The following is a 72,089-nucleotide window of genomic DNA, read 5'->3' as shown; positions in this document are numbered from 1 at the left end:
TTTTTGGATTGTGTGCTTTTAATGTTTATTTATTGGTCATTTTCATTGGATTTTATGGCTGACAAGTGCTTGTTGCATTAAAAAAAAATCCCCACCAAACCTTGAACCAAAATTAAGCTTAAATGAAGCTGAATTTAGACTTAGCCTGCAGTGCTGTAGTTCCTGAAGAATTAAAGTCATGTATCCCTAAAGGGCACTGGATAGGTACATGGAAGGTGTGAATAGGCTATAACATATCACCAAACAAGAACTGTATATGAGTTATTATAGGGTATTATTAAAGAGATGACAGGTTGGAAAAAAAAAAAGATGGGTTGGCCATGGGATGAAAGCAAGAAAAATGATGGGCAGTTCATGTACTTTACTGGGATACACATGACACAATGAGAATTGCCTGTAGAGGAGGGACCCCTTCCGCACACCTTCCAAGTGCATTGTATGGACCCTTTATGGAAGATTTTCAGGATAACATGATTAAGAGTAGCAAGAGGATAAGAGGACATGGAAAAATTGCTATTTGAGTTGTTGGAAGGAATATGCAGGTTGAATTTGTTATGTAATTGAAGTCCTGGAATTTGTTCTTTTCTGTTTTCATGAGTCACCATGGGGAAATAATTAACAGGTGATCAACATGGAAGTAAAATTAATTGCTTAATATTATCCAGGTCTTTCATTGAGTCAGTGGGAGTTTTCCAGAGCTTGTGCTCTCTGTCTTTGGGGACATGGGGCTCCATGTCTTTTGTGTAGTAGTAAGATTATAGTTTTTCTTCTTCTTTTTTTTGTTTTGGTTTTTCGGGGCAATGAGGGTTAAGTAACTTGCCCAGAGTCACACAGCTAGTAAATGTGTCAAGTTTCTGAGGCTGAATTTGAACTCAGGTCCTCCCAAATCCATGGCTGGTGCTTTATCCACTGCACCACTTAGCTGCCCCCTTTTCTTCTTTTTTTAAAAAAAAGTTATCTTTTAATTATAACTTTAAGGAATACCAACAAATGTGAATATTTCAATATACAAATAACAAAAAAGAGCATTGTGTCATCATGGGGCAGCTAGGTGATATAGTGGACAATTCAAGTACTATGGAGCGGCAGTCAAGATAACACAAGATATAGCAGCTTCTACATTAAAGGACTGGAGGGCAATGGAATATGATTTTCCGAGGGCAAAGGAACTAGGATCACAACCAAGAATCACATATCCAGCAAAACTTATCATAATTTTCAGGGGAAAATATGGGACTTTAATAAAAGAGAGGACTTTCAGGCATTTGTGATGAAAAGACCTAAACTGAATAGAAAATTTGACTTTCAAATACAAGACCCTAGAGAAGCATAAAAAGGTAAACAGGAAAAAGAAATCATGAGGGATGTTAAAAGGTAAAACTGTTTACATTCCTACATGGGAAGATGATACTTCTAACTTAAGGACTTTCTCAGTATTAGGGTAGCTGAAAGGAATATACTTGGACAGAGGGCACAGGTGTGTATGAAATTCTCTCTGTACATTTTTTTTAAGACTGGTTATTTGTTGGGCTTTCCAACATTGCTCATACTCTATGGCAAGATAAAAGGACCACAGCTTTGGGACAAAGGGCCAGTTACAGGAAGAGGGCAGGAAATTTTGCCAACCAGCCATCAAACCAGAAGAATCAATTATAGTTATTCAATCAACCAAATAAATAACATTCCACTGTAATTCTTCCATTTGGCAGTTGTATTGTTTTCTTTTACAACTGAACTGCTTGGGGCAGCTAGGTGGCACAGTGGATAGAGCACCGGCCCTGGAGTCAGGAGTACCTGAGTTCAAATCCGGCCTCAGACACTTAACACTTACTAGCTGTGTGACCCTGGGCAAGTCGCTTAACCCCAATTGCCTCACTAAAAAACCAAACCAAAACAAACAAACAAACAAAAAAACCAACTGAACTGCTTGCAATATTTTCTCCTTGACCTGGGAGCTCTGGAATTTGGCTATAATATTACTGGGAGTTTTCCTTTTGGGATCTCTTTCAGGAGGTGATTGGTGGATTCTTTCAATTTCTGTTTTACCTTCTGCTTCTAGAATATCTTTATCTTCTGCTTCTAGAGTATCAGGGCAATTTCCCCCAGCAATTTCCTGGAAGATGATGTCTAAGCTCTTTCCTTGATTATGGTTTTCACGCAGTCCAATAATTTTCAAATTATCTCTCCTGGATCTATTTTCCAGGTCAACTGTTTTTCCAAGGAGATATTTCACATTGCCCTCTATTTTTTTATTCTTTTGTATTTGCTTTATTGTGTCTTCATTTCTCATAAAATCATTAGCTTCTATTTGCTCAATCCTAATTTTGTTTGTTTGGTTTTTGCAGGGCAATGGGGGTTAAGTGACTTGCCCAGGGTCACACAGCTAGTAAGTGTCTGAGGCCGGATTTGAACTCAGGTACTCCTGAATCCAGGGCCGGTGCTTTACCCACTGTGCCACCTAGCCGCCCCCTCAATCCTAATTTTTAAGCAATGATTTTCTTCAGAGAGATTTTGGACCACCTTTTTCATTTGTTCAATTTGGCTTTTTAAGCCATTGACTTTTTTTTTTCATGACCCTCCTGCATGACTCTCATTTCTCTTTCCATTTTTTCCTCTACCTCTCATACTTTCCCCTCTACCTCTCTTTATCTTCAAAGTCATTTTTGAGTGCTTCTATGGCCTGAGATCAAGTCATATTTTTCTTGGAAGCAAAGCACCAACCCTGGACTCTGAGCCCAAATCCAGCCCCAGACATAAGCCACCCCACCCTGACTGCCCCACAAAATTAAGGGGTAAGAGGAATGCACTGGAAGAAAGGGAGAGATGGAATGGGATAAAGTAGCTCATATAAAAGAAACGAGAAAAAGCTTATGGAGTGGAGGGGAAGATGGGGAAGGAGCGGGGGAATGAGTGAGCCTTACTCTCAACAGAATTGGTTCAAAGAAGGAATAACATACACACTCAAGTGGGGATAGCAATATATCTTGCCCTGCAGGAAAATGGGAGGGGAAGGGAATAAGGGAGAAGAGGTGAAGGAAGGGAGGGCAGATTGCGGGAGGGGGCTGTAAGAAGCAAAACACTTTTGAGGAGGGATAGGGTAAAAGAAGATAGAAAATAGATTAAATATCAAGGGGAGGGAATAGGATGGAGGGTAATACAGTTAGCAATAGTAACTGTGAAAGAAATGATGAGCAGGAAGCTATCAGAAGGACTTATGAAAAATGCAATCCATCTACAGAGAAAGAACTGATGGTATCTGAATTCAGATTGAAGTATAATATTTTTTGGTTAGTTCCTCTTTCTAAAGTTATTTTTTTGTTTGTTTTCTTGCACAACTTGACTAAAGTGGAGATGTTTTGCAGGAATGTACATGTATAACTTATATTGAATTGCTTGATTTTTTAGGGAGGCCTGGGGAGGGAGGGTGGGAGGAAGAGAATTTGGAACACAAAGTTTTTTTAAAAATCAATGTGGGGGAGGGGCAGCTAGGTGGCACAGTGGATAGAGCACCGGCCCTGGAGTCAGGAGTACCTGAGTTCAAATCCAGCCTCAGACACTTAACACTTACTAGCTGTGTGACCCTGGGCAAGTCACTTAACCCCAATTGCCTCACTAAAAAAAATAAATAAATAAATGTGGGGGGCAGCTAGTTGGTGCAGTGGATAGAGTATGGTCCTGGATTCGGGAACACCTGAGTTCAAATCTGGCCTCAGACACTTGAAACTTACTAGCTGTGTGATCCTGGGCAAGTCTCTTAACCCCCATTGCCCTGCAAAAAAAAAAAAACCAAAACAAAACCAAAACCAAAAAAATCAATGTGAAAATTTGTTTTTAAATGTAACTTGGGGAAAATTCTAAATAAATAAATTTATAATATTAAAAAAAAGTTGCCTGGGGCACTGGTTAAGTGACTCGCCTTGGGCCAAAAGTGGGATTTGAATAGAGTTCTCCCTAACTCTAAGCAAGATCTCTTTCCATTACTAATGGTAAGAACAACATAATCATCATCTTCATAATAATAATTATAACAATCCTTGACTTCACACACAGAAGGGAAAACACAGATGTTCTGAGTGATGTTCACCCCGTTAATTGTATAATTAGAACACTGAATGCAGAGTCACGAGAGATTGCCAGGGTAGTGAGGGGTATGGTTGAGCCAAGACCCACCTGTAGTAAACATATAGGTTCTTCATTGCTCTAAAAGTTATTGCACTTATCTCTAGAAACAACCAAATCCAGGAACTTCATAGTTACTTCATTCCCCCTATGCAATAGACAAACTCTAAGAATAACTTAATATAGTGAATGTGTAACGATAAGGAAAGTACTTATTTGTTTTCCCATAATGCCTGGCCCCAAAATTCATGTTCAGTAGAGAAAGAGATGAGATAACTAGAGGGAAGAAATGCAGGGAATAGCAAAAGCAGAATACTGCCTTCTCCAAGCTTTCCAACTCCACTCATGGTCCTGGGATTGTTTTTATTGGTTTAATTATTGAGTTTGCTTCAATGGAATGGGGATCAACCCTTTTTTGAAAAGGAGGAAATTTAACACAAAAAAAAGAAAGAAAAAAGAAAAGGAGGAAATTTCTCTTTTCCCTTGCTAACTGGTCTTGGGTTTCATGTTCCATTTTCATTATATGCTTCATGAAAAATATTTATTAGGAGCTTACTATTTGTGGGTGGAAGGAGGGAGGGGCTTTGACTGAATCTTTCAAGGGGAGAGAGCGAAATAAACCAAATCTCCAGAGAGAATTTTGGATGGGTACAAAGACAAGTGAAATCAATTGCTATTAAAGAAATTTTCCATGATCAAATCTGGTTAGTCTGTCTTCAATTAGCACATGAATTATACCTTTTTAAAAAATAAAAACACACATACAAACACACTCATATGTGCACATACACTAACACCCAGACAAAACAACAATCCTTATTATTATTATTTTTTGGTTTTTGTTTTTGGTGGGGCAATGAGGGTTAAGTGACTTGCCCAGGGTCACACAGCTAGTAAATGTCAAGTGTCTGAGACCAGACTTGAACTCAGGTCCTCCTGAATCCAGGGCCGGTGCTTTATCCACTGTGCTACCTAGCTGCCTCCAATCCTTATTATTTTTAGTCTCTAATATCTGAAATTAGAATCTTTTTGGGTTTAGAACACCCAGCACATTGCCTTTCTCACAGTAGATATTCAATAAATATTTTTAATTTAAAATCACACAAGCAGCATTTGTTCCCCATAGTATAAGAAAGAACGCCAGACTTTGAATTTGGAGGTGCAGGTTTTAGCCTGGGCTCTCTCTACTCCTTGCCAGTTGTGCAACTCCAGGAAAATCGCTTAATCTCTTTAAACTTCAGTTTCCTCATTTGTTAGAAAAAGGAGATATTAAATTGAATAATTTCTAAGATTCTATTTAATACTGTATTTGATCAATCTGTACATTTTTTTCTGGGTTGGTTTTTTATTTTGCATGTATGCTTCTTTTTTCTATATACAAGGTTCAAAATCATCATATAATTTACATGATATTTAGGTGAAAAAATACAAAAAATCCATAGAAATTCTTTTGTTTGAATCATTTAGAAATATTCTTACCCTAAGAAAGATGGGGTAGCATAACATGTTGAGGACTGGCCTTGCTACTGTCTGATATACTGACTGTGAGACTCTTACTGTGCCTAACTCTTCACCTCCCACATGAAATCTTTCCTGATCTTCTCCAGCTTCTACTTCCCATTCCCTAACAGATGACCTTAAATTTACTTTGTTTATGCTTATATTTATCCATGATTTATTCCTGTGTGGACTATAAATTCTTTGAAGGAGATGTTTATTGTTTCCTTATTGACTAGTGTGTAGTGGGACATTGGTGGATGGAATTTCCTCACTGGACCATCCTTATAACTAAATCATGGGTTCAATGTTAGCCTCCCTCCCCCCATCCCGTAGTACCTAGCATAATGTTATAACTAACATGTATTTTTACAATATATTGACATATTTCTTCCAGCTTTATCATAGTAGGGAACTCTCAAAGATGAAATTCCCTCAACTAGTACAGATCTCCAACGATTCAAGCGATCATGTAATAAGAATTTCTTCAACACCTACTATGTGTCAGGCATCTTGGTTTTGGATCTCTATTACATCATAAATATAATACTACCACTAATAATGGTACTAGTTTTATTAATCTCTTAATCAACAAATATTTATTAAGCACCTACTATATGCCGGGCATTGTGTAGGTGGGGAAGATACAAAAAAAAATATATGAAATAGTCCTCAGTTTCAAGGAATTTATGTTCTATTGGGGGAAACACTAGGTAAACCTATAAGCACATATGACTAAGAAAAAAATAAAAACAATGTAACTTGAAGCACTAGTAGCTGTGGGCAAGAAATGAGCAAAGTCTTCAAGAAGGAGATGGATGCATCTGAGTTGATCTTATATTTTTTATTCTATTGTGGGCCAAATTTCATTACAGCAAATTTTGAAGGACATGTGTTGAAAACTAATAGAAATATATGTGCATTGGACAAAGATATAGACATTTTTCTTTCATCTCTTGTTGTTGTTGCATTTTTTTTCTAATGGGATTTGACCTATATTCATAGTTTAAAAAAGAATTTCAAAGTGTATTAATAATGAATACTAAGCTGAAACAAAAACTAAAAATAAATCCCAAAGGATTTGATATTCTTTTTTTATAGGGGTTTGTAGCCCTGCTACCTACAAGGAACATAATATTAAGAGGAGATAATACTCAAAAGAGAAAGAAAAGAGAGGAAAGACAAGGATTCCGGGAAGAAAAAAAGCCATACACACTTAGAAATTAGTTAATGCAAGATGAACATTTAAAAATACAAAATGCTTATAATTCACACATTATATATGCACCATATATACGCATATATACGTATATACCCATATGGGGGTGGTGGTATGTATGCATTCACAAACCAATAGAAAATATTAACTTACAAGTCTTGGAAATTAGGTTTCTTCTCGTCACTGATGGGAGCATAATTCCAAGCTGTTTCAACAATCCCAATATAGTAGTGTCTCTCTCTTGCCCAGACTTGGGTGCTGTAGAAAACCAGAAAACTGAGAAGCAACAAAAGCTGCATTTTTCAGGTTTGGAACCTAAACAAGAATGAAATGCAAACTGAAGCAGGGCATTTTTATGTCAGGGTTTCTTCCTTTATTTGCCTGATTGACACAGTTTAATGTTGCACAACAGTCAATTGCAGTTTCAATAAAGCAAATACCAATTTTCTTGTCTTTCGGGTCAATTCTCAGAAACAAACTGGGGAAAAAAAAACAAACCCAAAATAAGCCTAGCCCCACCTCACCCCCCCAAAAATAGGTCATTCTTTGTCAATCCATTCTCTTTACAAACAACATCAACCGTTATTGTTTTAGGAATTAAAGACTGCTTAACTCTATCCTTTCTTTCATTTACATTGGCAGGGATCTTCTGTTTTAGTTGTAATTCCCACAGTACTATGCACACGCTAAATAAACAGAGATGATGATGGAAAATGAACCCGTGTAACTGTTAGTCATCACTAAGAAACTGGTGGAAAGAACAACTTGCTTACTTGAGGATATAAAAAACCCTATTTAGAACACCCAGACGAATTGAATTAATTGAAAATGAAAGTTTCAACATATAAAAGAGGTCCCATTTTGTGACCTCCAGGACAAGTTGTCATTAAGAAGCACAGGGTTGGCGTTGTACCCCAGTTGGTGCTTTATACAAATATCTAGACTTATTTAGTTCTGTTTTGATAGTTCCCTTTGGGTACTGGGCACTTTTTGTTATTTAGTAGATTCATTGCGTATGACCCTTCGTGACCCTGTTTGGAGTTTTCTTGGCAGAGATCCTAGAGTGGTTTGCCATTCCCTTCTCCAGCTCATTTTACAGATGAGGAAACAGAGACAGAGTGAAGTGACTTGCCCAGGGTCACACAGATAGCAAGTATCCAAATTTGAGATCAAATTTGAACTCAGGTCCTGCTGACTCCAGGCCCAGTGCTCTTATCCACTGATTCCCCTAGCTCCCCCATAAGATGCTTTAGGCAATACTTAGGTACTCAAGCTCCTTAATAAACTCTTATCTATTGACCCTTTTCTTCCAAAGGCAACGTCCCCCCACCCTTCCTCCACAATCACACTTAAGAGGAATGTAAGCTCCTTGAAGGAAGGCTCTGTTTTATTGGGTCTTTGTGTTCACCTAGTGCTAGCTCAAAATCTTTTTGAGTAAATAAAAAGAGTTTTGTAAGTCTATAAATCTAGACCTTTTTGTTTCTGGTCTACCTTAGAAATATATTTCAGTTAAAAAAAAATCATTTTAGGGCAGCTAGGTAGCACAGTGGATAAAGCACCAGCCCTGGATTCAGGACTCCCTGAGTTCAAATCTGGCCTCAGACACTTGACACTTAACTAGCTGTGTGACCCTGGGCAAGTCACTTCACCCTGTTTGCCTCAGTTTCCTTATCTGTAAAATGAACTAGAGAAGGAAATGGCAAATCACTTCAGTATCTTTGCCAAGAAAACCCCAAATGGGGTCACAAAGAATCATACATGGTCTTTCAGCATAGTAGTTTCTAATTCTTATGTGTTCTTTCTTGTAGCTCCATGATATTTAAATTGGTTTTTTTTCTTGTTACTTCCAATATTTTCTCTTTAACCTGGGAGCTTTGAAACTTGGCTATTATATTCCTGTAAGTTTTCCTCCTGGGATCTCTTTCAGGTGGTGATCAGTGGATTTTTTTCTATTTCTGCCTCATATTATTTCTCCTCAAACTGTTTTCTAGATCAGTTTTTTCTGATGAGATATTTTATATTCTCTTCTATTTTTCATTCTTTTAATTTTGTTTTATATAGAGCATCACTAGCTTCCCTTTGCCCAATTCTAGTTTTCCAAGGAATCATTTTCTTCCTTAAGTTTTTCATTCTCTATTTCAAGTTGGTTGGTTGACTTTCTTTTCATAATTTTCTTGGATTACTCTTATTTTTTCCCTACCTTTTCCTTTATCTTTCTTATTTGATTTTTTTTTTTTAGTGAGGCAATTGGGGTTAAGTGACTTGCCCAGGGTCACACAGCTAGTAAGTGTCAAGTGTCTGAGGCCGGATTTGAACTCAGATACTCCTGACTCCAGGGTCAGTGCTCTATCCACTATGCCATCTAGCTGCCCCTCCTTATTTGATTTTTAAAGTCCTTTTAAAGTTCTTCCAAGAACTTTTTTTTGTGCTTGGAACCATTTGATGTTTCTCATCAAAAAAGAAGTGGATCTTTTTTTTTCGCTCCATTAATCTTCCTCTGAATATGAACCCAGATCTTCTCTATCCCCATAGTGGCTATCTATGTTTGGGTTCTTTCTCCTTTGTTTACTCATTTTTATTTTGTTTAACTTTGTTTTTTAGCAGTTATTAGTATAATTAAGTTCTAGACCTGACATGGGGGGAGTGGGGGAAATGATGCCTCAATCCTCAGGTACTTCATACTGTTATTTTCTGAGTTTTGTCCTCAGGCCCAACCTTGGGCTCTCCTCTTCACTCCTAAGCCATGGTTAGGGCCCCCAGCCACACTGTCCTGGGAATGCTCTTGCTCTCTGGGGTCCTTCTGGTGGCTGCAAACTACAGCTGCCCTCTTTGCCCAGAAACCAAAGCCAGCGACTCTACCCTCCTGCAAGTGCCCATAGCCAACAGGGTCCGGACCCCTCACTACTGCACTTACCAGGTCTGTGCTAGCTCCTTCTTCCTGGCAGCCACCGCCCTGGACACTTCCAGTCAGTACAGCTATGCTTGGCATCCCTTGACAGTGGAAAGTCCTTCAATGTTCTAGCCAACCTTTGTCCCCCACACACTGTCAATGAGGTGAAAGTTCCTGAGGCTGAGGTTGCTTCCCTATGCAGCTGCTCCTGGGCCTGGTTGCTAATTCTGCAGTCAGCCTGAGGATGGTTGCACTTTACTCTGCTGAACCTTTGCTCCTGGAGATCTTCTCAAATTGCTTTGTGCTGAATTTTGCCTGTTTCTGCGACTTTCGCTGAGGCAATACTCGGTCTTTTTTTGGGGAGGAAATTTATCTTCTCAAACTCCTCTCCAGGAGTACTGGATTTGTAATCAAAGCAACTAGATTTGAATCCTGATTCTTTCTTTTACTACCCGTGTGTCCTTGGGCAAGTCCTTTGACCTCTCTGGGCCTCAGTTTACTCATTTGTAAAAATGAAGGTTTTGAACTACATGATCTTCAAGGTCCCTTTTAGTTCTACATCTTTGACTCTGGAATAGAAGTCATTTTACCTTTATAGGCCTCATTTTCCTCTTCTGTAAAATGCCTTCTAAAGACCTTTCTGGCTCCAAGTCTATGATCCTTTTATCGCAATCCTCAGGGTTGCAAAGGGCTCCCTTCTGACTAGAAGCATTCCCACAGCCTGCCCAATTAGTTTCTGGGCTGAATAGTAGGGGCCAGTGTAAAATTATCTTAATAATTGGACAAAACCATTTTTAGGGCCACACATTCTCCACTTCCCTTTTATAACTAGTTTAATATTTTCAATTACACCCTCAAACACAGAGTTTAGGCCAGTCTTGAACCTGGGTCCAAGTTTTGCCCATGAATAATATTGGCTATGTGACCCTACACAAGTCATTCAATCTCTCAGTATCCCAAGAATTTCTCTTATACTATAAGTTACAGATCAGTTGCTGGTCACCAGTAAGCTATAATATGTTCCTTAAGGGTACAGGCAAATTCTTTCTATGTCTTTGAATCTCCATGATCTAGCCTGGCAAACATCAAAGGCTTGATAAATGCTGGTTGAATATTGAATGGATGGAATTTCATCCATTCATCCATGGAAAGAATTTCTACACTAATGAGATCACAGGTCCTGTTGGGAAAAAAATGCTCATGAGGAGATAGATTCTTTAAGACAGTTTCAATCAAGGGTATATGTAGGACAGGGTGAGTAGAGCAGCGGCTTTGTAGTTCACCCTAGAAATGGATACATGAAAGAAATCAGGACACAGGTCAGGATAGTCGAATAGATAACCCTGACTATAGCCTCTACTGTTACACATGACTGTCCACCTCTCCTGCAGCATATGAATCACTTCTTTCAGATCTTATTGAATGAATAAATGTTTATGAATGAAGCTTTAGCTTAAATAGCTCGATGCACACTCTTTCATGTGTTGAAAAATAATACTTGGGCAGCTAGGTGGAGCAGTGGATAAAGCACTGGCCTTGGATTCCGGAGGACCTGAGTTCAAATCCAGCCTCAGACACTTGACACTTAACTAGCTGTGTGACCCTGGGCAAGTCACTTAACTCTCATTGCCCCGCAAAAAAAAAAGAAAGAAAAAAAAAGAAAAAGAATACTTCCATGTTGGCCTGAATGCTAAATAAGAGACAGCAATTTTGCTGGTGGTAGTTATGAATAATAAAGAAAGGCATGTGGGACAGGAGTAGAGGTTGATGTATGAAAAGCACTAAGTCTGAGATCAGGATCTTTAAAGAACTTTATTGGAAAGTTGCACATTTCACTTTATGTGTCTTTTATTTATTTTCAAATGTTCTCATTTGAAACAGCAGGGAGGTATTTGACTTATTAAAATTCACATTAGCCAGCCACAATAGCTTTAGTTCATCCCTTCAGTGAACTCCTGTGTTGGATTCAAAGCCACGTTGCTGCAGGTAGAATTCAATAACACACTGGAAAAGATGTTCTTCAATTTGTAGTAACAGTAGAAGTTCAATGTAAAACAGCCAACTGTGGAGCCTGCCAACAACCAGTTGCTCCAAATTGTTTTCTTTTTTACAGGAAATTGTGAAAGGAATTGTGTAACTCTGGAATTTTGTTCAAATGTCCTGTCACATACAGAACTTTGATAACCTAAAGGTGAGGGGAAAGCTTATTTACCAGTACCCTTTTGGGGCATCTAAAAGAATTTTTTTTTTGGCAACAAACATTTATTTTATTTTTTCCAGTTACATGTAAGGGTAATTTTCAATATTAATTTTCACAAGATTTAGAGTTCCAAATTTTTCTCCCTCCCTCCCTTTCCTCCCTGCTCCACAAGACATCAACCAGGTTATATATGTACAATCCACAAGTGCTCTTTTTATCAGTTCTTTCTATGGGGGTGGATAATATGCTTCATCATTAGTCCCTTGGGATTGTCTTAGATCATTGTATTGCTGAGAGTAGTTAAGTCATTCACAATTGTTCACAGAACAATACTGCTGTCACTATATACAATGTCCTCCCAGTTCTGCTCACTTCACTATACATCAGTTCATATGAGTCTTTGCAGGTTTTTCTGGGATCATCCTGTTTGTCATTTCCTATAGCACAAGACCATTCCACTACAATCATATACCACAGCTTCTTCAGTCATTCCTCAATTGATGGATATTCCCTTGATTCCCAATTCTTAGCCACCACAAAGAGTTGCTATAAATATTTTTTGTACAATTTTACCCCCTTTTCTCTTTTTCATGATTACTATGTTAACTGTTTCCCTCCATCTTCTTCCCTTCTCCATGATATTTACTCTATTATCCATCTTCTTTCATCCTATCCCTCTTCAAAAGGGATTTGCTTCTATCCCCTCCCCCTATCTGCCCTCCCTTCTTTTGTCCCTCTCTCTGTATCCCCTTCCTCTCCTATTTTCCTGCAGGGTTAGATAGATTACTCCACCCAACTGAGTGTATATGTTATTCCCTCCTTGAGCCAATTCTGATGAGATTGAGGTCTTTGAGCCAATTCTGATGAGTGTTAGGCTCATTTACTGCCCAGATTAAACAGATTACTCCACCCAGTTGGGTGTGTGTGTGTTAATCCCTCCTTGAGGCAACTTTGATGAGTTTAAGGTCTTTGAGCCTTTTCTAATGAGTGTAAAATTCATTTACTGCCCTGCTCCTCCCTCATCTCTTCCCCCACTCCATAAGCCCTTTCCTGTTTCTTTCATGTAGGATTTCACCCCATGTTACCTCTGCCCATCCCCCTGCCCCAGTGCATTCCCATCACCCCTCAATTTGACCCTAAAGATGTCATCATGGGGCAGCTAGGTGACACAGTGGACAAAGCATCCACCCTGGACCCAGAGGGATCCCAGCCAAAATCCAGCCTCAGACACAAGACAATCACCCACTGCATGACCCCAAGTATGTCCTTCAACTCCAATTTTTTATGGTTCTCTAGGGTCTTGTATTTGAAAGTCAAATTTGCTATTCAGTTCAGGTCTTTTCATCATGAATAACTGAAAGTCCTCTTTTTCACTGAAGTCCCATTTTTCCTCTGAAAGATTATGATCAGTTTTTCTGGATATGTGATTCTTAGTTGTAATCCCAATTCCTTTGCCCTCTGGAATATCATATTCCATGCCCTCCAGTCCTTTAATGTAGAAGATACTAGATCTTGTGCTATCCTGACTGGGGCTAGTACTTGAATTCTTTCTTTTCGGCAGCTTGTAATATTTTCTCCTTGACCTGGGAGCTCTGGAATTTGGCTATAATATTCCTGGGAGTTTTCCTTTTGGGATCTCTTTCAGGAGCTGATTGGTGGATTCTTTCAATTTCTATTTTACCTTCTGCTTCTAGAATATCAGGGCAATTTTCCCTGACAATTTCTAGGAAGATGATGTCTAAGCTCTTTCCTTGTTCATGGTTTTCAGGTAGAACAATAATTTTCAAATTATCTCTCCTGGACCTATTTTCTAGGTCAGCAGTTTTTCCAAGAAGATATTTCACATTACCCTCTATTTTTTTATTCATTTGGATTTGCTTTATTGTGTTTTGGTTTCTCATAAAGTCATTAGCTTCCATTTGTTCAATCCTAATTATTTTCATCAGAGAGCTTTTGTACCTCCTTTTCCATTTGGCCAATTTGGCTTTTCAAGCTATTGACTTTTTTCTCATGTCTTTCCTACATCACCCTCATTTCTCTTTCCATTTTTTCCTCTACCTCTATAACTTTATCTTCAAAGTCCTTTTGAGTGCCTCTATGGCCTGAGGCCAATTCATATTTTTCTTGGTAGCTTTAGATATAGGGGCCCTGATGTTGACATCTTCATTTGAGGGTGTACCTTGATCTTCCTTGTCACTAAAGAAACTTTCTATGGTCCTCACCTTTCTCTGTCTGCTCATCTTGCCTTTCTTTTACTTGATTTTTAGCTCCTTAAAGTGAGGCACTGTGTCCAGGCTGCACTATCCCAAGCTTCAGAAGGTCCCAGGTGATATGATTGAAGGAGGAGCAGGTTCTTCACTCACCTGGCCTGTTCCCTGGTCTGCAGATGATCCCAGACCAACTTGCTAATCAACCAGCTTTGTGTGTTGTGGTTGTCAGCTCTGATGAGCCTGTGCCCCTCCCCGACCTGGGCCCCTGCTACTCAAGCCTACGGTTCCCAGCAGGGGTGAAAAACCCAAGTTCTGCCTCAGCACCAGCGTAGACCCCTGTAGTCTACCCCCTGCTCAGGGCTCAGCCCTCTCACCAGACTGTGAGCTTAGTTCCAGATGACACTGGCGCTGCAGCTGATTCAGAAGCTCTAGGGAGGTCTCTTTCTCTGGTGAGGCCTTCTTGGGACTGGATCTGTGTCAGGGTGACTGGGGGGTTGAGCTCCACTCCTGTCTCAGAGTAACAACTCCCTCCTTCTGACCTTCCAAGCCATCCTTGGTTAGAAGATGATCTCAGAATTTTCTTCCGTGGGTTTTTCTGCTCCAGGAATTGTCCTATGGCATTATTTGGATGTTTTTTGGAGCAATCATGTCATGAGTCTGAGAGCTCACTGCCTTTCCTCCTAGAAGTATTTTTAAGTGACATGATATAGTAGTGACATGACTATATTTCCTCCTTTTAAAAAATTTTGGTTCTACTCGATCCAACCAGTTCTTGACTTTTCAGTGACTACTGGTGTCCTAATTTGTGAATTACCTAGTTCCTGGGTTTTTCCTCTCTGTAACTACCTGGGTAAGCCATTGCACTTCTTTGTACTTTAATTTTTTACTTATGAAGAATGAAGAGATTGGCTTAGGGAGACCTCTGAGGTCTTAGGAGGCTTGAAATTCATGATCTTAAGCAACCTTTGAGCATTCCACTGAATGTTAGTGATTCCACAGGCAGGGTAAGTGAGAGACCAAAAGTTATTTAGTAAATTTTTCTGCTCATTTGTAAAAGATTTGATATGGTAGAAGATTTAATCCACTGGCTAAAATGGATTCTTTAAAATTAGGTGAAGATTGCAATTATCCATGCCATTTTTTCATTCATTCATTCATTCAACAAGTATTCACTATACTACATGTTTGCACTGTGAAAAAAGAAAACAGTCCCTATTGTCAAGAAGCTTACAGTCTACTTGGTAGAAATAACATGAGTTCAAAGAACTGAGTACATATTATACATATTTGGGGGGGGGAGCACTAACAATTGGGATATCAGTAGGGAACTCTTATAGGAAAGGTCAAACACTTAAACTGGGTCTTGAAGGAGGCTGGGGATCCCAATGGTTGAAGGTAAGGAAGCAGAACATTCCCGGCATGGGAGAGAGCTTCTGCAAAGGCACAGGAATGGGAAACAAAATATTGTGAGTGGGCTCTATTTGCTGTAATGTAGAACACATGAAGAGGATAACTTGAAGCCAGATAATAATAATAATAATAATAATAATAATGATAATGATAATTTTTTTGCAGGGCAATGGGGGTTAAGTGACTTGCCCAGGGTCACACAGCTAGTAAGTGTCAAATGTATGAGGTTGGATTTGAACTCAGGTCCTCCTGAATCCAGGGCCAGTGTTCTATCCACTGCGCCACCTAGCTGCCCCTTGAAGTCAGATTATAAAAGATATTAGATGACAAAGAGAAGAACATTTATTTTTAAACTTGAGGCATCCACCTGCAGCTGGTGGATGGGCTCTTCTTGGAACTCTCCTGGTCCTCTCTTCATCACTCTTTTCCTCTTGGCCTCTGTGAAATCCAACCAACTTTCTAGTGGGTGATGGGCATATGCATATGATATGTTGTCTTTGTAGGACCCTAGCCGTCCTCTGGAATTGGCCTTCATGGGCCTTATTTAGTATTTTGGTTCCAGCATCCTTACAAAACTATAAGCTTCACATAGGTAGGCACCATTGGACCGTAAATCTAGAATAAGGAGGGACTCTATTCTTTTACCTCCACATTTTATAGACAAGAACATTGATAACCATTTACACAAAGTCCCCGAGTTAGTGAATGTCAGCAGTAGCATACAAACCAGGCCTCCAGCCAGTAGCCTACTTGTTTTTTCCACAAGCTGCCTTCCTTATACATAACACAAGGGACCTAGTCCTGTATGTGGGTGTTTTTCTGGTACTAAGAAAATGGCAAAAGATCAGGAAAAGGGTTCAAGTGAGACTGGTCAGACCTCCATGGAGAATTCAAGGGAAGACTTTAACAAGACAGAGAAGATGAAAAGCTGTGGATGGGTCGGGAGCACCACCACAACAGGGAGGACCCTGAGAGATGGGATCCTTTGAAACATCTCCCCTCCCTAGAAGAGCCTAGCACAGTGCTCTGCTTATAGTGAAGTGTATTATAAATTCTAATTGAATTGGAAGTACTCAAATATTTGTTCCCCTCAATGTGTGTGGGAATGAAACAGACAGCTCTAAAAGGATCAGGAAATGAAAATCACTCTGAAAACATCATGTAGTTTCCATGGGGTGGAGAAAGGGGGCAACACTCCACCCCACATCATTAGGACTGTTCTGAAGAGATGGGTAATAACCATGTTTTTTGAGTTTTTTCCCCCCTCGTTATACTAGAGTTTGTCTTATCTCCAAATAAGTGTAATGACTGTGTCTGCCTTCTGTGCAAGCCTTACCTACCATTGTTGTCACTCATCCCTAATAGCAAGGGTAGCTAAGTGGAGCAGTGGGTAGAGGGCAGGGTCTAGAATCAGGAAGACCTGAGTTCAAATCCAGCTGTATGACCCTGGGCAAGTCACACAACAATATTTGCCTCAGTTTCCTCATCTGTAAAATGATCTTGAGAAGCCATTCTACTTCTCTGCGAACAAACCCCAAATACAGTCACAAAGAGTCAGGCATGACTGAAACAATTTAACAACAACAATCCCTAATAGCATCACACTCCCATGATTCAATCCTACTGAAATCTCCAATGGCTCATACTAAGAGGTTAAAGAGAAAGTTTAAATTTTTTGGTTATTTTTTTTTAAAAAATGCTTCTCTGCTAGTGATTATATTCATAATTTAATTTAATTTTTCCTTTATTCCTTGGCAGGCTTGAGTTTTCCGTTTTCTTCTACTCTAGGACCATTGATGGGGGCTCGTCAAAATCTCTTCACGAAGTCTTTTGTCCTGTAGGACAGAGAGAATCAAAGAAAAACTCCATATTAAAAAATACCCAGCAGCCTAGATTACATATTTGAATGTGGACCTATGGAATAGTTATATATATATTTGAATAAAAAGAATATATGGCCCATCTGATTTCTTTTTCTGTTTAAAATCTTGCTCCCTTGGGGGCAGCCAGGTGGTACAGTGGATAGAGGACTGGCCCTGGAGTCATGAGGACCTGAGTTCAAACCTCACCTAAGACACTTAGCTGTGTGACCCTGGACAAGTCACTTAACTCTGATTGCTTCTAAAAAATAAAATAAGATTGTATTCCTTAAACTGATAAATGCTTTGGTGTTTGCTAGTAATGAATAGACCTCCCATTTCCTCTTTTTTTTTTTTTAAAAAAGTAAATTAAAATTATTTTCATTTTCATTTATTTATTTATTTATTTTGGCAGGGCAATGGGGGTTAAGTGACTTGCCCAGGGTCACACAGCTAGTAAGTGTCAAGTGTCTGAGGCCGGACTTGAACTCAGGTCCTCCTGAATCCAGGGCCGGTGCTCTATCCACTGCGCCACCTAGCTGCCTCCCATTTCCTCTTATAGTGTAGTATCTGTGCATCTCTAGATATTCCCTAATGTGTAGGTTGTCTTCCCAAAGTTGTTTGTTTGGAACTGGGAAGAATTTTCTTATAGACATCTTTTAGGGTGGGTCACGACATGACATTTAATCCATGACATATGGTTTTCATAAGGCTTTGGCTTCATTGATTATAGGACAATGAAATATGAGAGGTCACCCAGATACAATGTCACCTGAGGTTCTGTGTATTCCACTACTACCTATGCTACTACTAATACCTTATTATTAGTGAGTCTATATTTTATTTACATTGTGCGTGAAATTTGTTTCTATGGGAGAATGTTTTTTTGCCTAAGCAGAGAAAAGAAATCTTGGAGACCTAGAGTAGCTCATTGCATTCACTAAGAGGAAGAAGGTGGGTTCTTTTGTAAAGAATTAATCGTGATTTAGAAGCCCCAGCATGCCCTGGCCGGGGCCTCCATGCCGGCACGGTGCTCCACCCACCTCACACCAATGCCTTCGTGGTCCTGGCCAAATCATAATGATGGGAAGCCTGATGAGGGCAGTCAGGTGACCTTTGGCGTGTGGAAGCTGGGAGGCTTGCCATTCTACAACCCATCTGTTAATTCTGTTAATCAGGGCTGCCCCCCAATTAGCTTCAGGTTGTGTGTGTGACCGCCCTGTTTGCTGGGAAAGAGAAGGGAGGAGATTTGCCATTCTGGCATTGGAGCTGGAAAGAGAAGGGACTCAGCCCTTCTGCTGAGCCCCAGGCAGTGGTGTGATTCAGGTCATATTATTTTCCTTTCCCCATTCCTTTTTTTCTTTCCCTTAATTCTACTAATCTTACTTGTGTTTTTAAGTTTGTTCTTGTTAATAAACCCTGTTCTGTTTTTGAAAGAGGCTGTTAATCTCCTTCTTTGCCCCAATATTGTGGTGAGCCACCTAATTAACATTTCCCAATTAAAATTTGGCCCCTACACTTTACTGCTCTTTGTGGTACCCAGTGGAGGCTACCCCGTAGCTCTTCATGAGGTATGACTAAATGTGGCCCAGATGAATATAGGTAGAGAATGCTCACAGACTATTCATAAGTTGGTGGAAATGTTCATCATTGTTAATCAGCTTATCTAGTAGAATTTAAGTTCCTTGAGGGCAGGGACTGTCTTATTTCACTTTTCATCCACAATGACTAGAATAGTACCAGGCACATAACAGGCATTTGTTGAATCAAATTATCTAGGCTCTCTGAATATTAAAGTTTAATCTCTTAGTCCCTCTATCAAAGGAAACTCTTTGTGAGTTGTCAAGGGAGGTTCCTGGTGAATCCTAATGCGCTTGCTTTGAAGTCACCAGAAGAAATAGAGGTCTTGACACATCTTCTTGGCCCCGGGATCCCACAGGAGTCAGTACAGTATCCCTAGTCATTCTCCCTTCTCATTCACATAAGACTTAGGGATACTCAGAGGCAACTGCTAGGGTAAAAGCCATTCTCCTCTGGGGCTGCAGAGAGATTCATTCTGTTTCTTTTGTTTGTTTTTTTGGTGAGGCAATTGGGGTTAAGTGACTTGCTCAGGGTCACACAGCTAGTAAATATTAAGTGTCAGAGGCCGGATTTGAACTCAGGTCCTCCTGAATCCAAGGCCGGTGCTCTATCTACTGTGCCACCTGCCTGCCCCTAGAGAGAATCATTCTAATAAAAATATGACTATGAGAAGGAGCTGTGCTTCCCTCCACCATGAGGAACTCCTTGCATTGAACTGACGGAAGGAAGTACCGATAACTTGTCATTTACTCCATTGGTTAAATGTCAAAGGTGAGAATTGGGCTAGGGCTTTCTGACTCCAAGGCTAACCTTTAATATACAGTGGCACTACTCTCTCCACCACTACTTCTAAAGACAATAAGAGTAATAATTGCTGAATAATACTGATTTGAAGCTCTGCAAAGCACTTTGTGTATGTTAACCAAGAAGAGAGTTAATAAAATAAGTTTTCCATTCTCCAGGCCCTGGCAATGTGAATCTTCTTGGATCATAGAACCACAGATGTAGAGCTAAAAGAGACCTTACACGTCACAAAGAGGAAGACTGGCCTTATTGGCATGTAAAAAAGAAGAAATATATCAGAGTCTTTTAAAAAAAAATCTGTTTTTGAATTCTAGATGAATAAAGGTTTTCTTTGTTCTTGTTTCTGTCATCTTCTTGTACATTTCCAAGGAGATGCTCCTACAGTCAGGATGTCCAATCAAAACAAATAAGACATGCACCATTGAAAGTTTGTTTATGTTTTTCTCTCTGTGTCCCCAGCAAAAGAGGGGCTAAGACACAGCAGGCATAGTAGAATGTGTTGAAGAGATGTTTGTTATATTGCAAATCTTGGAACTTTTTCTATAATCACATTCTATTGTTGTTGAAACCTGTGATTTCACCATTCTAGGGGATGTCCAGTGTGGAAAATTCTTTCGTCTAAGCAAATGAACAAATCCTCCATAAGTGATAGGGGCTGGATGTTGGACCTGGGGTCTTGACCTGGTTTTAAATTCCATTTCTGGCACTAGCTCTCTGACCATAAACTCTTCATCTAATTTCTCTGCATCTCAGACAACTCTTTCTGTTTTATCTATTAAGTTAGAGTAATCTGCCTTACTAGTAGAGGGAGTTCCCATACTGGTGAAAAGATAATTAGTGTCTATGATTTATAAGTCAGCACCAAATAAGAGGAAAGAACTAAGAATTAAAATGTTATAATAATAATTGGGGGAGGGGTAGTCAAAAGCAAAAAATTTTGAGAATGAACAGGGTGAAAGGAAAAAGTAGGATAAACAGGTATGTGTGTGTGAAGGAAATAGGATGGAAGAACATACAGTTAGTAACCATAACTGTAAATAAAATTTTACAGCAAATTACTTTGATAAAGGCCTCATTTCTCAAATATGTAGAGAACTGAATCAAATTGATAAAACAAGGGCCATTATCGAATTAATAAATTGTCAAAAGTTATGAACAGGCAATTTTCAGACAAAGTAATCAAAGCTATCTATAGTCTTTTAAAAATGCTCTAAATCACTGTTGATCAGAGAGATGTAAATTAAACAACCCCAAGGTACCACCCCACACCTATCAGATTGGTTAATATGACAGAAAAGGAAAAAGACAAATGTTGGAGCAGATATGAGAAAATTGAGACACTAATTGACTGCTGGTGGAGTTGTAAACTGATTCAACCATTCTGGAGAGTAGTTTGGAACTATGCCCAAAGGGCTATAAAACCATGCATACATACCCTTTCACTCAGCAATACCACTACTAGATCTATGTTCCAAAGAGATTTCAAAAAAAGGAAAAGGATCTACTTGTACAAAAGTATTTATAGCAGCTCTTTTTGTGGTGGCAAAGAAATGAAAATTGAGGGGATGCCCATTAGTTGAGGAATGGCTGAATAGATTGTGGTATATGATTATGACAGAATATCATTGTGTTATAAGAAATGATGAGCAGGATGCACTCTGAAAAACCTGGGAAGATTTACATGAACTGATGCAAAATGAAATGAGCTGAACTAGAACACTGTCCACAGTAACAGGAATACTGTACAATGATCCAAAAAAATTCTGGTGGACTTATGAAAGATGCTATCCATCTCCAGAGAAAGAACTGATGGAGTCCAAATGCAGAGCAAAGCATACTTTTAAAACTTTGTTTATTTTTGTTGGTTGGTTTTTCTTTTGGTCAGTGTTTTCTTTTACAACATGACCACTGTGGAAATATGTTTTGCATAGCTGCATTGTATTAAGTTGCCTGACTTTTTTTTCAATGTGGGTGGCCAGGAGGGAGAAAGGGAAAAAAGAACTCAAAATTTAAAAAAACCCCACCAAATGTTAAAAATAATTTTTACATGTAGTTGGGGTAAAATAAAATATTAAACAATTTAAAAGAATATTATCATCCCCAACTCTGGACTGCTTGGGTTATTCATCCCTGTATTGTAGTGTCCTACCCACGTGCTTCTATTCCATTCAAAAGGAAACACCTCATCTGTTATTCAGATGTCATCCTAGGATACCCTATCTCTTATCCCCCCCCAAAAAAAACCCTAATCTATTACCAAGACCTATCAATTTCATCTTTGAAACATCACATTTTGACCCTTCTTAATTTTAGTGCCTTCCCTCTATTGATTATGTCCTATTTATCCTGTATCTAGTTTGTACATATCTGTTTACTTGTCTCCCCCAATAGACTGTCACTTCCTTGAGGGCAGGGACTATCTTTTACCTCCTTTTATGACCCCAGCACTTAACACAGTACTTGGCACATAGTAAGTGCATAATAAATGTTTATTGACTGACTAACAGAAGAGATTCACCCTGATATTCAATATTTATCTTTGGAAGGTCTCTCATTGATTCCTTGCAAAGAGTGGCTTGAGAAGGAATGGGATGGCGAATGTTACTCAAGTCTTTTGGAATGTTAATCTCAAACTTTAAAAAATATAGAGATAGATATAGTGATTTTTCTTCAAGATCCTTATATTACTATAATTTCTTGGGACAGAGGGTCATGTTGGAGGGCACAGAGCAACTGTGCCAGTTTGGATATTCTCTCTCTGTTTGTGTCTTTGTCTCTGTCTCTATATCTCTTTGTCTCTCTGTCTCTCTGTCTGTCTCTGACAGAAGTGACTTGGCTACTAGATTATTGTTAAATTAAACATTTTTTTGCTGGAATCTATCCCCCTAATGAAGAGGACATTATTTTTTTGTTTGTTTTGTTTTTCAGGGAAAGGGGGGTTAAGTGACTTGCCCAGGGTCACACAGCTAGTAAGTATCAAGTGTCTGAGGCCGGATTTGAATTCAGGTCCTCCTGAACCCAGGGCCTGTGCTTTATCCACTGCACCACCTAGCTGCCCCTAAAGAGGACATTATTAATATTTTTTTTGACAATACTATAAGTGTCTTGCCATACATCAAAAGAATGATTGGAGTCCAGGACCTCTTAGTCATTACTCCTTTCACTGCTTCCCATTCTCTGTAATGGAGTAGGTGAGGATATTCCACTCTATCTCAGTGGTGGTATTGTCCATCAAGGACAGGCAACCTTCCCATTAACAGGTGATGCATATATAGATTCCATTTTGCCTGCCCAATTTCAAATTAGACCAATCTAGAAATAAATATACTCCGGATTTGAACTGTCTTATCTAAACAGGGACTATAAAGGAAACAGATTGGTTCCAAAAGTTAAAACCATAAATATTATTCATGGGTTTATGGTTATGGATTGCTTAGTGATGTATTATGCTCTTTATTTTTGTTTTTTTGTTGGTTTTTTTTTTTTGCAGGGTAGTGGGGGTTAAGTGACTTGCCCAGGGTCACACAGCTAGTAAGTGTCAGGTGTCTGAGGCTGGATTTGAACTCAAGTCCTCCTGAATCCAAAGCCAGTGTTTTATCCACTGTGCCACCTAGCTGCCCCGTATTATGCTCTTTAAATAATAACTAACAGGAGATAGTGTCAGGTACTGGATTCAGGGTGTTTTTGTTTGTTTGTTTGTTGGTGAGGCAAGTGGGGTTAAGTGACTTGCCCAGGGTCACACAGCTAGTAAGTGTCAAGTGTCTGAGGCCAGATTTGAACTCAGTTCCTTCTGACTCCAGGGCCAGTGCTCTATCCACTGCACCACCTTGCCACCCCTGGATTCAGATTTAAAGGGCATGCATTCAAATTTTACTTACCTCTGTTATCTTGGGCAATTCGCTTAAGCTTTTCCCCATTTGTCAAATGAGACTGTTGAACTACATACTTCTTAACATCTCTTCCAGCTCTATACCCTTTCAAACAATGGCTAACATTAGAGTTCCTGATGTTAGGTAACCAGGAAGGACTAATTTAGATTTCATCAAAGGAAAAAAAAAAGCAGTGTCTCTATCTTTGCAAGAGATTAATTTTGGGATGGGACATAGTTGCTGATCTCTCAACAAACGATATTGCTTTTTGCCTTCTTCCGGTACATTAAAATGCCACGGTCACGAGAGCATTCATCAAGTCCCTTAACTAGCCTTACCTTTTCTTTTTAAAACAGTGTAAGTGCTTTCCATTCCATTATCAATGTGTAAACTAACATGACAGTGGAATAACCAAGTCCCAGCATCTGTTGGATACATTTGAACAGTTTTGAATACTCCAGGAACAAGGTTGTAAACATCTGAGCGATAATATCCAGAGCCCTGAATGAGAAAGATGAAATAATATTAGTGTATTTACTTGTGGTAATTCAGGTAGTTGCATAATTTACACCCCTGCCAATTTGTAATCAATAATCAGAGCCCCTCGCACACAGAGTTCAATAAAGATCCAGATAGCCCTGGGTACTGGGATTTTTGTAGGCCCTTTGGAAAATGCGTTTTCAAAAAGGCTATCGGATTTTGTGAGGAAACAAAATGTTGGAAAATTCATTTCTTTCATTTTCTGGGATGGCAAAGATTGACATTAGCATGACTGTCTCTTCGGGTCTATGTTGTGCTTCATTTTCAAGGTCCTGATTAATCTGACCTCATCTTAAAGCCCCTCCTACTCCTCAGCACAAATATTAATTCCATCAGACTGTCCACTGGTTTCCTTTTCCATCTCTTTGCCCATCTTCCATTGAATTGGAATTTCCTTGTCACTCTGTCTTCTTATCCTCATTCAAATCCTACCCATTTTTCAAGGTCCAGCTCTTCTCCCTCCCTCTCAGAGAACTGCTCCAACCCTCATTAATGAGCCTCTTCTCTGAACTCCTGTCATACACGTCTGCTTCACAATTCAGAGCTTAATTTTGTCTCATCTGGTGTTATCTGGTAATAGTCTCATGCATAATAAATCTTGTCTCTTCAGCTACATTGTTAGCATCTCGAGTGTCCCATGTCTTTTGATTACTTTAGGCTATCTCCTCCTCAATTTGCTTTTGACTTATTTTATTTTATACAGCAGCTAGCACAGTGCTTAGCAAATAGTAGGCACTTAACAAATACTTAATTGTTGATTAACTGATTAAAGAGGACCTGGGGGGGCAGCTAGGTGGCACAGTGGATAAAGCACTGGCCCTGGATTCAGGAGGACCTGAGTTCAAATCTGGCCTCAGACACTTGACATTTACTAGCTGTGTGACCCTGGGCAAGTCACTTAACCCCCATTGCCCCACAAAACAAAAACAAAAACAAACAAAAAAAACCTAAAGAGGACCTGGGTTCAAATCCTACATCTAACACTCATTACCTAAATGACTGTGGGAAAGTCAATTAAGCTCCTTGAGCCCCACTTTCTTCATCTGTAAAATGAGGGGGTCTGGATAGTGACATATGCCTGTAATCCCTGCTACTGGGGAGGTTGAGAAAACTAGTGGATTGCTTGAGCTCTGGAGCTCTGAGTTGCAAGAGAGTTGAAGCCAATTGGGTATGTGCAGCAAGGGTAGCACCAATATGGCGAATGCCGTGGAGCCAGAGGACAGACACCAGTCTGCCTAGGGAAAGAAAGGTGAATCAGCCCAGCTACAAATGGAGCAAAGCTTCCATGATGCTTATGATTCAGGGGACTGTGAATGGTTACTTCTTTTCCAGTCTGGGATGGATAGGAGGACTCAGTGTCTAATAAATAAATTAATTAAGAAAAATTGAATGAATGAATGAACAAATGAGTGAACGAATGAATGAATGAATGAATGAATAAATGAAATAACAGGAATTGGACTAGATGACCTTTGAGGTCTCTTCCTGATTCAGAGCTTTGATCCGATGTGTTATTTCACAATTCCACAGAAGCCCATCAGTGAATTCACAAAGTGCCAGAGAAAACTAATCTGTGGCAGGCCAGGTGTGTACCTTATATTTGAAGCTGTGGCCATGGAAGTGAACAGTGTGGATGTCGAAATTACTCCCCAAGCCAATCAAATACCAGTTCACTGTGTCTCCAACATGCATTATCAGACCTTGGTTGTTTCCATTAAGTCGTCCGTTAATTGCTGAGAGACAAAAAACCACCATCAGATATATTTTAAAAACAAGGATTTTAAATGATAGGATATTTCCTAAATACAGCAAATGACTCAGGAGTAATAAAGATTCTAAAGCTGGATAACTAATCCTTCTAAAACAATCAACCCATTCATTTTTTTTAAGCCTCTACTACTAGAGAAGAAAGCAAAACAGAACCCCTTTTAGCATTACCTGTTGAACTTTTATTTTTTATTTTAAAAAAAACTCACCTATATTCTCTATTCACTACATAAGGCTTTGTAAGATTTCAGTAGCTAAGTAACTGCTGGTGTGGGAATTTTCTCTAGTAATACAGATCACAATTTGTCTGAGGCTAGGAAGTGTGTGTCACATACACACATACACATGACATGAAAGGAGAACACCAACAATTGGGTGGGGCAGGGAGATGGTCAGTAAAGGAAAAACCACAAGGATCAAGGATGGCCTCGTGGAGAAGATGGCACTGTAGCCAAGCTTCAAGGGAAGTAAGGTATTCCAAGAGACAGAAGTGAGGAGAAAGCACATTCCAGGCATGGAACTGAGTTAGTTCAAAGGCACAAGGGTAGGATAGGGAATATTATCTAAGGGGAAAAGCAAGTAGGACAGTTTGGTGATAACATGGAGTCTGTGAGTAGGAGTGATGTGAAATCAGTATGGGGAAATAAGATTTAAGATACTAAACGTAGGAGATGTAGTTTGTTCTATCTGTCTGTCTGTTTCTTTCTATTTCTACCTATCTACTTATCTGTTTATCTGCCTATCTATTTTTCTCTGTCTATCTATCCATCTATCATCCATCTATCTATCCATCCATCCATCCATCTATCCATCCATCTATCTATCTATCTATCTATCTATCTATCTATCTATCTATCCATCTATCATCTATCTATCCATCCATCCATCTATCTATCTATCTATCTATCTATCTATCTATCTATCCATCCATCCATCCATCCATCCATCCATCCATCTATCTATCTATCTATCTATCTATCTATCCATCTATCATCTATCTATCCATCCATCCATCCATCTATCTATCTATCTATCTATCTATCTATCTATCTATCTATCTATCTATCTATCATCTATCTATCCATCCATCCATCCATCCATCCATCCATCCATCCATCTATCTATCTATCTATCCATCTATCATCTATATATCCATCCATCCATCTATCTATCTATCTATCTATCTATCTATCTATCTATCTATCTATCTATCACCTAATTGTCTGTCTGTCTCTCTGAGATGCAAGGTGATCTGGGAGACAGAGAACTGACCTTGGGGTCAGGAAGGCCCTCAGCATCTGGTTGGTCTCTGACCTACACTGGCAGTATGACTATGGGCCTCTCAGTGCCTCTAAGCAACCCTCTAGATAAGTTGCCAAATTGTATCAGTGGTGGGAGTTTCCTTCTCTGAGAGTTCTCTATATTGATTAAAAACCCAGGTCTTTGTGCATTTAAACATTTATGTGTATACATGTATTGACATACTCAACAAGTAATCAGGAACCAAGGAGAATTTTCAGTTTCCATTTATATTGTTGACCTGTAATGTTAACATCTGTTATTAGGTAACACAGTTTCTGATGTATAAAGCTGGCAACCTTTTGGCCTATGTTTCTGAGATAAAATATTTTGCATACATGACTGAATTTCTCCATGTGTGAATATATATGTATATTTAATTTTCCATATATATGTTTGTTTACACATACACACACACATATATATATATACATATACACATGTATGTATATACAAATATAAAATCTTTTAGCGATTTCAAAATAAGATTAGAATGCCAGGATTAGAAGGCAATTCCAACTAAAATGAAATATGTTTAGTTCAATTTTCAGTTTATAATCTTAACTTTTAAAATAGCTCAAAGTTGTAACTAATGAATGTTTCCTCATTCCTAGTTGGGTTATTCCATCCAAGGACCCCAGCATATTCCCTGCTGAAAGGAGCTGGCCCACCTATTAAGCTGGATGATTGTATGAGGAAGGAAATGAGGTTCCGTGTTTGTAGTTCTATTTTTATAGAAAGATCTTTTGATTTTCTGTGTTTCTGGATCCTTAGTCTCCCTTTGTAAAGCAAACCCGAAGTTGACTATTATTGACTTGATCAGCTGTGAGATGCAGTATTACCATGCATTTGGTTGCTTATAATAAAAACTGGATCATCTTTTTTGACTTTCTCTGGATGTGGAGAATACTTTCTGATGTTTTCATCGAAGTACCAGGATAGATTCTCATCAAAAATCATAAAAAAAAGAAACAGGTCAAGAACATGGCTGGCAGCAGGTTTCTCGGTGACATTTCGGTGACAGATGACCAAAGGTCCAACTAATCCACTGTAAAGATCCTGAAAACACAAATAAGATCCAGATGCTGAGTTACAGGCTATGGTAGCAACCAACTGTGATAGTCAAATTTTGCTGACGTTAAGAGGGCAGTTAGGTGGTACAGTGGATAAAAAACTGGGGGCCGGGGCAGCTAGGTGGCGCAGTGGATAAAGTACCGGCCCTGGATTCAGAAGGACTTGAGTTCAAAGCCGGCCTCAGACACTTGACACTTACTAGCTGTGTGACCTTGGGCAAGTCACTTAACCCCAATTGCCTCACTAAAAAACAAAAACAAAACAAAAAAAAAAAAACTGGGGGCCTCTAGTGAGGAAGACCTGAGTTCAACTCTCTTCCTCCCTCATTCCGCCCCCCCAACCCCTAGGACTATCTATATAACTTTGGGTAAGTTGGTTAACCTCTGCCTGCCTCAGTTTCCTCTTTTGTAAAGTGGGTATACTAATAGCACCTTCCTGATGGGGTTATTGTGAGAATCAAATGAAAATAATATTTGTAAAACACTTAGCACAGTGCCTGGCCCATGGCAGGCATTTAATGAAGGCTTGTTTCCTTCCTTCCAATGACATAAAAAGAAATCTAATTAGATTTAGCTGAGTAACAATGCATATATATATATATATATATATATATATATATATATATATATATATATATATATATATATATATATATATATATATATATATATATATATATATATATATATATATATATATATAACATTTACAATTCTCTAGCTGAAGGAGAAGAATGAAATGTGAAGACATCTTAGACAGTAAAATTGAAAAGAGAATTAGACTTTTCCCATTAGACACATCCTTTCATGGGATCAACTTAATTCTGAGATTTTGAATTAATTCAATTTCTCACTCAATTAATAAGCATGTATTAAAAACCTACTGTGTGTCAGGTACTTGGGATAAAAAAGATGGAACGGTCTCTGTCCCCAGGATGTTTACATTTTATGGATTCTTGGTAATCATCGGATGATCATTCTCTCTTGGAAAAACACAAGACTTTTTGGTTCTATTTAAAAGAGGAGATGAGAGTGGTTTGTTTCCAACCAGGCTGGATATTTAGTGGTGATTCATGGACCTAGTCCCATTGTCAATCAGTATGGAAGCTTTGACCTGTCTCGTTTCTAACTGGGCTGGTTTGTTCTTGCTCCTGGAGACTCCAAGTTCTAAGGGAGTCTGTCATACTAGTATCACATGTAGTGAGCACACATGATGTACCCTACTGCATCTCAGAGCTCCTCAAGTGATCCACCAGCCTCAGCCTTCTCTCTCTCTCTCTCTCTCTTTTTCTTTTGGCAGGACAATGAGAGTTAAGTGACTTGCCCAAGGTCACACAGCTAGTAAATGTCAAGTGTCTGAGGCCAGATTTGAACTCAGGTCCTCCTGAATCCAGGGCCAGTGCTTTATCCACTGCGCCCCCTAAGCCTTCTCAATAGCTGAGATTACAGGCATGGGGCAACACACCTTGTTTTGACAAGATTAAAACAAAATCCACCACACTTTCCTTGTATTATGTGTCTGTCTATATTTCTAAAAAAAAAACTCATGAAAATAGTTATGTGATGGACGGCTTACCTTAACTGGATCCACAGTTGAATAGTAAACCCAGGGTATGCAAGCAGAGTCATTTTGAGTAGGTCCAGACCTTTCAGGAATCTTCCACTTATATACTCTTATTTCCCCTGTTGAGGCAAATATACTCTATTTACTTAGTTTCAATTCAGTAACTATTGATTGAGTGCCTACAATAGAATTAATTTCTTGGAATGTTTTCCCTTCTCACCTCTACCTCATACAATTCTTTTCCTTCAAACCACAGTTCGATCACCACTTTCTACACGAATCCTTTCCTGATTCCCCTGACTACTAGTATTCTTCCTTACAAACTACCTTGTCGTTAATCACTTTGTATTTATCTTCTTCCTCACCTACCACTCAATTTTTGACATCTTGGAAGACTAATACAGAAATCTCTTTGCAAATCTTTTTTTTTTTTTTTCAGGGCAATGAGGGTTAAGTGACTTGCCCAGGGTCACACAGCTAGTAAGTGTCAAGTGTCTGAGGCCGGATTTGAACTCAGGTCCTCCTGAATCCAGGGCTGGTGCTCTATCCACTGCACCACCCAGCTGCCCCGCAAATCTAATTATAGGTAGATGCAAATTTGCAAAGCATTTAAAAAACTTCCATCCAAACATCATTTCTAACCTTTACTTCCCCCAAATTCTCTGAACAAGGTAGGTATCTTTCTTGAGAATGTTTTACATTAACAGAGGTGTGAGTTATATGTGTGTGTGTGTGTGTGTGTGTGTGTGTGTGTGTGTGTTCAATTTCCTAACCTAAGGTTAGGAACATTTGAATTCTAATCTTGCCTCAGATGCTTACTAGCTATGTGACTCTGGGCAAATCACTTACCCACTTCAAATGAAGCACTTAACCTCGTGAAGATAAAAAGAGACAATATTCATAAAATGCTTTGCAAACCCTAAAACAATATACAAATGCTAGCCATTATTATTATTTATTATTATTAGTAATCATTATTATTAATTAATTATTAATGTTCATCTGACCTTCATATTGTAAGATTTTGTAGGGTATAATACTCATCATAAATCATCCCATGTCTTGCCTCAACTAAGATTCTATTGCACATCACACTGTGCAGGCAACCCTGGGTTCTCAAAGAATTTTAAGGTAAATACAAACTGTGGCAGATTTTCACACACTGGAAAGGTTCAAGAATGGGCTTGTTGATGGGCCAGACTATATTAAAGAGGTCCATTAACAGAGGAACCAAAGACCAAAAGAGACTCTCAGAGTCTCTTTTTGCTAGAAAGGAGTCTTTACACAGAAGAAATCACAGCCCCCTTAAGCATTCAAGAAATATACCTTATCCTAGATGACTTCTCTCCCCAAACAGTTACCTGGTTTTGTTGGAGTAACAGTATAATAATCTGTTTTCACTCCATGAGCATGCATAGAATAAGACCTGCTGGCCATGTTTTTAAAGACAATTCTAAGTCTATCTCCAACGCTTGCTCGAATTATTGGACCTAGTAAGAGTAAACAGAAAAATAGATTGGTGTTTGTTATTTCACTTAAAGTAGAAATATTGTTATCTACCCTCCCAAACATAAGTGTAGCAATTTTCATCAATTATCTTTTTTTTTCCCTTTTTTCCAGGCAATGAGGATTAAGTGACTTGACCATGGTCACACAACTAGTATCAAGTGTCTGAGGCTGAATTTGAACTCAGGTCCTCCTAAATCCAGGGCCAGTGCTTTATCTACTGGGCCACCTAGCTGCCCCCATCAATTATCTTTTGTTGTTGTTGTTGTTGTTTTTTGTTTTTGTGGGGCAATTTTCATCAATTATCTTTTATTTTTCCTTTTTTCTGGGCAATGAGGATTAAGTGACTTGCCCAGGGTCACACAGCTAGTAAGTGTCAAGTGTCTGAGGCTGAATATGAATTCAGGTGCTCCTGAATCCAGGGCTGGTGCCTTATCCACTGTGCCACCTAGTTGCCCCCATCAATTATCTTTTTATTTTACTGTAGCACCTTTGGTTACTGCAAGCCTCCCCTTCCCCCTCACAAAGTGAATTCCCCCCCTCAAAAGTCTAACCCAGTACTAAAAGCAAATGTCTTATTGTTACTTTTCTTAATATGCATTTTATTAAATGTCCATATGAACTAATTGTGTACTCTGGCTGATAAATAAAAGCAAGCACATTGTGGGGTGGCTTATGAACTATGGTTTTTGTGCCAGTGCAGAATCACACAGTACCTTTAAGTTTCTGTAGCCTTGTCAAAGGCACCTACTCTATGAAGCTTTTTTTTTTCCTGGGATGGGGTGAGTGCCCTTGGTTTCAGCTTCCTCACATTGTATTAAAAAATGTTTTGTAGGGGGCAGCTAGGTGGCACAGTGGATAAAGCACTGTCCCTGGATTCAGGAGGACCTGAGTTTAAATCCGGCCTCAGACACTTGACACTTACTAGCTGTGTGACCCTGGGCAAGTCACTTAACCCTTGTTGTCCCACCAGAAAAAAAAAATGTTTTGTACAAAGTACGGAGATTTGGGGGTAAGAGGACTGGGGAGTTTGGATGGGAACTGTAAGTCTACCAAAATCAATGCAGCAAATAAGGAGCTCATTGTCGGTTGATGAAGCATGGCTTTCAGCTGCTTTCAAGACTTGGCTGACCTAGATTCCAGGACGCCATCTTTAGGACAATGGCCTCTGTAAGAACTGTTTGATACATTAGATTACAGCATTCCTGGGAGTTAAAAACCTGAGCCAGCTCTTTTCTCTTTTCTTTCCTAATCAACCAAATAAAAATCTCATGGTAAGAGGCCAAAGTAGAGGAGGAAAGAACAATATTTTTTTTTTCTTGACCTTCCCCTTCTATCAAAAATGTGATAAGCTACAATTGCTGATGAACAGAATTCCCATCACAGTCCTCAAAAGACAGGGTGGTTTAGCAGGACAAATTGAAGGATTTGAAGTCAGGGACTTTAGCTCTGAAACTTGGCCCTGACATTCGGGATTATGAATTTAGAGTTAGAAGGAACTTTAGCCATTACCTATTCCAATCTTCTAGTTTTACAGATAAGGAAACTGGCCTATGAAGGTGACATGACTTGTCCTAGGTCACAGATAATAAATACCAACACCCAGGACCTCTGATTCTCAAATAAATATTCTTACAAGCTGCGTGACCATGAGGAAATCAATTAACCTCTCTGAGTGGCACTTTTTCTATCTGTTTCTTAAGATTGTTGTGGGGGGGGCGGCTAGGTGGCGCAGTGGATAAAGCACCGGCCCTGGAGTCAGGAGTACCTGAGTTCAAATCCGGCCTCAGACACTTAACACTTACTAGCTGTGTGACCCTGGGCAAGTCACTTAACCCCAATTGCCTCACTAAAAAAAAAAAAAAAAAGATTGTTGTAGGGGAAATATTTTTGTTTTGGTGACATGGCATAGTACCAGTCTTGTGAGAGAGTCACAAAGATATTTTTCAAACCTGACCTCTGAAACTTATTAGCTGTTAAGTCTTAGTTTCCCCATCTGTAAAGTGGTTACAACTTGTGATACCTCCATGAGAGGATTCTGGTGAGACTTTAATGAAATGATGTCTTTCAAACACATTGCAAGCTTGAACACGCTGTATGTGGCAATCGTTATTGATCATTCTATGTTCTCTCTCTTGCTTACCAAGAACTCTGTGGTTAAAGCTTGCCATAGAATATGGTTCTGGGTAACTCTTGGCTAGATCTGGTGTATCTGGCTAGGAATATTGAGACAAAATGGTTTCAGGGAAGACTGGACACTAAATGAATAAGGCCTGTCCCTACATTAGCACAGAATTTATGCTCTAGAGCCAGTAGTTCTCTGTGTAGGGTCTTTAAGTAAGCTAAGGCAAAATTCATAGAATGCTGGTCTTAGAGTCAAGAAAGCTCGAGTTGGAATCCTGCCTGAGACACTGACTAGTCGTATGACTCCGGACAAGTCACTTGATCTCTGTCTGCCTCAGTTTCCTCACCTGTAAAATGAGGATGATGGTACCACCTACCTCTTTTGGTTCTTACAAGGATTAAATGAGATAATATATAAAAAATGTTTTGCAGCATTAAAATGCTATAGAAAAGTTAGCTGTTACTATTTTTTTCCTGACCCCCAACTTCTAGTTCCTTCTTTTCTGAAGTACCATATAATTTAACCAGATGTATATATTTGTATTTATTTACTTTGTATGTATGATGCATATGTTTTTCCTTTTCTTTTTTTGCTATAAATATGATACATATATTTTCATGTATACTTATCACCTTCATTAGAATGCAAACTCTGTGGTTTTTGTTTTGTTTTGTTTTGTTTTTAGTGAGGCAATTGGGGTTAAGTGACTTGCCCAGGGTCACACAGCTAGTAAGTGTTAAGTGTCTGAGGCCGGATTTGAACTCAGGTACTCCTGACTCCAGGGACAGTGCTCTATCCACTACGCCACCTAGCTGCCCCAGAATGCAAACTCTTTGTGAATGGGGAGTGTTCATTCTAAGTACTTATGTCCTCAGTACTCTTAACAAATACTTGCTAATTGATTAATTGATTAGTACTTTTAAATTTCAGTAAAACTTTCCTTGACATTTTCTCTGGTCCTTTCCATAAGAGGACTACTCTGTTACCCATCCTAGGCATCCTATTGTTTTTGAGGCATAAAGTAATGTAACAATCTTTTTCTTTTTTTTTTGGTGGGGCAATGAGGGTTAAGTGACTTGCCCAGGGTCACACAGCTAGTGTCAAGTGTCTGAGACTGGATTTGAATTCAGGTCCTCCTGAATTCAGGGCCAATGCTTTATCCACTGCGCCACCTAGCTGCCCCCATAATATAACAATCTTAAGGAACTATAAAGTCTAGAAGGATATTGGGTTATATCATTCAAACTATCATGAAAATTAACAAATATTATAATTTTTGAAGCCAAGTAAAATAAGACAAAATAAAAGGAAATAAATATGTAGGTATTCCTAAGAATGCTTGCTTTAAGATGATAAGGAGGGTGAGATAATCTAATATCTAGCCCCCAATCACTAGTTAATTCTCCAAGTTTCCTTCTTTATATGGGGTTTGAGGACCTCCCAAATTTAGGGAAACCTTCTCTGATTACAAGGATGACAAAGAGGAGAACTGGAAGAGCAGATGAGGAAACCAAAGGAGTAACATCCCCTTTAAAAAGAAAATGTATCAGTGTATCATGCAATCAACTGAGGATTCCTAACCTTGAAATGGGCTCCAACATAAACCTGTAAATGTTCAAAGGTGATGGATGATCACATAAGAAGCTGCTCCTAGGTTTTGTGTCTGTGTAATCCAGGATGTTGTAGGAAGAAGGGCATCCTTGGATAAAAAGTTGTGCTACTGGAAGCAGCTAAGTGATGCAGTGGGTAAAGCACTGGCCCTGGATTCAGGTGGATCTGAATTCAAATCCAGCCTCAGACACTTGACACTTACTAGCTGTGTGACCCTGGGCAAGTCACTTAGCCCTCATTGCCCCCCCCCCAAAGAAGTTGTGATACCATCCTCTAAGTTAAGATTGATTTAAAAAAAATTATACCTAAGCTGCATTTTAAAGATTTCTTTCAGTCTTAAAATCTTAGCCCCAGAAGAAATAGTGAATAGCAGCTGCAAAGAGGCAAATTAAGACTTGGTGTTAGGAACCCTCCCCTCCATACCAAAAATGCATATCATATATGAACATTAGTATATGAAACTAGAAATGTCTGTAGTAATCTAACCTGCTTTAAAAATAGTAGATATAAATAACAAAATACAAATATATATAAACAAAATTTTTAAAAATATATAATAAAAATATAATAAATTCAACATGTTATTTTCAAAGCTATTCTGTTCCTTCCTTCCTCCCTCCCTTCCTCCATTCTTTCTTTCTTGGCAAACAGGGTTAAATGATTTGCCCAGGGTCACGCAGCTAGTAAGTATTTGATTTGAACTCAAAATCAAATTTGAAGCCAGATTTGAACTCAGTTCCAACCGACTGACCAGTGCTCTCTCCACTGCACCCTCTAGCTACCCCTGTTGAGTTATATTTTAATGAACAATAGGGAGATACTGCTTAGAGAGAAGTCCTTCTCCCTCCCCCAGTTCCAGTTTCCTAACTTGTAAAATTAAGGGAATGGACTAGGTGATGCTGAAGGCCCCTTCAAGTTCTAGGTTCTGCAATTCCTATGATTTTAGTATCTTGAGATCAAGGCTTTGCAGCTTGTTCTCAAGAGGGTGACCAATGATGGTTTGGCTTGGAATCACATAGAAAACAAAACTACGTAGTTCAAGGCCATATTTAGTCCTCAGAAGCTTGAGCTAGTTAACCACACTGGAACTAAATTATAAAACTATCTTCAGAGTCCATTCCATGGGGTGGCTGTATTGTGACAACATCTATAATAAAGCTCTGATTCATTGGACAATGTTAATTCAACTGTCTAGATTGGTTTGGGGCTCTTCTTCAGTAGAACCTCTTCTGGTGTCAAAGAAAAGAAAGAAAAAATCTGAACCAGGTCATATAGAACAACCGGCCAAATCGCACAGTTCAGTACCTAGGATATCCAGATGTTTGGTTTCTTCTGTTCTTGGCTTTGGAGTCTTGAAGGAGCTATCAGTGAACTCAGAGAAAACAACTTTCTTGTATTTTGAACCAAGAAACCAACCATTGCTTTTATCCACAAATATATTTGTCCCACTGAAACACATACACACATAGATACAGACACAGACACAAATTTAAAGCTTAGTTCACCGAATCATTTAAAATGGGCAAAGTGCTCAAGTTAAAACTTTCATGAAAATAACATTATTCATTCAATTCTATAGGGAATAAAGATGCTATCTTAAGGAGTGGTTGTTTCCACCCCCATAGTCCTATCCTCCATTTGGAAAAAGAATATTGGACTTTCTGACCTTTTGTTCTGAAATGTATTTTCAGGAATGAGCAAGCTGGTTTACCAGTTTTCCCTGTACATGGGCTTCATCTTCTGCTACCCTCCTAGGCTCTGCCTTTTAGAATCCCTCTCTTCACTCAAAGCCAAATTAATGTTGGCAAATAAGAATTAAACAGTGCAGCAGAAGTGAAGGCCTTTATGCCAAGAGGTTTGATAGTTTATATATTTATATAATCATTAAACAGTGAGAGTGAGGAGAAAGGTGGATAGAGACAGTCAGATGGATACACAGGGAGAAAAAGAGACAAACAGAAGAAAGAAAAGAAAGGAGGGGGAGAGATATGGGGGGAAAGAGAGACTGACAGAGACAGAGAGAGGAACAGGAAGGAGGGAGAAAGATGTGGAAAGGGAGAGAAACAGACAGGGAGGGATTGAGGGAGACAGAAAGACAAAGAGCCAGACAGAAAGGGTAAGAGAAAGGAGGGAGGGGGAGAGAGAGAGGGAGAAACAGACAGAGAGACAAAGAGACAGAAAGAGAGAGGAAAAGAAAAGAGAGAAGGAGATGGGGAGAGGGAGAGAGGAAGGAGGGAGAAAGGAAGAGACAGAGACAGAGAGAGTCAAAGAAACAAAGAGAAAGAAAGAGAGGAAAAGAAAGGAGGGAGAGAGATGTGGGGTGGGAAGAGGGGAGGGAGTGAAAGACAAGAGATCTCCATAATCAAAGCTTGTGGAGATTTTAAATCAGAGGACAGTTCAAACTGAATTAAATTGAATGTATCTTCCTATAGGCTGTAAACTCCTTTTTAGACCCCACCCCCACCCCCACCCCAGGCCTGGCACATTGTTTCATAAATGATAGTCGGATTGAATAGGAACACATAGATACATGTCACTGAAAGGAAGAAGAAAGCTATGATGAGACGTATTTGTTTACAGTTAGAGGTTGGGTTCCGCCCCGCCCCCCCTCCAATCCCTTTACTTTTTTCCTTGTAAATGATGCATTTCCTTTTCCCACTTCCTACTGGGAGAATAATTCCATTCCAGTTCCACAGCTGCGATGTAGTAAACCTTCTCCCGATAGACTGTGTTGTCATGAAAAGCCTTGTTGCATCGGTTCACTCGGTATTTATGTTTCATACCTCCTGCATAGTGGTCCGTTGTGAGACAAACAACATCGAATTCCCCTAGGAAGGTGAAGAAGAAAAATATTTTGAAGGTTTTATATTGGTGGATTTATTAGACCCGCCATTCTTATATGAACCTATTCAAAAGATATAAACAGAATGTAAGAGCCAATAGAATGCAGGCTTCTTGAGGTCAGGGCTGTTTGGGTTTTGCCTTCATATCTCCATTCCCTAATCCTGCGCCTTATTCATAGCGGGGACTCACTGGGTGCTCCTTGAATTGAATATATAAAACCAAAAATAGAATGAAGTAATAAGTCCTTTCCATTAAAAAACAAAGCAAAACAAACAAAAAATAAATACAATACAATACAATACAATAAAAAAACAAACAACAGCAACGACAAACCAAATCCTTACCAAGGCTCTAGCCACACAACAGTAAATCCCACTAAAAGACAAGAGATCTTAATCCTTTTAACTCTCCCCCTATGCCCAGGCTAAGGTGTTTATAGATATTACATTTATATAGGTTATGCATAGACGCGTGTTTCAGTCTGTGCTTTAGGAGATGTTGTGTTTTCTAATTCAACAAAAAATTTTAATCTTGATAGAGAGTGAAAAGATTTGGAGAAATAAAAGGGGAGATTTAGAAAAGAAATTTATATAGAATAGACTTTAGGAAAGAGAATGAAGAAAAGGGCCCTAGCTGGGCTTTTGTGGGTCATGAAAGAGTGGAGGAAATCTGACCAGGAACAGGAATTCTTACAGCCCAAAGTTTTGGAGGCAATGAAAGTGAATTTTAATTTTGAGGGTGTAGCCAGTACAGTAAAAAGGAAGCAAAGGAGGGAAGATTTGGTTATTGGAGATACACAATTATTTTTAGGAGGCTCTGGTGATGCAATTAAAAAAACAACAACCAACCAAACAAAAAAACAACAAGAGCATAGATTTCAAGTTGGAAGAGACCTTGGTGGCCTTCTTGTCATCTAATTCCTTCATTTTTTTTTTTTTTTTGGCAGGACAATGAGGGTTAAGTGACTTGCCTAGGGTCGCACAGCTAGTAAGTGTCAAGTGTTTTGAAGCCAGATTTGAACTTAAGTCCTCCTGAATCCAGGTCCGGTGCTTTATCCAGTGTGCCATTGAGCTGCCCCCACACATAATAATTATTACACACCACCTGCTTTTTAAAAATCTATTACAGAATTTAGCCAAATGGCTAATTTGTGTAGACCTACCCATAATGTCCTGCTGTTACCCATTCCCTAGTTGTTTTTTTTGTTTGTTTTTTTGTTTTGTTTTTTTGCGGGGCAATGGGGTTTGAGTGACTTGCCCAGCCAGGGTCACACAGCTAGTAAGTGTCAAGTGTCTGAGGCCGGATTCGAACTCAGGTACTCCTGAATCCAGGGCCGGTGCTTTATCCACCCATTCCCTAGTTGAAATAAATGCAGACCTTGGCCCACAGCACTACTCCTAAGAGATCTGGGGATATGCAGTGCTATGTATTTACCAGTAGGAAAGTGTTTTATAAATGTGTAATGATGATGGTGATGACACCAGGAGGGAGAAGAATTGCAGCTCGGCTTACTTGGTGGTGTATTAGAAAGGTGAGATTTGACAAGTGGGCACTGACAACAACTTTGAGGTTTGGACCATGTGGGGGATGTGTAGCAACTGACCCCAATTTGTTGTTGGACTGGATCTTGCCAAGGTGTGATGGGAAGATGAAGGGACACATGTGGGGAATAAGGGTAGGAAAGCAGAGGAAAACAAAAGCTGGGGAACGAGAGGCGAAAGCAAAAGGTCTGTAGAGGAGATCATTTTGAACGTTCCAGAATTGTTTAATTTCAAAAAAGTACAGACTCGTGGGAGGGCGCGGGTGAAAACAGAGCAGGACGGGCAGGGTCTGGATAAGGAGTGTTTGACACTGTTGGAAACAATGTCTATGCGGAATGAGATTCTAGATCTAGGTCTAGAAAAGATCTCAGAGGAAATCAAGTCCAACTCTTTCATTTGAGGAAACTGAAGCACGGGGACAAAGTACTTTGCCCACAGTCAAACAGATAATGTGAAGTCGGATTTGATCCCAGACCTTCAGACTCCAAATTCAGTGCTCTTTTGTACACCAGAGTACATGGATATGGAGACCCCAAGGAAGAGGAAGAGAGGAATCATAGAAACTCCAGAAAATTGTGCAGATTTATGGAAAATATTATACAAATTAACCCATAGAGGAAGAATATCAGAGTAACAGACTAATTTGCCAAACCTCCATTTGTGTCCTTTTGCTGTTGCTCACTGTAAAAGCATCTCTCCTTTGTCACTACCTGTGTGACTTTGAGCAAATCACTGAACCTTCTTTGTAAACTGAGGGACTTGGATGATGTGAGGGCTGCAAAAGTCTCTTCCAACTCAAAATCTATGACCTCTTTGTTTCCTTCCTTCCTTCCTTCCTTCCTTCCTTCCTTCCTTCCTTCCTTCCTTCCTTCCTTCCTTCCTTCCTTCCTTCCACCCTCCCTCCCTTCTTCCTTCCTTCCTTCCTTCCTTCCTTCTTTTCTTTTTTTTCTTTCTTTTTCCCTTCCCTTCCCTTCCCTTTACCTTTCCCCACCAAAGCCTCTTGAAAATAATGGTGTATCTTGGATACCCACATCTTCCCTTTGCTTCCTGTTTGTTCTCCTGCACAGACTACACTTCCAAATTACAATTAACTTTTTTTTTGTCTCCATAAACTTCTTGCTGTAAGAATTCTCAGTCCTGTACAAAGAGTATCTCCTAATGAATACATGAGAAAAATTTCAGAGTAAAAGATGAAATATTCACCTGGGGAATCTGCTGTCATATAGAGGGTCCGGGAGGTTTGTGGAAACACATTTATAGTGTCTCTCCTCTGTCCTAAAGAGACAAAAGTGTGTCCGGAAAAATATATCCCGTGGATATCTTCTTCTGACCCTACACTGAAGACGTGCCATGAAATCTTGTCACCTAGGCAAATATCCAGTCCTGGTAGATTTCCATACATGTATCCATTTATGGCTGGAAGAGTTATGGGAAAGGAAAGGAAAGGGTGTTGTTTATTATTCTTTTCACTAATATTTCAAAATATCAAAGGGCCTATATAACTCAGTAAGCAATCTTATGACAGTCACCATAGCCAAACATTTTATCTTATCATCATGGGGTTCTTGTACATGTTGGAGGTAAGAAAACTTGATTTTACTTCATAGAACCTACAGGTATCTTTCTCATCCAATCCACTCATTTACTGATGAGGAAGGTATTGCACGCTTTCACTTAAGCAGGGTTTCAATTCAGGTTTTCTGATGCTAGAGCCAGCACTTTTTTCTTGCAGTTGAAAAGTAGCTAGATTGGTCTTGGGGTGACGAATGCTTTGTCCCTGGGCCCGTATTGTTAACCCGTTGTGGTAGACTTTGAGACCCTTGGTTTCATCTCTAGGAAGAAGCCAAAGTTATCATGACAAGAGATTATCACCCCTGAGTATTTTCACTTGCAAATCTTAAATAATGAAGAACCTGACTCTCCTTGTTGTCACCTCTTTCCTTTAAGGGGCTGTAATGGCATGATGCTTTTACGTAACCGAGGCCCTAATTAATTAAGTTTCTCCCTCCCTTTGGGGGCAGGCAAAATGATAGAAAGTTTCCCAGAAATCTAATTGTTCACCTTTCATAATGAGAACAAAGTGGTATTTGTCCAAGATCAGAGTTGGGAAAATCTAAAAACACAATTATCCGCTATGAAACTTTGCCCCACAAATCATTAGAAAAATTAAAAACAGGCCTAGACTTGTGACTTTTTCTTCTGTTTTAACCACCAATTTCTACTCTTTCTCTCTGGCTTTTATATTTTTAAAATGCCATATGTATTGAAAAAAATAGCCTGGTAGTAGTCAATAACCCAGAATTAAGTCTCTAACTGCCTCAGCATATCTGAAACTTTTGAACATCTCAGAACTGTGGGCAGTTGAAAGGAATTTCAAGAGATCTGGTCCAATATTCTTCCTTCATGCAGGTGAGTGCATAACCCAGAGGTGGCCATCTGTTCTCTTAAAATAAGTTCTCGGGGCGGCTAGGTGGCGCAGTGGATAAAGCACCGGCCCTGGATTCAGGAGTTCCTGAGTTCAAATCCGGTCTCAGACACTTAACACTTACTAGCTGTGTGACCCTGGGCAAGTCACTTAACCCCATTGCCCGTGAAAATAAAATAAAATTTAATTAAAAAAAAAAAAAGAAAAAAAAAAAGTTCTCCTGGGGCAGCTAGGTGGTGCAGTGGATAGAGCACTGGCCTTGGATTCGGGAGTACCTGAGTTCAAATCTGGCCCCAGACACTTAACACTTATTAACTGTGTGACCCTGGGCAAGTCACTTAACCCTAATTGCCTCAGTTAAAAAAAAAAAAAAGTTCTCCTGCTAAATGATCCCCATGCTTTTCTTATGCTCAGTAACTGCTTATCAGCCAATAATTTATTTTTTCCTTCTTTTTTTCCCCCTTTTATTTATTTGAGCCAATTATTTCTTCAGGACATCTATTTAATTTCATTTCCAATCTTCTTCTTTCCTTATCCTAATTGAAAGGATGAAAACAGATGTACCACAATGCTCCCAATATGACTCATCAGTATTAGTATTGGGAAAATTATATTCAAATAAAATGGGGTGAAGAGGCTTGAGAAACTTCAGCGACTTTCTATTATTTCTACAACAAATCTCAAATATTTGGCATTTAAAGTCATACACGATCATCTCCAGCTTATCTTGACAGGTTTATTACACATTACCACACAATATTATATGAGCCAGAGAGGCGAAGTGGACCCTCTTCACCTACTGCATATTTTAGTCAAATAGCCCTTCTTATTCTTCCCTAAACTTGGAACTCCATCTCTTTCATCCAACCCTTTGCCTAGGCTGTTCCCCCATGCCTAGCATGCAGTTCCTTCTCATTTCGGTCTCTTAGAATTCCCAGCTTCCTTCGAGGCTCAGATCATGTGTCATCTCCCAAGGAAAGTCTTTTCCCAACCCACTTCACTGTGAATGTGCTTTCCATCTTGAATGTTCTCTTGAGTGCTACCCTAAAAGCCATCAGATATGACTTCTGATACATACTGGTTGTATCACTCTAGGCAAAGAGCTGAGCCCCACCCCCCTTCCCATGCTTCAGACAACTCTCTAACACTCTACAGGGACAATACTGGCTCTCCTTAGTGGAGAGAATGCCCTCACTTTGAATTTCTCCATACCATTGAAATCTCCTGTACATCCCTAACCCCAGCACCTAGCTCATTTTATAATAGATGCTCACTGGATTTAATTGGATTGTCTCTAACCCAATGCCTAAAGACCTTGAAAAGTGGACTTCAGGGAGAAGGACATTTATCCACTACTTTGTTCAATTAACCAATGAAATGAAATTCTTCCTTACAATACATTTTGTTAGATGCTTGGAAGTCTAGATCATTCTTATTCACTTTGCTGGGGGTTCCTGTAAATAGTCTAATATTTTCATCCAAGTACAGGCTTTCGTTCTCATCATATACTGTGGGCAGCAGGTAGAATTCCTTGTCTACACCTTTCTGTCGATGAAAAAAGAAAAGAAAACATGAGGCAACAAAGATCTTTCCCATGCACCCACTGGGTTTTCATGTGGACAAATCAAAGGGCAGAGTAATCTCAAAGAAGGGACTTTGAGATTCCTGATGAATCTGACTCCCTAATTCTCACTGTTAGAAGAATTGGACTAAAAAACGAACAGAGGGGGCAGCTAGGTGGCACAGTGGATAAAGCACTGGCCTTGGATTCAGGAGGACCTGAGTTCAAATCCAGCCTCAGACACTTGACACTGGCTGTGTGACCCTGGGCAAGTCACTTAACCCTCATTGCCCCACAAAACAAAACAAAAAACAAAAAACAAAAACAGAGCAGATCTTAGTTAAAATTTAAAAGAGGATTTATTATAGAATTAGGGTTGGAAGAGCATCTCCTTGAAGGGTGTGGTTCTTGATTTCTAAAGGAAAGATTCTATTGGCTCCCTGGAGGGCATTTGTCAGGAATTCACCAGGGTAGGGATTTCCTAGGTCTAAACACCTTCCAATAAAGCAAATAGCAACTCCTCTGTGACTTCATAGATAAATTTAAGGGAATTGCCTGAAGGATGTGGAGGCTAATAATAGACAAAGAAAATCATCTCCAAATTGCTATTTGCATTACATAATGAGAAAGAAAAGCCTATAAAGGGGCAGCTAGGTGGTGCAGTAGATAGAGCACTGGCCCAGGATTCAGGAGGACCTGAGTTCAAATCCGGATTCAGACACTTAACACTTATTAGCTGTGTGACCCTGGGCAAGTCACTTAACCCCAATTGCCTCACCAAAATAAATAAATAAATAAATACATAAATAAATAAATGAATGAATGAATGTATGAATGAATGAATAGATAAAAAGATAAATAAATAGATAGATGAATAAATAAATAAATAAAGGCCTATAAAGTTTCATTCATCTAAAATCCAAGAGGTCTAAAAAACAACAAAACCCCCACAGATTTCTCAGAGTGACGGTACCATATCTTTTCAACTTGGTTCTCCCAGTAACTCTCATAGCACCATGAACAAGTGGGCCAAAAATATATTTTTGAAGATAATAGTTATGGTTCTTATGATAAAGATGCTCTTGATTAAAAGGTAATGTGACATAATGGGTACAGTTCTGGTTTTAGAGTCAGGAAGTCTTGAATTCAAATGCTACCTCTTATAATTATTAGCTATGTGACCTTGAGCAAGTCACTTAGCCTTTGCTTGCCTCAGCTTCCTCAACTGTAAAATGGGGAATATTAACACCTACCTCCCAGGGTTATTGTAAGGATCCAATGAGATATTTGTAAAGTGCTAAGCACAATGCCTGGCACACAGCAGACATTATAGAAATGCTAGCTATATAATTTTTTTTTTTGCAGGGCAATGAGGGTTAAGTGACTTGCCCAGGGTCACACAGCTAGTAAGTGTTAAGTGTCTGAGGCCAGATTTGAACTCAGGTCCTCCTGAATCCAGGGCCAGTGCTTTATCCACTGAGCCACCTAGCTTCCCCTATATAATTTTTAAAGTTCTCAGACCATCTATGTTCATTTCTCTCTTGGCTCCACTCCTGAATCTCTGAATAGGTAGATGGATAGACAGACAGACAAATAGGCAGGTAGGTAGGTTGGTAGGTATAGAGGTAAGTAGATAGATAGATAAGTAGAAAGGAAGATCAATCAATAGATAGACGGATGGAAAGCTAGATAGACAGATAGACATAGAAAGATTTATTTATCAATAAATATACAGCAAGATAGGTAGAAAGAAAGAAAGGAGGGAAGGAAGGAAAGAAGGAAGGAAAGAAGATAGATGGACAGGTAGAAAGATAGAAAGGTAGATAGATGATAGAAAGAAAGAGATGATAGATAGATGATAGATAGGTAGGAAGGTAGAAAGACAGGTAGATAGATAGAAAGACAGGTAAGTAGGTAGATAGATTGCTTGATCAATGAATCGATCTATAGAGAGACTTGTCCAAAGTCACACTAACATTTTGTGTGAAAACCCAATCTTCCTGATTCTCAGACCACCTCTCCATCCATTATGCCACACTGTTTTTCTTTCTTGAATACTAATGCTTTAAAATAATTTACATCTTAACACTTTCAATTTTAAATGAAATATTTCACCCTCAAATATTTTATGTTTTATGTAATATGAAAATTTGAACATACCCACATTTCAGATAGGCCAAGAGCTCTGTGGCACTAGATAGAACTCCTTTGGTCAGACCCTAAATTGGAAAGCCAGGACCAACGCCTAGGCCTTTCCATTTTTCTGTCCCTGTTGCCTTACCTGTCTACCATCTGCGTTAAGGCTTCCTTTCCTACACACTATGAGAGGCCCTGACATCCCACTGGTGACTTCTCTAACCAGGTCCAAGGCGGAATAGTACATGCAGCTCAAACAAGTTGGATCGGCAGAGGTGGGACCCACAGTTTCTGGAACAGTCCATTCATAGGTAAAGTTTTCCCCAGGCTTTATACTTGAAGAAGGTGGAGGTGTACCTGGGAAGAAATAGATAACTTAAGAGGGGCCCTAAGCTACACCACTAAGAGCAGCCAGGGGTTCTTGAAGAATTAGATCTAACACTTTAGGTTTAGGTTCAATTTCTTGCTCTAATTTTATTGGAATAGTGCACAGAAAGACCATAGGATCACTGAGGCAGAGCTGGAAAGGACTTTGGAGGTCACCCAATTCAACCCCATCATTTTATAGATAAGGAAAATGAGGTCCAGAAAGGTTGACTTACCCAAGTCATAGAGGCATTAAGTAGCAGAGCCAGGAATCAAGCTGAGGTCTTCTCTCTCCTGGCCAAGTGCTCTCTCCACTCTACTACCCTGCCTGATCTACCGAACTGCTTAATTCAATTCAACAGACCTTGGCCAAGTGGCTGTGCCCTGGCTACTCACCTCCACTAAGCGTCATGTAGTGTGATCCTTCATTGCTCTTGGTGAGCCTCAGGCAGTGGGGCTGAATGGTGAGGGGATGGCTAGCTCTGTTGAGAAAAGCTACCCGGATGGTATCTCCCACCTCTGCTTTAATGACAGGACCTGGGGACAAACAGAAAATGAGTTCTTAATACACAATTCTTTTAAAACGTGAATGGATAGGTTATGTTGCCTGATGATGACTGATTTTGTGGACAATCAATAAATCAATGAAATTACTTTTGAGAAGCAGTATGGCCAGTGCCTAGAGAGCTGACCTAAGGAGTGAGCAATATGTGAGCTCAAGACTTGCCTCTGATAGATTCTGACTGAGTCACCCTAAGCAAGTTCCTTGACCTCTTAGTGTCCCAGGTAACTCTGTAATACTGTAAGTTGCCAAAGAGTTACCAATCTGTTTAGACAGAGGGAGTTTCCTCAAGAGAAGTTCCCTATATCAATGAAATTACTGGTTTGTACCAACCCCCCAACCCTCAAAATCCCCCAATTTTACCCAAAAGTCCAAGATGTCTTTCTTCAGGGAGTCTCGTTTTCCTTTTTCGGAAGGAATCATCTGTGTATGCTTGGTATTGCAACTTTATATAGGTTCCTCCAATTCTGTCGGGACCTTGAACAAAATAGGGCTCTGATTCACTGTGTAGAGATAATGGAAAATGATCATTTCAAAATTCAGAATCAGAAGAATTTTTGAGAAATGAGGCAGATCTGTCCCAATTCCTTTTTACAAATTTAGCTCTTGTTTGCAAACTACCTCAAATTTTAAAAGATCCCAGGCCTGCTTTTTTCCCAGATAGCCAACTTTTATTTTTAGTTCACTGTGTGCAGAGATATTACTTGTATGAGTCTTAAAGAGGTTTTTAGTCTTCTTGTCTGTTAAATGAAGGAGTTGTATTAGGTTATCTCTAAGGTCTCTAAATACTGTACCATTATCTGAATTTATGCTCCAGTGGATTTTCATAAACTGAAAATGAATGAATTAGTGATGAATAGATGAAAATCCATTTATTAAACACATGTTATGTGCCAGGTACTAGGCTAAGCACTGAGAATACAAATAGAAAGAAATGGATCAGGGAGCTCACAATCTAATTAATAGAGCTAAAAGAAAGTTCACTACATGGTAGATAGAAAGGCTTGGATGTCCTAAGGGTGTCATAGCAGGGTGGTGGGCAAGGCCCAAGGAAGTGTCCTTGGGTTAGATGAATAGATCACATGATGGAGTTTGGGATTTTGAGGTCATAGAGAAAGGATGGCTGGTAAGGTTTAGTGGTCTTTTGTCTTATCAGAAGTAATCAACTTGGTAACTCCCGTCTCATTCACATTACCTAGCTGGGTTCCAGGCTGTCCAGGGCTAGGGATGTGGTGAGGAGGTACCAAAAGAAGAAGGCTACCCCCACTAGTGCAGGTCATCCAAAAATTATCAAAACCCAGAACTGTATGAGGAAAGAACTTTATCAACTAGAATACCTTTGGGCTGATACCATGGTAGAATTACAGGATCCTGGAAAGTGCAGCTAGAAGGGACTTCAGAGAGTATCTAGAACAATCCTTTCATTGTACATATGAGGAAGCTGATCCTCAGAGAGGTGGAGTGATTGGGTCAGGGTCACAAAGATAGTGTGGAATAAGTGCCAAGGTTACTTTTATCGTATGCAATTTTGACTTCTAGGCATAGAGCCAAGATGGTGGATTAGGGAAGCACTCAGTTGAGCTATCCCAACATTCCCCTCCAAAAAACTTTAAAATAACGCCTCAAATTGAATTCTGGAGTGGTAGAGCCAACAAAATGTCAGGGTGAAACATTCTTCCAACCCAAGACAATATAGAAGGTCAGAAAGAGAGATTTGTGGCACACAGGAGGAGATTGCCCCAGAACTTATATGGATGAAACACTAGTTGTGGGAATAGGTGGTGGTGACAGAAGTAGCAGCAGTTTTCAGGGCTCTCAAGCCAGAGATGGTAAGGGGAACTGGAAAATGGTCAGAAAAAGATTACAGGGTACCCCTATGCTAGCACTGGACATGGGATGATGACATTTGGTAACTGTTCCCTAAACCCACTTCTGGGTTCAAGGGAAGAGAGATGTACTTTTTTGTTATGAGGGAGTGAAAACCCTGAGGGGCAGTAACACTTTCAGCTCCAAAGGATCAAAAACTCTTGTTTCCTTTTCCAAGGGAGAGGGGACCTAAGTTGCAGTACTGATTGCAATCCCAAGGGATTGGGTTCATTCCTGGGTAAGGACCAGAGTACAAACCAAGAGAGCAGTGACCACACTTCTCCACTGATCACACCACCTTGGAAACATCAAAAAAATTCCAACCCCCCCAAACTGAAAACAACAGTGTGGGAAAAGTCTGAAACTTGGGACACACCCCTTTGCCTTCCTCATGACAGGAACAGAGCCCAACATTAACATAACGTTCCAAATAAAGAAATAGGGTGGAAAAATCAGCAAACAACAACAACAACAAAGAACTTTACTGTAAAAAGCCACTATGGTGACAGGGAAAATTGAGACACAAACTCAGAAGAAAATGAATTCAAGACATCTATAAGCAAAGCGTCCAAGAAAAATATGAATTGGCCCAACAAAAATTCCTAGAAGATCTAAAAAGTGATTGTCAAAGTCAAAGGAGTGGTAAAGGAAAAAATAGGTAAAGAAATGATAACAAAGGAAGAAAATTATGAAGAAACAATTAACAGCTTGGTAAAAGAGGCACAAAAAATAGTGAATAAAATGACACCTATCCTGTGCAATTTTAAATTCAGAAGAATTAAGAATAAACAGAGATATTTATCTTAATAAGAATTATAAGGAAAACCACAAAAAATGAATAATTCCAGGAATGTGCATTTTATAGTAATACTACAGGAGGGAGAGGGGAAAGATAGTTGGACCTCTCATTTGTACTTATCATATTTGCCCATCTATTACAATAATATCTGACTCTATTTTCCCCTCTATTAAATTGAGACCTCTTGGTGGGTCTCACACCATGAACTCCCATTTAAAAGGAGGATCTGTGGCAGATTTATCTTTGTATCTCCCAGTCCTCTTGCATATGGCTTTATATGGAGTGGGCACTTATAAATGTTGCTTGAATTAAATCAATTGTTTATATTTTAATGTACCTAGCTCTTGAATTTTGAGTCTAAGAACAAGAAATAATTGATAGATTTGGTACCCTTTACTAAATAATTGATAGATTTAATTGGTATATTGAAATTTCATTCATATTATTCAAATAATTCATAGATTTAATACTCTTTACTAAAGATAAGCTGAATACTCTTTACTAAAGACTTATGTATTTTTAGTGTAAAGGAAGGAGGATTTGATTCCATCCTCCCAAGTCAGCTGATATAGTCACAGGGTATAGTCACATGGGATGAGGGAATGAAACATTAACTTTTATGAGGTGCAAATATCTCTCTGATTCAGCTAGGGAAAGGAACAATGTGAACAATTGAGCAATGTGCCCATGTGGTCTTTATATAGCTAAGCACTGAAGAGTCTGAGGAGTTCCAAGTCAGGAATCAGTAGTAGTGAAATGTGACTACTACAAGGAAGTGGAGAGAGGAGGAAATTTCTCTGTCTGTCTGCCTGTCTGTCTGTCTGTCTGTCTGTCTCTTTACTCCCCTGCTACCAAATCATTGGCATGGAGTATAGCAAAGACTTGCCTAAAAAGGCTACTCCTGAAACAGTTTGAGAATTTGTTCAATTCGAGAAAGTTTGAGGCAGTTGAGGGAACAGAGAAACATACTTTACACAGATATGGGTACAAAATGGGAGTTACTCAAAAGAGAAAGCAGCTTGAAAGAAGGGGACTCCTGGTAGTAGAAAAGAAATCCAAAAACTGTAAGGAGGAGCAGATGGGAACTTAGCTGAACAGTTTGTATAGCAGAGATACCACACCCAAGTCAAACTGCATTAGGCTTCTATAAAGAAAGAAAGAACTTCCAGGACCTATATTTAAGTGATTGTTAGTTACCTGTTCCACAAATGTATCATGCATATTGCCTTATTACCACTGTATTCTGTTCCCACTTTTCCCGAGTACACTGTATTTTTGGGAAAGAACACTCTAGGTTTATGTTGGGGATATTTAAAACTAATGTCTTTGCTGGGGCAACTAGGTGGTGCATTGGTTAGAATGCCAGGATTGGAGTTAGGAAGACTCATCTTCATGAGTTCAACTTTGGCCTCAGACACTTACCAGCTATGTGACCCTGGGTAAGTCATTTAATCCTGTTTGCCTCAATTCCTGATTTGTAAAATTTGCTGCAGAAAGAAATGGCCAACCACTCCAGTACCTTTGCCAAGAAAACCCCAAATGGGTCATGAAGAGTTGAACATGACCAAAATGACTGTGCAACGACCACAACCACAACCACAACCACAACCACAACCACAACTACAACCACAATGTCTTTGCTAAGAGCTAATTTTGACTATTGGTTGATTGTTAGTAGGAAATACATTGGTGGGGGGGCTTATGAGATACAGTCTTTTAAAAAAATCTTATTAGTATTTTATTTTATTTTGCAATTACATGTAAAGATAGTTTGGTTTTTGTTTTTGTGGGGTTTTTTTGGTGAGGCAATTGGGGTTAAGTGACTTGCCCAGGGTCACACAGCTAGTAAGTGTTAAGTGTCTGAGGCCGCATTTGAACTCAGGTCCTCCTGACTCCAGGGCCGGTGCTCTATCCACTGCGCCACCTAGCTGCCCCTAAGATAGTTTTCAACATTCATTTTTGTAAAATTTTGAGTTCCAAAATTTTCTCCCCCCCCTTCCTTCCCTCCCCCCTTCCAAGGAAGCCAACCAATCTGATATAGGTTATATATGTACAATTAATCATGTTATAAAAAAAAAAAGGTTCAAAACAAAAGGGAAAAACCTCAAGAAAAATTTTTAAAAAAACACAACAAATAAATTGAAAATAGTATGATTTGATCTGCATGCAGGCCATGAGTTACAGTCTTAGGAGTTCAGACTCACAGGAAGACCCCTAGAATCTATGAATGCAGTAGCTTTACTCTGCAGATTCAACCCCATGTATGTAAGTGCAAATTGGGGAGGTGGTCTGGAGGACATGATACATTGGAATGTTGACTTTTCCTAAGAATGCTATTGAGGCAGTGGACAGAGTCTAAGTTCCCATCATCTTGAAACGGATAGAAGTGCTTAGAAAGCCAACTTGAACTCTCAAAAATCTAAAGCCACTAAATGTCCTTTTGCTCTAGGTTGAGTGCAGAAACTAATTCAGCTTCACACACTTACTGCCAGTGTGTCCAAAAGCAAGTCATTTCACCATCTCCAGACTCAGTTTTCTTATCTGGAAAATGGGGGAAATAATAGCCCTTGCTTCTCAAGGTTGTTATGAGGATGAAATGAGATATTTGTAAAATACTTTGCAAATAATAAAGTATAATATAAATTCTAGATTATTATTATTATTATATCATAGAATCTCAAACTTGAAAGGTAATTTAAAGGCCATCTGGGCCAGCCCCTACTTGTTCAGGAATGTTCTTTACAAAATACCCACTATTGGTCATCTAGAGGTTTTGCTTCCAGCATTAGAGAGGAATCCCACCTCCCCCTTGTGGAAGCCTGTTCCACTCTTTGTTTTTTTTTGGTGAGGCAATTGGGGTAAGTGTTACGTGTCTGAGGCTGGATTTGAACTCAGGTCCTCCTGAATCCAAGGCCAGTGCTCTATCTACTGTGCCACCTAGCTGCCCCTTCCACTCTTGAATTGATTTAAATTGATAGGAAGCTTTTTCTTACATTGTATAAAAAATCTGCCTCCCTAATATTTCCACCTTGGCTCTTAGTTTTGACCTTTCAGGCCAAAAATGACAAGACAAGTACCTGCTCCATGTGACAGCCCTTCAAATACATAAATATAGATTACTTTGATATCTACTTTAAGTTTACTCTAGAACTTCCCTTAGCTCTTGGGACCTTATCACCCTGAAACATTCCTATGCCATGTTGGCCCTATTGGTGGGTTCTTTATGGGGCTTTCATTTCGAAGAGGGATCTAGGCGAACCACACTAACTTCTCTCCCAGCTGTGCTTCTGACTCTCTGGACTTTGCTACCATGTTCCTTTGTGGGTACTTTTTCCTCTTCCACATTGCTTTTCATCTACCTTTTATGTCTTGTCTTTTCCCATCAGAATATAAACTGCTTGAGGACAGGGACTGTCTTTTTTTTTTTTTTTTTTGCTTCTATGGGTATCCTTAGTATTCAGCGTTGGGACACAGTCAAAGCTTAATAAATGCTTGCTGCTTGCCTTGTTGCCTGACTCTTCTGCTAAACATTCCCATTTCCTTAAACTGAGTCTTAAGTGGCCTTCTCTGGCCTCCAGACCATCCCAATCATCCATGTTCGTCCACAGTATGGTTACTCAAACAAGGCACGCCAAGTCAGCAGAATAGTTACAGACATGACCTAACAAGGGCAGAGTTCACTAGGATGATCATCTCTCTGACTTGGACATGACCATGCTTTGGGTAATCTAGGATTGGATTAGTTTCTTTTTGACTGCTCTATCATACTCACATTGAGCTTATACTCTTCTAAAAGACTCTTCTTTGACTCACTCAAACTGCTGTTGATCGATGCCTTGGCCACCTTATTTATACTTAGGAAATGGACATAATTTAGGACCAGTAAATGTCATCACTTCATTCATATTTGTGGTTTTACCCGAAGGGTTTTGAACAATGAGTCCTTACCTCCCAGGAGCTGTTAAGTTTTTCATTGTGTAATAGTTAATGCCAGATGGAGCATAATTCCAAATCACTTCCTCAGCAGCAATGTAGTAGTACCTAACTCTCGTCCCATTCACATTATCGGTTGAGGGCTTTTTGCAATCATCTATCCTGAAATAGGCCTGCATGCCGGCTGAAAGACAGAAAGCTCTGATGATTCATTTTGTTAAGACAACAAAAACATGTCTTAAACTTCCTTGTTTTTGTTCCTCTTTGCTTCTAAGAAATTTAAGGGAACCAGTGTTTTGGGGGGACACACATGGAAATGTATTGAAAGCAACTCATGTTAAACTCTCTTTCCTCCCAACTTTTGCTCCAGTGATTCCAGTACTGATCATCTATATCCTCTAAGAAAGTCAATGACAGAAACAAAAGTTTCATATATAGGAAAAAATTCACAGCAGCACTTTTTGTAGTAACCAAGAACTGGAAATTCGATTAATTTCTTTAATTAATCAACTTTACTCATTACAATTTTCAGTTAAATTATTTTTTAAAATAATGCATAATATTATAACCATAAGGGAGCTCAAGAGCGGTTTGAGGGTCAGAGCTTTAGTCTTTATTCTCCCACCTATTTAGATGACTTTGAGTAGGTCCCTTAACTTTGTTGACCTTTGGTTTCCTCATATACAAAAGATCGAACTCATCTCTGAGCTCTTTTACCTGCCTCTTCCATCCCATTTTCTTAAATAAATCCTAATATGGCACATTCTGAATTTCTGTGACTTTGCTGTATATAAAATAAGCGCAGCAGTCCTGGAAAGATATTGGAGTGAGAGGTCATAAGGTAACTTACCTCCTCAATATCCCTGTCAAAATCAGAAATGGAAATACCCAAAAGGGAGAAAAAAAAAACAATCAGAAATGCTCAAATTAAGGATGAAAAAAATATCAAAGAAACGAGCAAAGAATAAAATTTTCAAAATGAAAAATGTGTAACCTGAGTTAGGAATTCCCAACTTACACAATGTGATTCCATTACAGAAATGTCTCTGTTGTGACACAGAAATTCCTATGCATGGTTAGACAACAAAGGTAATGGAAAAAATATGGTGACAGGAGGAAAAAAATAAATGCAATGCTAGTAAGAGTGGAATTTTTAAGTTGTGGAAAAATTGGACCACTAATGAATAGTTGGTGGAGGTGTAAAATGATTCAACCATTCTCTCTGTGTGTGTGTGTGTGTGTGTGTGTGTGTTTGCAGGGCAATAAGGGTTAAGTGACTTGCCCAAGGTCACACAGCTAGGAAGTGTCAAGTGTCCGAGGTCAGATTTGAACTCAGGTCCTCCTTATTCCAGGGCCAGTGCTTTATCCATTGTGCCACCTAGCTGCCCCCCTGATCCAACCATTCTGGAGAGCAATTTGGAACTATGCCCAAAGGGCTATGGGATTGTTCATACCCTTTGACCCAATAATACTACTACTAGGTCTTTATCCCAAAGAGATCATAGAAAAGAGAAAGGGACCCACGTGTACAAAAATATTTATAGTAGATCTCTTTGTGGTGGCAAAGAATTGGAAATCGAGGGAATGCCCATCAATTGGGGAATGGCTGAACAAGTTGTGGTATATGAATGTAATGGAATACTATTTTTCTATAAGAAATGATGAGCAGGCAGATTTCAGAAAAACCTGGAAAGATTGGACTGATGCTGAGTTAAGTGAGCAGAACCAGAAGAACATTGTACACAGTAACAGCAACATTGTGTGATGATCAACTGTGATAGACTTGGCTCTTCTCAGCAATGCAATGATCCAAGACAATTCTAAAGAACTCATGATGGAAAATGTTCTCCACATCCAGAAAAAAAGAACTGTGGATTCTGAATGCAGATTGAACCATACTGTTTCTACTTTTTGGTTGTTTTTTTTTCTTTTTTGAGGTTTTTCCCTTGTGTTCTGATTCTTCTTTCACAACATGACTAATGTAGAAATATGTTTAATGTGATTGTACATATATAACCTATTTCAGATTGCTTTCTGTCTTGGGATGGGGATAGGGAAGGGAGGGAGGGAGAAAAATTTTGAACTAAAATATTATGAAAACAAATATTGAAAACTATCTTTACATGTAACTGGAAAATAATAAATACTTTTTTATGATAAAAAAGAATAATAAAAAAGAAGAAAAGAGTGGAATTTTTTCAATACATAGCACAATGGATCATAAGTACAGCAATTGAAATAAATTAAGGCATTAGACAGTAAAATTAAATTAAAGTGATAGTTAATAAAATTACCTGCTACCAGGTACAATACAAAATGTGGAAGGTATTAATTAGAATAGCTCTTAGGATCAATTTGAGGAGTTTAGTATAAGCTAACTGCCCTCTAAGTGGATTGGCATAGGCTTCCTGGAAAACTCATCAAATTGATGAAGGAATTCTCTAAACAATGCTTTTACAAAAAGAAAAATAGATCAGGAGGACATATTGCATTATAGAGAATTAGAAACAAAATCTTAAATAGACTATTTTGATAGAACCAAGATTAAAAATCTACAGAAAAGATTTTTTATTCAATACTAATTATTAAGAATATTATAGGGGCAGCTAGATGGCGCAGTGGATAGAGCACTGGCCCTGGAGTCAGGAGGACCTGAGTTCAAATCCAGCCTCAGACACTTAACACTTACTAGCTGTGTGACCCTGAGCAAGTCACTTAACCCCAATTGCCTCACTAAAAAAAAAAAAGAAGAAGAAGAAGAAGAATATTATACAGCCTTTTGCCTTTACAAAGTGTGTTATTTGTGTGTTTGTAGTGTGTGATGAGATATCTTCTCATATATCTTTTTGGCTCCAAGCTTGTTCTTTGCAATTTTGCAACATTAACATTTGCTTATTTTTTGGCTATAGTTTCCATTTTCATTGTTGTCATTGTTTGCACTGTTTTCTTGGTTTGGTTTACTTTACCTTAGTTCATGTACATTTTTCCAGACTTCATTATATTCCTCATAGCAGTTATCTCTTAACATATAGTACTATTCTGTGACTTTTATATATCTTAACAATTCCCCAATTGACAGCCATCAACTTTCTTTCCAGTTATTTGCCACTATAAAAGATGTTGCTATTAAAAAAAGAATATTATATAGCAAAAAAAAAAAAAAGAAAAGAAAAGAAAAAGAAAAAGAAAAAGAAGAAGAAAAAACCATAAAGCACTAGCCCTGGATTCAGGAGGACCTGAGTTCAAATCTGGCCTCAGACACTTGACACTTCTTAGCTATGTGACCCGGGGCAAGTCACTTAACCCTCATTGCCCTGAAAAAACAACAACAACAACAAACAACAAAAACAAAAACAAAAACAAAAACAAAAGAATATTATATAGCAACAAATGAAACAAGACATATATCCCACCCATGTTACAATGAACTTAAAAAGAATCAGTAATCTAAGTACAAAACTCATTAAATATTGGAGAAAAGGGGTGGTAAACCTGTTGCAATTGTAGAGATGACAAAAATTCATATCTTAATAGAAATTATAAAGGATAAAAGAGAAGTATTTGTGTATATAAAACAAGGATTCCCTCTACCCACATACCATAATTTTAAATGATGCATATAGAATAAAAATTAAACAAATTAGGGAGAAAATTTTCCCATATTTTATGATAAAACTTCTGATTTCTGATGTCATTTCTGATAAAATCTCTTCTAATATGATGTATATATGTATAATATGACATATATGTATATAATATGATGAATATATAAACATATATCTACAAATATGTGTATATATTTTATATAACTGGTTCAGACTTATGAGAGGAGGATTCATTTTTCAGTAGGTAAGTGATCAAAAGATATAAATAGATTGTTCACATGATCAAACCATCTGTATCCGATAATCTCAAATTAAAACAACTCTTTGGATAGTTCCTTATACTTATCAAATTATCATGGTGGTCAAAGTGATAAAATTCATTACTTTCCTGACTATAGAAAAATAAGGCACTATGTACATTGATAGAAGTGGGAGTGATCTTTTTGGAAGACAACATTGCATCATATAATGATCTATAAAACTATTTTACAATATTCCATGATGATCCTGCTACCATGATCTCCTCTGGCTGTTATTAACATGGGAAAAAGAACTTATCTGTGCAATAGAATAACAGCACAGCATCACTTATAATAATAAAAAATTGGATATAATCCATATCCCTAGCAATTAGAGAATGGTTGAAAAAAATCATGGCATATAGATGGAATAGAATATTATTGCTTAGTAAGAAATGGTAAATAGTAACACTATAAAGATATATGAGAAGAATTATGGCAAAGGATAGAGTTAAGACCCCTCCTGGATCACTGCCTTATTGTGGTGGAGGGGCTTATAGAACTCAATGAAATTATGTACTATGCCATACAGGGTTACCCAAGATGGACAGGTTATGGTAGAAAGTTCTGACAAAAAGTGATTCACTGGAGAAGGAAATGGCAAACCACCCCAGTATCTTTGACAAGAAAATCTCACGGACAGTATGAAACTACAACCCTGAGATCAGAAGATATCCAATATGCTACTGGGGAAGAGCAGAGGACAAGTAGCTCCAGAAAGAATGAAGTGACTGGGTCAAAGCCAAAAGGGAACTCAGCTGAGGATGTGTCTGGTGACAAAAGGCAAGTCTGATGCTATGAAGAACAATATTACACAGGAACCAAGATAAGGTAGATGTGGTCAAATAGGAGATGGAAAGATTAAACATCAATATCTTGGGTGTCAGTGAACTTAAATGGATGGAAATAGTCTAATTTAGTTCAGGTGATCATTACATATATTATTTTGGGCAAGAATCCCTCAGAAGAAATGGAGTAGCCCACAGAATCGATAAAAAGATGAGAGCAACAGTACTGGGGCATCATCTCAAAAAGGATCAAATGATATTTATACAAATCCAAAGCAAGCCATTCATCACAGTAACATGAGTCTATGTTCCAGCCACTGAGGCTGAAGAGGCCAAAGTTGATCAGTTCTAAGAAGACCTACAACATCTCCTAGAAATAACATACACACAAAAGATGTCATATTCATTGTAAGGAAGCAGGGAAGAGATTGATAGAGTTTTGTCAAGATCACTCACTGGTCATAGCAAACTCTTTTTCTTTCTTTTTTTTTCAGGGGGGCAATGAGGGTTAAGTGACTTGCCCAGGGTCACACAGCTAGTAATTGTCGAGTATCTGAGGCTGGATTTGAACTCAGGTCCTCCTGAATCCAGGGCCAGTGCTTTATCCACTGTGCTGCCTAGCTGCCCCACCCCCAACACTCTTTTTCAACAGTCCAGAGGGCAACTCTACACACAGACATCACTAGATGGTCAATATCAAAATCAGTTTGATTATATACTTTGCAACTACAGGTGGAGAAGCTCTATACAGTCAATTAAAACAAGACAACAAGACCTAGAACTAACTGTGGCTCAGATCGTGAGCTTCTTATGGCAAAAATTCAGAATTAAATTGAAGAAAGTAGGGAAAACCATCAGTCCATATAGGTCTGACCTAAATAATATCCTTTAAGAATAAGTGGAAGTGATGAATAGATTTAAGGGATTAGATCTGGTAGAGTTTCTGAAGAACTACAGACAGAAGTTTGGAATATTGTACAAGAAGCAGCAACAAAAGCATTCTAAAGAAAAAGCAGAGCAAGAAAGCAAAATGTCTGATGAGGCTTTGCAAATAAGTGAGGAAAGAAGGAAAGCAAAAGGGAAGGGAGAAAGGGAAAGACTTACTCACCTGAAGGCAGAATTCCAAAGACTAGCAAGGAAAGATAAGAAATTTTTCTTGAATGAGCAATGCAAATAAATAGAAGAAAATAATAGAATGGGAAAGACGACAGATCTCTTCAAGAAAATTACAGATATCAAGGAAACATTTCATGCAAATAGAGGCATGATAATATAAAAAAATGGTAGGGATATAACAGAAGAGATTAAGAAAGAGGTGGAAAGACTATATCGAAGATCTATTCGAGAAAGATTTCAACATCACTGATAACCGTGATGGTGTAATTATTGATCTATCTAGAGGAAGACATCTTGGAGAATAAAGTCAAGTGGGCTATAAGAAGCATTACTAATAATAAGGTTAGTGGAGGTGACAGAATTCCAGCTGAACTGTTTAAAATCCTAAAAGGTGATGCTCTTAAAATGCTGCACTCAATTGGCCAGCAAATTTGGAAATCTCAATATTGGTCATTGAATTGGAAAAGATCAGTTTATGTCCCAATCCTAAAGAAGGAAAACACAAAAGAACATTCATATTACCCAACAATTGTACTCATTTCACATGCCTCCAAGGCTATGCTTAAGAGTCTGCAAGCTAGGCTTTGTGAACATCTACTTCTGCTTCATTGACTACACTAAGTCCTTTGTCTATGTCAATCACAATAAAAATGCGGGCTAGTCCTCAAAGACATGGGAGCACCAGATCATCTTACTTGTCTTCTAAGGATCCTATACACCAGTCAAGAAGCAACAGTTAGCACCGAACAAGATTGGTTTAAGATTGGGAAAAGAGGACAACAGAGCTATATATTGTCACCTTATTTATTTAAGTAATATGCAGAGTAGATTATGGTAAATGCCAGGTTGGACAAATCAAAAGCCAGAATTAAGGTTGCCAGGAGAAATATCGACCATCTCAGATATGCAGATAATACCACTCTGATGGCAGAAAGTGAAGAAGAATTAAGAAGTTTCTCGATAAGGGTGAAAGAGGAGAGTGTAAAAACTGGCTTGAAACTTAATATTTAAAAAAAAAAAACAACCAAGATCATAGCCACTGGTTCTGTCACTTCTTCTTCTTTTTTTTTTTTTTAGTGAGGCAATTGGGGTTAAGTGACTTGCCCAAGATCACACAGCTAGTAAGTGTTAAGTGTCTGAGCCTGGATTTGAACTCAGGTACTCCTGACTCCAGGACCGGTGCTCTATCCACTGCGCCACCTAGCTGCCCCAGTTCTGTCACTTCTTAGCAAATAGAGGGAGAAAAAATGGAAGCAGTGTCAGATTTTACATTCTTGGATTCAAATATCACTGCAGATGGCCACTGCAGCTATGAAATTAAAAGACACTTGCTCCTTGGATGGAAAGCTATGGCAAATCTGGACAGCTGACAAAAAGAACAGACATCATCTTGCTGATAAAGGTCTTCTCATCAAAGCTGTGGTTTTTCTAGTAACAATGTATGACTGTGAGAGTTGGACTATAGGGAAAGCTGAGCACTACGGAATCAATACTTTTGAATTGTGGTGCGGGAGAAGACATTTGAGAGTCTCTTGGATAACGAGGAAATGAAACTGGTCAATGCTTACAGAAATTAATTCAGATTGTTCATTGAAAGGTCAAATACCAAAGGTGAAGCTTAGATATTTTGACCACATAAAGAGAAGACAGGACTCACTGAAGAAGACCCTGATGTTGGGAAAGCTTGAAGGCAAAAGGAAAAGGGGGATGGCAGAGGATGACGTAGATAGATAGTGACATGGAAGCAATGAACATGAGCTTTCCAGACTGGAATATAGTGCAGAATAGAAGGGCCTGGCATCCACTGGGTCATGAAGAGTCAGACATAACTGAATAACGGAACAACAAAAAGAGTGAAGAAAGTAGAGTTGGAACAACAATATGTATATTCTCTATGCAAACATCTCCATACAAAATACTCCTAGCCTAGAAATGAAAATGAAAATCTTTCAAAGCATATGCATCTAGACGAAGAAATTAAAGCAATATTGAAACAAAATGATACATATCCTCTTTGTCATCTTGTATAGGGATGGGGTTATCTCAAAGATACTTTCTGTAAGCCTATAGGAGATGTGGCTACATCCTAATATTTGTATCCAACAGCAGCACTTCCTCATGCTGTCTAGCCATTCCAGAATACACTGGAAATGAATGTTTCAGAACAGGAATTCCTTGGGGTCTGTGTGGATATGTCTAGCATTGTTCTTATGAGAAGCAGTCATTTTATCCACCTGTGCAGGTAGGTGGTACAGCGGATAGAGTATTGGGCTTGCGGTCAGAAAGACCAGAGAGTTCAAATCTGACCTCAGACACTTACCAGCTGTGTGACTCTGGAAAAATCACTTAACCCATGCTTAAAACTAAAGAAGAAAATGATAAACCACTCCAGTATCTTTGTCAAGAAAACACCATGGACAGTTAGTCCATAGGATCATGAAGAGATGGACATGCTGAACAACCACAGAAGCAATAATCTAAAGAACATTTAATATAAAACAATAATGACAGAGTGGCTACTTGTGCTTGGACATATTCTATCCAAACTTCATAAAAAGAAGAGAAGAAAGAGATGACAATAGGAATCATCAGCAACAAATTCCAGAGAGATACCCAGAAGTGAAAGTGATCAGAAAACAGAAACAGGCTATTTTTGAAGTCAGGCAGCTAAGTTCCGATTAGCGCAGATAACAAATTGCATGAAGTAACCAATTTTGGGGGGAGAATTTCAGTAGCCTTTTTTTTTGGTGAGACAATTGGGGTTAAGTGACTTGCCCAGGGTCACACAGCTAGTAAGTGTTAAGTGTCTGAGGTCGGATTTGAAATCAGGCCCTTCTGAATCCAGGGCCGGTACTGCGCCACCTAGCTGCCCAGAAGTAGCCAATTTTTAAAATCCCTATGGCATTTTTCCATTGACTGGAAACAAGGACCTTATTTTATATTATTATAACTTTAAATTGTGCAAATTAGAATACATGTGACCACTCCACAGAATTCATTATTCACAATAATTGAGACCTAGCTTTATGGATGTGTGTATGTATATATGTGTATATTTGTATATATGCATATATATTTACCTGCGGTAATAGAAGTTTAGAATTTCATATACAATTTTTTTCACCTTTGTGTAAAACTTTGAGTGTTTATTTCAGTTGATATATACTGTATTAATAATTTTTGAAAAGGTAAGAACTTCTTACCGTCCACATGTTTGTTTATTTGACAGCTCAGCATCCATTCCCCAACGCTTTTTGCCACCATGTAGACATCAGCCATTGAAGCAGCAAAAAGGCTGAGAGTATCCATTCGGTGACCCATATAGATGAAAGTTTGTCCATGAAAAAAGATGGAGTGTTTATCAATCACATCACCCATTCCAAAAAAATACCATTTCACTCTGTCTTCCATGCACATGGTAATGCCTGGGATATTTCCAAACATGAATCCATTCATTGCTATGGGGAAAAACATTCATACATATTGTTGTTGTTGTTGTTGTTGTTGTTATTTCAACCTTAATAGTACTTTATTTTTTCCAGTTACATGTAAGGATGGTTTTCAACATTTGTTATTTTTCTCTCTCCCTCCCTTCCCTCCCCCTGTCCAAGACAGCAAGCAATCCAATATAGGTTATATATGTACAATCACATACATATTATTATGGCAAATATCACAGGCGCCATGAAAGAGAGAGAAGTAGAGGATGGGAAGGACAGAGGGATGATGGTATATCAAACGGATAGAAACAGGGCTACACAGAGTAAAACATACTTAGTTTTCACTGACATAATGCAGAGTGTGCCTAGTACTCTGGCTTTTGCTCTTCCCAAATTTGGGTTCCAAAAAAAGGAAGACCCACAGACATTGAGAAAAAAATAAGGAGATGGAAGTGGATAAGGGAAAAGACACAAAAAAGATCAAGAGGACAAAAAACAATTGAGAGGTGAGAGAAAAATGTGAAAGGGATGTGTTGGGGAGAAGAAAGCAAGGAAGGAAGGGGAAGGAAGAAAGGGGGAAGAGAAAAAGGAATTGGAGAGTTCCTAGGAGAGAGGTGATTAAGAAGTTCAGAGGAAAACTCCAGCAAAATATTTGGGGGAGGCTTAATTTTTGTGAAATGTTCAGTCACATTAGGAGATACTGCATTTTGCCTCACATATTTTGAAAACCTGAAGCTACAGGATCATAGATTTAGAGTTTGGAAGTGATCTTAGAACAGGGATGTGCTAGTGAATTTTTAATAATTGGATTCCAGGGTGGGGAAAAATTACCCACAACACACTAATTTGATATCAACATTTTCTCCATCACTTTCTTAAAGCTTTTTGTTGATGTTCAGTCATTTCAGTCATGTCTGATTCTTTGCAAGCCCATTTGGGGTTTTCTTGGCAAAGTAATGGAGTGGTTTGTTATTTCCTTCTCCAATTCATTGTATAAATAAGGAACTGAGGCAAATAGGTTGAATTGACTTGCCCAAGGTCCCACAGTTGGGAAAAGTTTGAGGATGGATTTGAACTCACAAAGATGAGTCTTCCTGACTTTAGGCCAAGCACTCTGTGAGCTATGGCACCACTTAGCTGACCTTCTTAAGTCTAAAGCCAATCAAGCAATAAATCAATTCATAATCTGTAGCATCTGTTGATTTCTAAAGTATAAAAGCTCACGATGAAAATTTTACAATTTCCCCAGGAGCTGGTGCAAGCTGACTCCAGCACTTCCCTGCTATAGAGGTCAGCTAGTCTAAATTCTCCTTTTTATAAGTGAGAAAACAGCACTCTGGGGAAGGTTGGGTAATTTGCCTTAAATCACACAGGAGACTGGAATTTGAACTCCCTGGACAAGTTTTTTCTTGACTTCTTGAGTTTTGTAATAGCTTTGCTGTCACCAGTCAAAAACACCCCATACAAAGAGAATTTTGTGTTCTTCTCCTTATCTATTATAGATCATGTATTGGGTGCTTTTGACATTAAATAATACATGTTCATTTTTATGTATCAACTGCTTGTGTCTTTTTTTCCTGAATGTGTTTTAATGTATGTGCCACCAAAAGGAAGTTGGTAATTGAGGTTAACAAAATAACAAAACAAGGAAAATCCTGCCCTCTCTTATGCACCACCTGTGGGATCCTTTATGATTAACTGAAGTTCTCGGGGACCTGGTTTCCTTATCTATAAAATGATGGGATTAGACTAGGTAGTCCCTAAAGTCCCTTGCAACTCTAAATCTATGATCCTGTGAAAACTTTGCTTTTTTCTTACATAACCCAAACCCCAAAGCCCATTGATATTGGACTCCCTCCACATTGGTAGTGATCATTGGCATTGAAGAGAGCAGGAGAGGACATACGGTCTCTTGGGTTTTCTGGCTTCCAGATCTAAGAGAGAAGATGGGTGATGCCAAGATCACTTCACTTACAATGCATTCTGTTGCTCTCCATGAAGCTTGGATCAGTTTTATTAACCTTGTCAGGTTCGTAACAGTAGGTCTTGATATTTTCATCTAGATACCAGCTCTTATTTTCATTTATTTCACTAAACATAATAACAAATGAGTGATCGATATCTTTTTCAGTGTCCCCATTCAGGGTCCCTGCAAGCACAGATAATAAATTGTTTAGTATTCACATGGGATGTTTAGCCTTAATAAGTTATAGTCTCTATTTTAAAAATTATATAAATTGCAGTTGTGGCAAATTGAAAAGTGCAGCACGAAGCTTGGGAATTACATGTCTTTATACAGGCATATTCCACTTAAGAAAACCACTTTTTCAAATACTCCGCTTGTAAAATCCATGCTCATCTCCATTTCAAATCAGCCACTACTTGTGAACCATTGTTAGCTTCTTCAAAATTTGAAGGTTTGGGCTTCCATTCCAAGTATAATCTCCTTACCTGACACCTCTTCCACTCTTTTACAATCACTACACCTGTTCTTCTTTATCTTCGCTGTTCCATTGTATGTACCATTACATACTTTTACTAAAGCTGACACCCTGTCTCATCTGGACCTGTTGGTCAGTCCCTTCAATTATGTTCTTATTAACATTCCAGAACACCCTTGCCCTTCTGTCATGTCTGTTCTGATGGGTCATCTCCACCATCTGTTTTCTATGGACCTACAAGTAGACCACATAAGTCAAGGAAAAAGGAAAAAGGAATGAAATCATGGAACTCCCAATGTGAACCACTGCTTTCTCACTCTAGAAAAATTACTTCCCTTCCTCATTTAACAAGAAACTCTAGGCCATGCAGAATTAGGTTGCCCATTTTTCCTTTTCTCCACTTCAAACTCTCTCTGGATCTATACTCATCTCATGCTTCCCTCCTATCTCAGTGAAAGAGGCACCCATCTTTCTTTAATGGCAACCATATACACTGTAGCCACCTAAATTTGAAATTTGCCACTGACTCCTTTCTCTAGATTTTCAGACCAATTCAAGTCTCTTGTGATGATGTAATCGGAGCTACATTCCTATATTTCTTAGATTATTCACTTCCAAATGCATCTTACCTAAGTGTGATTTACACCTACTGCCCCCATTTTTTTTTACTACTCATACACTATTCACCTCCATTCTCCCAAAGGTCACCAATGAATCAATGGTCAAATCTACTGTTCTTTTCTAAATCCTCAGACCTTGATTTCTAAGTAGTATTTGATATCATTGACCATACATACCTTTCTTGAAACTCTCCCCCATTAACCTCCATTTTGCTACTTTCTTCTGTATTCCTATATCCATCTCTGTGCTTTCCCTGGCATCTACCTTTCCTTCCCCAAACTCTCTGCAGACCTCCAATTTTTCATCTCCAACTGCTTTTATGACATTTTGAAAGTCCAGTAGACATCTCAAACTCAGTATGTCCAAAATGGAACTCATAATCTTTCCCCTTAAATTCTCTCCTATGCTCCTTTCCAAACCTTTCCTATTACTGTAGAGAGCAATGCCATTCTCCAGCCCCTTGGGCTGTCAACTTGGACTCCTCACTATCGCTGGATACCGCCCCCCTGAAATAAATCTGTTGTCAATATCATCTCTGCAGCATCTCTTATATAAGCCCCCTTCTTTCCTCTGACACTACCACCTTGAGTGCAGGTCCTCATCAACTCATGCCTACATTATTGCAATAGTCTACTGATGGGTCTGTCTGCCTCAAGTCTCTCTCCACTCCAACCTATCCTCCTTTCAAGCATAAAAGTGATTTTCCTAAAGTACAGGTGCAATCATGTCACACGCAATCTTCCCCCACTCCCTACTAAATAAACTCCAGTGGCTTCCTCTTGCCTCTGGCAACAAAAACAAAATGTTTTGTTTGGCATTCAAAGCCCTTTACAACGCATTCCCCTCCTACCTTTCCAATTTCCTTATACCTTATTCCCTGACATGGTTTAGTAACACTGGCCTCCTGGCTGTTCTGTCAACAAGATGCCCTATCTCTCAACTGCAAGCATTTTCTTTGGCTGTACTCCATACTCCATGCCTGGAGTACTCTTCCCCCTGAGCTCTCACTACTGACCTCCTGAGCTTCTTAAGTCCCATCTAAAATCCTTCCACTATTAATTCCAGTGCCTTCCCTCTCTTATTCATTTTTGCACAGATAATATTGGACAGTCGTTGGCATATGGTAGGTGCTTAATCACTGTCTATTGATTGGTTGATCTTATTTGAGCCTTACCACAACTCTATGAAGTAGGTGCATTATCCTCATTTTATAGATGGGAAACTGAGACTGAGAGAGGTTAGACTTACCCAGGGTCACACAGGCGGTGAGTGTTTGAGGTAGGACTTGAATCCAAATCTTCTTGACACCAGGTCTAGTACCTAGCTGCTCCTAGCCCTGTCCATCTTCATATTCCTGACTTCTCTACTGAGTTCCAGTTGCATTTACACCAAATGCCTATTGGACATTTTCATTTCATTGCCCTCAACTAATTTGCCTTCAATTATTGCCCCAATAATGCACAAGCATTTAATAAGTATATACTATGTGCAACTGCACTTTCTCACTTCCCTAGTTTTAATCCAGTCCATTAGGTATGGGCTGAGCAGATGTAGGGCTTTTCAAGTAGAGGGAAGGGATTGAAGAAGTGGGGATGGCTTGAGGTGTGTTTGGGAAACAGTAAGATATCCACTCTGGTAAGAGAGCTTAGGGTAGGTAAAAGGGAGCACTGATAAACCTGGAGCTTATTTGGAGGCAGATTGTATAGGGAACTGAGTCTCTAAGTGTGGTTCATATACTCCTAGAGATCCCCAAGACCCATTCAGGGGTTTGCAAGATCAAAACTATGTTTATAAGACACTAAGATATTTTAATTTTAATATGGTAAATACTGATATCTATCACTCACATTATTTTACTTTTTAATTTTATTTGTTAATTTTTTGGTTTGTTTATTTGTATTTTGCTGGGCAATGAGGGTTAAGTGACTTACCCAGGGTCACACAGCTAGTAAGTGTCAAATGTCTGAGGTCAGATTTGAACTCAGGTCCTCCCGAATCCAAGGCCAGTGCTTTATCCACTGCGCCACCTAGCTGCCCTCTATCATTCACATTAACAAAAGCTCTTTGGCATCTTCAAAATTTTTAGGTGTAAAGGGATCCTGGGACTAAAAGTTTGAGAACCACTGGCATAGGTCCTTGAAGGCCAAGAATATATAAAACTATATTATATATATATATATATATATATACACACACACACACACACACACATATATATATATGCTTATTATAGGTATATTATATATTGGTTATATATAGTATATCATACCTATATAATATATAAAATATATGTAAGTAAAAAATGACAACAAGTTGACAGCTTGCTGCACTCAGATTTGCACTCAGATGACATCACAGAATTTTTTTCTTTTTAAAGCATTGGATTGTATTTTTATAGCTTGAGATTTTAAGAGAATACTTTACCTTTCTTACAAACTAGCATGGCTCCCACAAGCCCAGAAGCTACGTCCTTCACAGGATCAAAGTGTGAGTGGTAAATTCTGATCACACAATTATGGTCTCCATCCGCAGGCCCTTGCTCTGGGGTTAAGGACCACCTGTAAGTATATCTTTGTCCAGGCTTCACTCCATCATCTTTCTTTTGTAGCCTGGAGGTGTTGTCGGGATACAGAGCACCTTAAAAACATCCAAGACACAGGATTCATTGAAAGCCCACATTTGAATGAGAGACAAACTTTCTCTATTGAGCTTTGATGGATACTAATTTAGACTTACTAAGGAAAAGTTACTTTTATGATTTATTTTCTTTCCAAAATTTCTCTGAAGTGCTCTGAGCTGGAAGCCACCTTAGAGTCTTTTTAGTTCAGCTTCCTTGTTTTATAAAGGAGGAAACTGAGGCCAAAAGCGGTGGTGTCTTAGGGGTGGTAAAGGTCCCATAATTAATGAATAGGCACACTAGGTGCTGGGAATATGAAACCCCAAATTTAACAGTCTTGGTCCTCAAAAAATTTCCATTTTCTTAGGGGAAACAACACATGCATGTTTAAGTAAGCACAAAATGTTCCCAAAGTAAATAGAAAATGCAATATTTTTGTTTGGGTAGAGACTTTAGTTGGGATAGTAGTGGTGGTGGTAGAGATAAGAAATGGCCTCATGCAGGAGGTGGTGCTTGAATTGAGCTTTAAGGAAGGTAGGCATTCGAAGAAGAGAAGGTCATATGACTCAGACATTTCCTTCATTTTGGTCCTAGATGAAATGGCAGTGCTTCAGTCTCTTGAGTCCTAGCCTGGTGCTATCCCAATATTCCATAGTATCTCTCATGCCAATATCCCATAGTACCTCTCATGCTACTCATGTCTTTTAGATTAGATGGTTCCAAAGAACATTAATCATATGATCTTTCTCCTTCACAACTCAAAGAGTCCTGGATTTCAAGGCAGAGGACCTTGGTTAAAATTCTACTTCTAGAGGCAGGTAGTGGATAGAGCTCCGGCCCTGGAGTCAGGAGGACCTGAGTTCAAATCTGGCCTCAGATACTATACACTTACTAGCTGTGTGACTCTGGGCAAGTCACTTAACCCCAATTGCCTCACTAAAAAAAAATTCTACTTCTGCCACTTAAAATCTGAGTGTAGCAAGTCTATCCACCCTCAAATCCATCCTCTAAATTACTGCCCAAAAGATATGCCTCCATTCCACACCTGACTAAGTCATTCTCTTGTTCAAATAGCTCCCATAGCTTCCTATTAACTATTTAAAAAAACCAAAAAACAAAAAAAACCTTTTCTTCTTTAGCTGCACAAGGACTTATTTGTTTTCACTACATCCTAGTTCTTTCACCGTGGTCTGATCTGCCAAATCTAGTCATAAAAGTCTAGAGAAGAAAAAAACAACCAGGAAAATGTTGCTTTCTCCTGTGTTTATCTAAACTCTCTCAGGATATTTTTTTAAGAAGAAAAGACCCATCTATCCATAATAGGGTTGACTCTTTGTGACTGACACCTCAGAATGTCCCTCCTTTCTTTTCTACAAGTGAAGAAAATGGTTTTTCCTTGTCAATAATCTCACATTTGTCATTTCATGTAAGATAAGAAACTGAAAGGGGAGCATCTGAAAGGCAAACGTCAAAGATCTCCAAAGAAAAGGGTGAGTCAGAATTATGGCTAATCTATAACCATCTCTCCTCAGCCTAATGTTTAATGCCATCTAGAAATACTGTGTACAATTTGATTAAAACTCATTAATTTTTGCTAAATTTTTCTTTTGACCAAATCAACATCATAACGCTGTTGAATATTATCAGCACTCCTTAGTCATCCACTGGCCAAACATATGCTTGCTCTTGTTTCAATGATCTCCTTTAAAATAAGATAGTGGTTAGAACGGGAATTATTTTCACAGCTCTTAGTATATTGAAAACAATTGTAATTTTTTTCTAATTCTATTTCCGTCTTGGAAGGGAGCTCATTGTACCTTCATTTTCCTTGGTATAGGTTGCTCCATGGGGATGCATCGTGTAGGGTCTCGAGGCAAAGTTTTTCATATGCACAACGATTATATCCCCAACCTCTCCCTTCAGAATAGGACCCAAAAACCCCAGCCAGGAAGGCTTTTTCACCCGCCTTCGGTAGCTGTCATCGGTATACTCAACATACATGGCTTTCTTATAAGTTGGTCCTATCCTCTGGGGGCCTCTTTGTAGATAGATATATGAACGAAGTTCTCTGTGGAAACAAAAAGATAACTCCACCACACATTTTGACTGGAAAGAAAATGTTCTTTGATTGGGATGTTCAACAGAAAATGACTGGAAAAGGAAGTCAGGAGATTTATAGCTTAAATGGCAAAAAAGCCCAACTTGGAAAGAATAGATGAAATGAGATGGGAGAAAAGAGGAAAATAGGAGATAGGGGTCCCAGATAGCTTATTTTCTATGAAGTATCATATAATTAATTCACGTAGCATTTTAGTTGTAAAATCCTCCCCTAAGCTTTGGGCTAAACCATGTCGCGAAATTGCAAAGCATTGTCAGTATTCTTTAGTCATTTGATTAATTACTATGGATCATAGATTTAGAGCAGCCAGGGGACCTGATTGGCCATGGAATGGTAGGATTTGATCACATGTATTTCTGACTCCACATTTAGTTCCCTATCCCCTATATCACATTGCCTCTCATGGCAGACATTAGCTCATGTTTCAATAGCAAATGGAATTAATTATTTAGTGAATCTGGACCATCTAGACTCACAGTCTAAATGCATCAGAATTCTTCTCCAAATATCTCCTCATTCCTTTGCTGAATTATCTGGAGAGATGAAAGGGAATGACCCAAGTTTTATTATCTAATTTCCCCATGTATATGAGAAAAAGGATTGCTTTTCAAAAATTGCACACCAACAATATACAACAAGGAACAGAATTAATGCAATTTCTGTGTAGAGGGTTTACAACTTAAGCATCTGGGAAGACATAACTGGGACTCTCCTAAAGCAAGGCTTCTTAACCTTTTTTGTATCTTGGCCCGCAGTCTCGTAAAACCGATAGAGGCTTCCCAGAAGTCATAGCTCATTCTTAGGCTTTAAAAAGCTTAAAGTTCTTAGCTTTAAGGAGAAACTGAGGTCCAGTGAGGGAAAGTGGTTTGTCCATAGTGATACAGGTAATAAGTTGTCAGAGGCAGGATTTGAATTCAGGTTCTCTGCCTCTAGAGCCAGTACTCTTTCCACTATGCTAGGATTCCTAAAGAACTGAAATCAGAAAGGTTCTTGGGGGTTAAATTTGCCATGTACAGATACATGTACTTATCCAGGGCCCCAGCCTATGTATACATATGCATATGCATATGCATGTATGCATATTTAAACACAAATATGTCCTGACAATGAATTTGTTCTTAAAGAGTTCATACAATGAAAGTGATTATTGGCATATTATCCATAATAATTAACTACTAGCCCATTCTATGGACATGAACATTTTCAAGGAAAGTTGAACTTTACTTACTTATCTTCTGAAATGCGTTTTCCATTAACTATGTTTCTACCAGTGGGAGCATAGTTCCAGGTCCCTTCTATAATGCCAACATAATAATGTCTCTCTTTTGCCCAGGTGGGAGAATTGGCAAAAATCAGAAAACAAGTGAGCAGCAAAAGTCCCGTCATTTTTTAGCCTGGAGATTTGAACAACAAAACTGATATAGGCCTGCTCACCTTCCTTTTATAAATCAGAGCTTCTTTGCTTTCCTGGAGTCCATTTACATAAAATCAAATTAAGAGCAGCTCTTCCTTCTTCATCCACATGGGTTTAGGTGCCATTCAATTTTACCTAGTGCTTATTGGACAAGTGGAATGTGGTATCAGCCAACTGAAATGTTGCACAATTATCCACTCAAGATTGCCAGTTCAGTTTGGGACTGGAGTGATTCAGACCTAGAGTGGTTTATTGTATTCTCTTATACCAGTTTCTACATCAGTGAGACAAATTCCTTCACTGTCTCCCAAACAGACCACTGCAATTCCCTGCCTTCACACCTTTACTGAAACTATATTCCTTCCTTCCTTCCTTCCTTCCTTCCTTCCTTCCTTCCTTCCTTCCTTCCTTCCTTCCTTCCTTCCTTCCTTCCTTCCTTCCTTCCTTCCTTCC

At 38.9% G+C, this 72,089-nt stretch overlaps 2 protein-coding genes across 2 annotated transcripts in view; both read right to left on the bottom strand.

Annotated features, from left to right (window-relative positions):
* LOC122748866 (ceruloplasmin-like) overlaps window positions 1-7,150 on the bottom strand; it is a 56,028-nt gene extending 48,878 nt beyond the window's left edge. The window contains exon 1 of the mRNA XM_043994877.1: window positions 6,989-7,150. Within this exon, the coding sequence (XP_043850812.1) occupies window positions 6,989-7,134 (146 nt within the window). The 5' untranslated portion in view covers window positions 7,135-7,150. The remainder of the gene's footprint in view (window positions 1-6,988) is intronic.
* A 9,991-nt stretch (window positions 7,151-17,141) lies between these two features.
* Window positions 17,142-71,616, bottom strand: LOC122749450 (ceruloplasmin-like). The gene is made up of 19 exons (XM_043995827.1): window positions 71,451-71,616; window positions 69,921-70,171; window positions 67,911-68,123; window positions 64,400-64,573; window positions 62,188-62,442; window positions 53,192-53,360; window positions 46,942-47,081; window positions 46,413-46,553; window positions 45,796-46,007; window positions 43,348-43,498; window positions 40,732-40,944; window positions 37,767-37,971; window positions 36,449-36,591; window positions 31,263-31,391; window positions 29,914-30,020; window positions 28,107-28,323; window positions 25,792-25,931; window positions 23,997-24,159; window positions 17,142-17,380 (listed from the first exon to the last, which is right to left on the bottom strand). The coding sequence occupies exons 1-19, from the start codon at window positions 71,606-71,608 to the stop codon at window positions 17,364-17,366; spliced, it is 3,198 nt and encodes a 1,065-aa protein (XP_043851762.1). The 5' UTR covers window positions 71,609-71,616; the 3' UTR covers window positions 17,142-17,363.
* Between the last annotated feature and the right edge of the window lie 473 nt (window positions 71,617-72,089).

Source organism: Dromiciops gliroides, chromosome 3, assembly GCF_019393635.1.
Source record: "Dromiciops gliroides isolate mDroGli1 chromosome 3, mDroGli1.pri, whole genome shotgun sequence".
Classification (NCBI taxonomy): Eukaryota; Metazoa; Chordata; class Mammalia; order Microbiotheria; family Microbiotheriidae; genus Dromiciops; species Dromiciops gliroides.
The sequence above is the reverse complement of the archived record's forward strand: the minus strand, read 5'-3'. Positions and strand labels throughout refer to the sequence as shown.

Coding starts and splice junctions, on each gene's coding strand:
- LOC122749450 (XM_043995827.1), bottom strand. CDS start 71,608: ATGACGGGACTTTTGCTGCTCACTTGTTTTCTGATTTTTGCCAATTCT. Junction 53,361..62,187: donor AATAAACAAACATGTGGACG/GTAAGAAGTTCT, acceptor TCTGTCTTTCAG/CCGGCATGCAGGCCTATTTC. Junction 46,554..46,941: donor AAGACATCTTGGACTTTTGG/GTAAAATTGGGG, acceptor GTTTGTCCCCAG/GTCCTGTCATTAAAGCAGAG.